The sequence below is a fragment of the Lithobates pipiens genome, unplaced genomic scaffold (genome assembly GCF_037356315.1).
Source record: "Lithobates pipiens isolate NorthernLeopardFrog02 unplaced genomic scaffold, aLitPip1_a1.2 Scaffold_16, whole genome shotgun sequence".
Classification (NCBI taxonomy): Eukaryota; Metazoa; Chordata; class Amphibia; order Anura; family Ranidae; genus Lithobates; species Lithobates pipiens.
Window position 1 is genome coordinate 420655229 of NW_027507748.1, and position 60948 is coordinate 420716176.

Consider the following 60948-nt stretch of genomic DNA (forward strand, 5'->3'; position numbering starts at 1 on the left):
AGTTGCATGACAAGTCGTTCCCCTATGACAATCATTAATATCTGTATGACTTCAAAGTAGTCCTTGTACTACTTTGGTCCGATTTTGATGCAAGTTGAGGTCCTCAAGTTTACACAGGCATTCCCAGAAATCGCAGTAAAAAGGCTGTAAAATCACATAATTTCCAAGTGTAAAAGTGGCCAAAATTGGACCGAATCACTTTAAAGTGGTAATAAAGTAGAACTATGGCCAAAACCTTTTTTTTCCACCATGGATAAAGTAAAGGAGGGTTATAGCCCCTTTTTCTTTTTTGCCATCTGTGTCCTATTGGGGAGATTTACCTTAAATTTGTCTCATAGCCAAAACAGGAAGTGAGGGGGGATTCCTGCAAATTCAGGGAACCTATTGAGGCCCTTCAGGTCACCAGAACTAGTTTCCCCATTGGAAGGTTTACCCTCCTTTTCCTGTTCTGGGAACAATCCAACATTTGACTTTTTTTTTTTTTTCACTCTCTCTATTTGTCCTGTTTACTGTTCTCATAAAAAGTGAATCTCCCCAAAGTGTCATGGAAAACAATACAAACCTGACAGCTGTTTAAATCCCTCCCCATTTTATCCAACACAAAGAGAAAAAAAAAAGCTGTCTTTAGGTATTTTTTTTTTTTTTATATTGCAGCTTACCAAGTCTTCATGGCTGCATTTGTTTTCTTGCTCTTTACATTATTTTCACCTGGTGATCTGGCCAGTCAGTTTGTTTCTTTCAAATTTATCAGTTACGAGTGTTGAGACAAATCATTTAACACAGACAGGGGTGCTTACAATGATCAGCTTTTTTAAATGTAAAACTGTTATCCCAAAGAGAAAAACAAACGGTTTGCTGTAACTACGCAGTGTGAGCTGGAGTTTGGCTTCAATTTTAGTGTATATAAATCTGCTACTACATCTGACGTACCCTTCCCCCAGATTTACAAAACTGATATCTGCTGTGCTCCTTCATCCAGAATGGGGGCACTCTAATACAGGAGGTGTGTTACTGGCCAGATCACCAGGGGGAAAACTGAGGAGTTGTGGGGGGGGAGACAAAAAAACAAAAACAAATGCAGGCACCACATCTAAGGAATGGTAAGCAGCAAAATATTACATTTTCGGGTTGGGATTTAATACTGCTTTCATTTTACTTACACTATACTGAGAAGTGATGATAAAAATAGTGCTTTTAGCAAGGATGGAGCAACTTCACAAGTTATGATTGAACTTCACTTTTGGAAACCATTTTGCTAACGAGGTAGCATAACCTTATAGGTCATTTATGCAGAACTTTCATAGTGTAGATTACCATCAGTCCCTGCCCTAAAGGAGCTTATGACCTAAGTTCCCTATCACACATCGGGGGAGATCACTGGGCTGACCTTGCATGGTTAGTACAGCAGTTCCCTACCGGAGCTGTCAGTTTCAACCCCCGAGGGTTGCACAAAATAAAAAACTGGCGTGTACCTGGCTTTAAAGGGGAGCCAGTTAACCTATCGCCATGTTTTTGGAGTGGTGTGGAAGCAAAAGGAGAACATGCAAATTCCATGAAGATGGTGTCCTGGCTCAGATTTGAACAAAGAACCACAATGCTGCTCTTCATTATACTTTCACCTGGGTAAAAAAATACAATGCCATTGTAATGATTATTATGTCATATTTATTTATGTGTTGTTGTATCCTGCTCAGAAAGCTGTTATGATAAATGTTGATGCTATTAGAGAAGTCATTGTTTTAAAGCAAACAAAACTTAAAATATTTTCATGCATACAGCAAATAACAGTTTTGTTTGCTTTAAAACAATGACTTCTCTAATAGCATCCACATGTATCCTGCTTCGAAAGCCGAGTTTTATACTGTAAGGTACAAGGATAGGTTCCTGGTAACTGGCACCCAGACTCTATAATGCTGACACTCTTTGTTCTAGTTTTAGTATTTGCTCATCAAAAATGTAAATTCATATTTTTTTTTTTTTCTTTCCACAGTTTGCCATGAATCCTTTTTATGAAGCAAACACCCCTGTACGATCTACTGCTTTCGATCGTAAAATACAGTTCCTTGGCAAGAAACATCTATTAAGCTAAATAAAGCAGTCACATTGAACTGAGCAAGCTTGATATTTATTCCATGATGGGCCAGAGTGCATCCTGTGAGAGCTACAACATCCTATTCTTTTCTCCAAGAAACTTTTATTGGATTTTTTTTTTCCAATTGACAACTCTTTACTGGATTGCCTAAGAGTATACAGTATGTATTATTGCTGATATATCCTAGTGATTGTGGAAATCTATAAGAGACCAATTAAATTTTTTTCTTACATCTTTGCAGTAGGTTACTCATACATTTCATCTGGCTACAAGGTGTAATGCTGTGTAAAATTCCCAACAGGTTTACCATTTAAAAGCTAACCTAGATACAAACGAAGTAGAACTATAGGCCACATTTTGGATAGAGCAAGGGAGGTTTATACCCATCAGATTTTTTTTTTTGTCTTGTGTCCCCATTGGAAGATTTGCCCTTTATTTATTTCTTTTTTTTTTTTTTTTTTTTTTTATTTACTTTCATTAACTTTTTTTTTCATTTATTTACTTTCATTTTAAATTAGCATGTTAAACAGGACAAATAGAGGGGGGTGTACAGGCAGCAATAAAAAAAAAAGTACAGGTGTTGTAGACCCTCTTGACTCTGTCCAAAACGTAAAAAATGTTGCATTTAGTTACACTTTATAAGGCCTCTTGCACACTGCCGCTTAAAAGCTCAGTACAGCTTTGTTTTATTGTTTTTTTTTACTGAGCTAAATACAACCCATTAATTGTAATGGTGCTAATGCACACAGGTGTGTAAACAAGCACCATGTATTCCTCAATAGAAAAAGAAAAAAAGAAAATCGGCTTGTCAGTAATTTATGCCTCATGCATGCAAATGCTAATTTACATATTGTGCAGAAAGAGAATGCGAGAATAAGTTTGCGCGCATAAAAATGTGTACAAATACATACCAAAAACAAAGTCTGAAAAAGCAGATGCTCAAACAGGAGTGTCATGTGCAAGAGGCCTTAAGTTGAACTCCTGTGATGTTTATTGCATACTTACATGGGTCCAGCTTGGACCAATATCAAAAATATGCTATCTTATACCTAATGGGCTATAGGGGAAGCTGAAAATCACTCTAGTAGTCAGTGCCATCATGATCTTCCAGATTCTGTGCCACATTTCACAGAACACCTCGTTTTTTATTTTTATTATTAGGATTCCTGATTAAAGCGGGAGTTGGCTTTTAAAATATGGACACTTGCCCCTCCAGCGTGCCCGCGATGTCAGCACCCAAAGCCCGATCTGTCAATCGCCTCTCGGTGCTGCCGCCACCATCTTCGGTGTGGGAATCAGGAAGTGAAGCCTTTGCGGCTTCACTTCCCGGTTCCCTATTGTGCATGCGTGAGTCGCGCTGCACAATAAGGACAGTCCCTGTTGTCTCTGGGATCCATGTGTTTTCCAGCAGACAGCAGGGGCCCCGCAGGAAGTGGTGTAAATAGCCGCAGATTCTACGGCTATCTATATCTATTATACAGGTATCTGTACCCCCCCTCCCCCCCTGAAAGGTGCCAATTGTGGCACCGGAGGGGGGGGGGTTTAGATGAGCGGAAGTTCCACTTTAGGGTGGAACTCCTCTTTAAATTAGGTGGAGTGGAGGGATGCTAACAGCATGATTGCCACTTCCTTTCCAGTCAAAGAACACCTTGTATTAGCGGAAATAAATAAATACAAGGTGTTCTCTCAATGGCGGCAGTACTGAATGGGCAACCCTGTGGTCACTGTGCAGAGGGTAAGGATTCTGAAGATCACTGCTGTCGCTCTAGGAGTGCCAAATACTACAGTGATCGTCAGCTTCTCCAGTGATCCCTCATGTGTGATATATGCAAACTTACATTGATCCAGTTTGGACCAATGTAAATATGCAATAAAGATCATACCTGCTTTAACAGTTTATACAGCTGGCAGCAAGTAAGATGGCTTACTTTTCAGTTTGACTCCTGTGAAAATTGTTTTTTCATTTTTTTTGCATGGGGTCAAGACAAAAACACAAGCAGGGAACTGCCATTACACTTGCTCGTGCTTTGTACAAAACAACTGCTTGTAAAAGATGCATGTTTTTTGTCAAGCAAAAATATTTTGACTGTGACACAATATTCAAGAATAAATTTGCAACATGGATGATGCTGTGTATGGTATTATTGAATGCTTTTTATTAGGGGTGTAACGGATCAAAAAACTCATGGATCGGATCGTTCCTCGGATCAGAGTCATGGATTGGATAGCAAATAATTTAATTAGCAAAAACCTGTGAAAATTCCACCACCATATAGTCCCCACTGTAATATCCACAATCTCCCCCACTGTAATATTGGCTGAGAATTGCTGAGTATGGCAGAATATTGCAGAGTATGGCTGGGGATTGGCAGATTATGGAGGGATGGCTGAGCAAGCATGGATGGATGTGACTGCAATTGTCGCAGAGCAGTGCTGTGGGCACTAGAGCCAGCCCACAGCACTGCTGCCATCCGATCTCTCCACTGTACAGATCAGTACACAGAGGGGAGAGAAACCGGCATCATGATACATAAAATATCCCTAATATAAGCAGAACTCTGGGATTAAAAAAAAAAATCCCCCCATTAGTACACCCCCAACACACACCGTTATTACATTTGTGAAATTTACCATTATACGACTTGAATTTTCAGGAAGTCAGCTTTATGATTTTAAAAATTGCATCATCTTTTCTTGCAGGTGGTGGTAGAGCATTATTGCATTATATCCTCTAACTGTAATCAGCCTACATTTTCCATGAATCCTTGACACGGGAGTGAATGTGGGAGGTACACTAGGCTTGTACATGTGAATTCGCCCACTTCAACATAAATCACACAACCTTCATTCTGCAGCCAGCAAGCCATCCATAACACACAATATGATAGCCTTATAAATACAAAGCATTTTATTATAAATGCAAACCAGTGTAATGTGGTGGGAGCTTGTCAGTCCCACCAGTGCAGAGCGGGGATTATTATCAGGAATCACTTGTATGACACAGCGGGATGTCCCACTGTGTCAGGTATAGTATACAAGAACACCAATCCCCGCCGTTATGATTAAGAGCGCACTGTGCTGTCAATCATAACAACGGCGGGGGCGGGACATCAGCGAGCAGTGTTCTTTAATACTATACCAGACACAGTGGGACATCCCCTCTGTGTCATACAAGTGATTACTGATAATCGCCGCTCTGCACAGAGATAGCAGCCCCCCCCCCCCCCAAGTAGGGGTGCACATCTTCACTGGTCTCACGATTTGATTACGATTATCTGGTCAATGAGTCCATTCCACAATGCATCACGATTACCGACGAGTGCCCACTACCGCTTGGGCTGCCTAGGCAGCCCTTCCACCCTGCAATCTTCTGGGACACATCACAGTTCCCAAAAGATTGCCTGGCTATGCAGGACAGCGCAGTGAGATATGCGCACCTGGCTGTGAAGCTGCAAGCTGCCACAGCCGAATGCCCACAGTAGTAATGCCAGCGCCGTGGACAGACAGGGGAGAGAATGGAGGGTTTGGGTGGCCACGTCGCTGGATTGTGGGACAAGTGAGTGTCTTTTTATTAACCTCCCTGGCGGTATGATTCAGTCTGGAATTAGGTGCTGAAAGCGGTACAATTATTTTGCATGGAAATCTGGCATTTTATTTTGTAGTCCTGTACTTCTTAGGAATAACGCTCTTAAAGAGGGAGTCCGCGTTTTTTTTTTTTTTTTTTTTTTTTTTTTTTTTTTAAAGCCAGCAGCTACAAATACTGCAGCTGCTGACTTTTAAAATAGTGACACTTACCTGTCCAGCGCGCCCGCGATGTCGGCACCCGAAGCTGATCTCTCGATCGTCTCTCGGGTGCTGCCGCCGCCATCTTTGGTATGGGAATCAGGAAGTGGAGCCTTTTGGCTTCATTTCCCGGTTCCCTACTGCGCATGCGCGAGTCGCGCTGTGCAATAAGGATGGACCCGCTGCCTCTGGGATCTGTGTGTTTCCCAGCAGGCAGCGGGGGACTTTCGGAAAGGGGCGTAATCTACGCCCCTTTCCGCAGAGAGCTATCCCGGAAGTGGGTGCAGATACCTGTACTGTACAGGTACCTGCACCCCCCTCCCCCCTGAAAGGTGCCAATTGTGGCGCGGGAAGGGGGGAGGATTCCAATGAGCGGAAGGTCCACTTTAGGGTGGACCTCCGCTTTAAACCTCTTCAAACCAGAGTCTAGCAGACATCCCAGGTATGATAAAGTTTATAATATAATAAAGAATAATAAAAATTATTCAATAATGTAATCAAATCCTAAAACACTGAAAAAGGGACACTTTTTGGTTGTTCTGGACAATCTCCAAATTCCAGGCAGAAAAAACAGTATTTATAATATAAAAGTGCATGCAGGGCATTGCACGGACCAAAAGGGACAAAGGGGATGTGTAATTTTTTTTATACGGTACTGTAATCTGTAAGATTACAGTGCTGTGTGTGTTTTGTGTCTTTTTACTTTTTTGAATTTGCCGCCGTTCTCCTCTCCCGTGCGCCATAACGTCGCAGGGAATGGAGCTCGGCGGCATTCGGCACTGTGAATCGAGCGGAGGACAGCTCTATCACACAGCGCGGGGGACATCGCTGGATCCAGGGGACAAGGTAAGTAAGTCTCACTGTGTCCTCCCCTGCATCCAGCAATGCGATCCCGAGTCTGGCTCGGGGTTACCGCTCCTGCTAGTAAATTCCCAACCCGAGCCAGACTCGGGATTACCGCTAGGGAGGTTAAAAGTCAGAAGATACTTTTTTTTGTAGCTGCTGACTTTTAATAAACAAAAAAATTGACTGGAACTCCGCTTTGAATTAAAAATAACCTCACTCCATGAAAAAGTACACTAAAGGGTACAGACATTCACACACACTGCTGCTGGGAGGTAAGGATGGATTAAATTCTACAACTAACAGCCCAGTGGCAGCTGGTGCTGAAAATTTTTGGGGGGGGCGCAAAAAAAAACTGAAAAATACTGAACCTCCCCCAGCAAACGCAGCCACTGTGCAAGTCAAACGCAGCCATCACTTCACTAACCCCCCAGTTAACAGTGGAATGTGCAAAGGGAAGCCGGGGAACTGTCAGCACGGGGCGTGAGGTGTAAGAGTACAAACACATTTGTACTATACTTACTGTTAAAATTACTTTCTTTTAATAAATTCCATGTTACAATGAATGATGTACCCCGTTGTATGTGCTTTTTAAAAAATATATGGTCACTTCATACCGAAATTCACAGGACAATACATCCCGCTCATGTGACTGCCCGGCCCATCCTGCCTCTCTCCGCTCTCCTCTCACATCTCTCGAGTCCTGACGTCAGTGGGGAATGCTCAGCCCCGCCTGATGACTATAGCTATCATATCAGAAGAGAGACAGGTGGGGCTGAGCATTCCCCGCTGACGTCAGGACTCAAGAGAGACGTGAGAGGAGAGCTGAGAGAGACAGGACAGCACAGGCTGAGCTGTCACATGAGTGGAATGTATTATACTACTGTGAAATTCGGTATGAAGTGACATTTTTTTTTTAAAAAGCACATACAGCGGATCACATCATTCATTGAAACATGGCATTTATTAAAAGTAAGTCATTTTAAAAATATGTTCGGAGCGCTTTCCCGGGAGGGGCGGGGCACGTCAGGATGACGTCACCTGCAATAGATTTTCCGGTCCTTTTGCATCAATGCCGCATCGGAGACACCCAAATCGTGATGCATTGATTATTTTCAGCACCCCTAGGCCCAAGTGGAGGGGCGGACACCTCCATGGGTGGCACAGACCAGGGGCTGAGAACCCCTTCCAGCCACAACATGTCTGCTTCCTCCCTGTTCTTTCAGAGGACAAGGGGGTGTTTCAGACCGCTAGCTGAGAAGCGGGATAGAAGCCAGCGGTCTTACAAACAGGATGTCACCAGGCAATAACTGTTTTTCAGCAAGTTCAGTAGCCTATTACAGAGGAACTATAGAGCTTAGAACATGGATTGCAGTTGGTGAAGGTAGGAGATCAGCAACAAGGACATGGAAAAAAAAATTCAGCTTTCCAGAAAACCAGCCAATAACCAGCTGCACCAGATTTTGCACTCTCCAGTTTCAATGTTGATTTAATGTTCTGTGACCGTAGGCGTCAGTTTATGAAGCGGTGAAAAAATTAGAGTTACGCTTACCGCTAACGTCTTTTCCAGTAGTCTTTCAGGACAGCCACTATGAGAGATAGACTCCTCCTCTTCCTCTGGAAACACTGCGCCAGCCCATAAATTCTTACTTCCCCTGCCGGACCTCAGTTTATATCGAGAATACCTCCGGCCAGCTGGGGAGACACAAGAACACATTAATAACATATTTATCAAATACCATTATCTTGCTGCGCTCTGGTCTTTTGTAAGACTCCCCCCAATTTTCGGGTGGGAACTAGGGCTGTCCTGAAAGACTACTGGAAAAGACGTTACCGGTAAGCGCAACTCAAATTTTCCCTAATCGTCTTTCAGGACAGCCACTATGAGAGGATAAGCGAGCACTTACCAGTTAGGGTGGGACTACAGCTTGCAGAACCTTTCGCCCAAAGGTCTGCTCACCTGCCAACACCAAATCCACTCTGTAGTGTTTTACGAAAGTGGAATAGCTGGACCATGTTGCTGCTCTGCAAATCTGCTCTGGCGTTGCTCCCGCTCTTTCTGCCTGGGAGGCTGCCATAGCTCTAGTGGAGTGTGCTTTAACCACTTCCCGACCGCCGCATGACGATGTACGTCGACAGAATGGCACGGGCAGGCATATGGGCGTACCTGTACGTCCCTGCCTTCCCGCGGGTTGGGGGCCCGGTGCCTGCGGCGGTCGGTATTCGTTCGCGAGCGATCCGGGATGAGGGGGCGGCCATTCATTCATGGCCACCCCCTCGCGATCGCTCCCGACGAATAGAAATCCTTCGTGACATCACTTCCTCTCCTGTAATGTAAACACAGGAGAGGAAGTGATGTAATCTCTCCTCCGTGTCGGTATTTTTCGTTCCGACACCGAGGAGAGAGGATCGGTGAGTTGCACCAACACGACACTTCACAGTAGAACATGCCAGGCACACTCACACCCCCCCGATCACCCCCCCAATTACCCCTGCCCCCCAGTCACAGTGACACCAATGTCATTTATTTTTTTTGCATTGGTGTCATTTGTGACTGTAATAACTGTTAGGGCAGTTAGGGTTAGCCCCCTTTAGTTCTAATGTACCCCCCTAACCCCCCCAATAAAGGTTTAACCCCGTGATCCCCCCCCCCCGTCGCCAGTGTCACTAAGGCTGGGTTCACATTGCAGCGGTTTATGAGAACGAATGTGATTCGCACCGCACTGCAGTGCAAATCACATCCGATCTCTGTGCGATTCGAGTTCAGCCATACAGATAGTATGGCTGAATTCGCGTCGCACCCGCCGCAAACTCGCACGGGACCCTTTTTTTGGTCCGCAGCAGAATCGGATCGCATGGGTGTTCACACCATGCGATCCGAGTTTGCAGATCGCACTGCGATATGCAAACTGATCTGGGGGTGTCATTAACATTTCACTGACACTCCCAGCAGTTCGCATAGGGTAGTGTGAACTGCCGCCGGGAGGCATGTGATGCGGGAACCCGCCGCGGATTCGTGGCGTTCCTGCATCGCTCCAGTGTGAACCCAGCCTAATAAGCGATCGTTTTTCTGATCGCTGTATTAGTGTGACAGGTGACGCTAGTTAGGCAGGTAGGTATTTAGGTTCGCCGCAGCTTTTTATAGCGCCAGGGACCCCCATATACTACCGCATAAAGCCCCCTGATTGCCCCCTAGTTAACCCTTTCACCAGTGATCACCATATAACTGTTACAGGTGACGCTGGTTGGTTAGTTATTTTTTTATAGTTTCAGGGCACCCGCCATTTATTACCTAGTCTCACTAGTGTACCCCTAAATTTAGGGGTGTCTACTTTCCAAAATGGGGTCATTTGGGGGGGGGTTTGTGCCATCCTGGCATTTTATGGCCTTCAAAACTGTAACGCCCTTAGAAAGCCTGAAGGCGGTGCTTGGTTTTCGGGGCCCCGTACGCGGCTAGGCTCCCAAAAAGTCCCACATATGTGGTATCCCCGTACTCAGGAGAAGCAGCAGAATTTATTTTGGGGTGTCATTTCACATATGCCCATAGCATGTGTGAGCAATATATCATTTAGTGACAACTTTGTGTAAAAAAAAAAAAAAATTTTTTTTTGTCATTATTCAATCGCTTGAGGCAAAAAAATAAAATATTCAATGGGCTCAACATGCCACTTATCAATTTCCTTAGGGGGTCTACTTTCTAAAATGGGGTCATTTGGGGGGGTTTTGTACTGCCCTGCCATTTTAGCACCTCAAGAAATGAGATAGGCAGTCGTAAACTAAAAGCTGCGTAAATTCCAGAAAACGTACCTTAGTTTGTAGATGTGACAACTTTTGCGCAAACCAATAAATATACAATTATTGACTTTTTTTTTACTAAAGACATGTGGCTGAATACATTTTGGCCTAAATGTATGACTAAAATTGAGTTTATTGGATTTTTCTAATAACAAAAAGTAGAAAATATCATTTTTTTTCAAAATTTGCGGTCTTTTTACGTTTATATCGCAAAAAATAAAAATCGCAGAGGCAATCAAATACCATCAAAAGAAAGCTCTATTTGTGGGAAGAAAAGGACGCAAATTTTGTTTGGGTACAACATTGCATGACCACGCAATTACCAGTTAAAGCAGCGCAGTGCCAAATTGTAAAAAGACCTCTGGTCATTTACCAGCAAAATGGTCCGGTCTGAAAGTGGTTACCGTATATACTCGAGTATAGGCCGACCCGAATATAAGCCGAGGCCCCCAATTTACCCCCAAAAAAACTGGCAAACTTATTGACTCGTGTATAAGCCGAGGGTGAGACATGCCTGTCCATCCCTGTGTGTGTGTCCGTCCATCCCTGTGTGTCCGTCCATCCCTGTGTGTCCGTCCATCCCTGTGTGTCCGTCCATCCCTGTGTGTCCGTCCGTCCATCCCTGTGTGTCCGTCCATCCATCCCTGTGTGTGTCCATCCATCCATCCATCCCTGTGTGTGTGTGTGTGTCCATCCATCCATCCATCCCTGTGTGTGTGTGTCTCCATCCATCCATCCATCCATCCCTGTGTGTGTGTGTCTCCATCCATCCCTGTGTGTGTGTGTGTGTGTGTGTGTGTGTGTGTGTGTGTGTGTGTGTGTCCAGCCTACCTTTGTCCCGAGCCTCCGTCCCGTGCCTTGCCTCCTTGCCTCCGTCCCGTGCCGTGCCTTGCATCCGTCCCGTGTCGTGCCTTGCCTTGCCCCCGTCCCGTCCCGTGCCGTGCCTTGCCTCCGTCCCGTGCCCTCTTCGTCGGCGGCCATTGTAAAATTCAAAAGCTGCGCCGCCGCCGCCTTCGCCTGTGATAGGCGGAACACTGAATTTCCCAGCAGCCTGTGTTCCGCCTATCACAGACGTCGTATCATCCTCGTCCGTAGTACGAGGATGATACGATGTCCGTGATAGGCGGAACACAGGCTGCTGGGAAATTCAGTGTTCCGCCTATCACAGGCGAAGGCGGAGCCGGAGGCGCGGCTTTTGAATAGAATGGCCGCTGTCTGTCTGCTCGACACGCTGATCGAGCGGGCAGACAGCGATGACTCGAGTATAAGCCGAGGGGGGCACTTTCAGCCTCAAAAAAGAGGCTGAAAATCTCGGCTTATACTCGAGTATATACGGTAATACCCACTGGGATTTCTTTCCCTGCAACTGAATAAGCCTGCTCGATGGCTACTCTGAGCCATCTAGCAATAGTGCGCCGGGACGCTTTACAACCTTTTCTGGCCCCGGAAAACAAAACAAATAAGGAATCTGACCTTCTAAATGTCTTGGTCAGTTCCAGATAGTGTAGGATACATCTCCTAACATCCAAATAATGAAATTTTAGTTCCTTCTCACCGGAGGGATTGGGACAAAAAGAGGGCAAAACAATTTCCTGGCTTCTATGAAAGCTGGATGCCACTTTCGGCAAAAAGGCCGGATCGGTCTTTAAAACTATCCGGTCTGGAAAAATAACGCAAAAGGGAGCCCTGACTGATAAGGCCTCCATCTCACTGACCCTCCTGGCAGTTGTTACTGCTACCAGAAACACTGTCTTCAGAGTAAGCTCTCTCAGAAAACACTCCTTTAAAGGCTCAAAGGGGGGTCCAGTTAATCTCTGCAAAACTAAAGATAAATCCCATCTGGGAAAGGACAGACCCTGGACCGGTCTGTCTGGACAGGGCCCTAAAGAACCTGACTACCCATGGGTTGGCAGCCAAATGATCTTCTAAATAAACACTGAGGGCTGATACTTGACCCCTAAGGGTACTAATGGATAAGCCCTTATCTGCTCCACATTGTAAAAATTCCAAAACTGCGAAGGAGCTCCGTACTGGGAAAGAGCTCTCTGTGCACCACTTGTTGAAACGCAACCAGACCTTTTCATAGATCTGGCGAGTTTCCTTCTTCCTACTGTCCAGGAGGGTAGAAACTAGTCTCTCTGAAAATCCTTTAGATTTTAATAAACCTTCCTCAGTAGCCAGGCCGCTAACTTCCACTGGCGTACCTGTGGGCAGAGGACTGGCCCCTGAGAGAGGAGATCGTCCCGAGGGGGCAAGAGTAAGGGAGGTTCTACCGCCAACTGCTTTAGCATTGAGAACCATGCTCTCTTGGGCCAATGTGGAGCCACCAGAATCAGAGATGTGCTTTCCATCTGAAACTTTCTCAGAACTGCTGGCAACAACGCTGGAGGTGGGAAGGCATAGCAAGTTCTGAAGTGCCAATTCTGGCTCAAAGCGTCCACCCCTAAGGCTCCCTCTCCCCTTTTTAGGGAGAAAAAACAGGGGGTTTTTGCATTGTTTTTGGACGCGAACAGGTCCACCTCTGGAGACCCCCATCTCTTTATTATGAGATTGAAGACCTCCTGGTTGAGAACCCAATCACCCTCCCTCAGCCTCTTTCGGCTGAGAAAGTCTGCTACCACGTTTTTCTCTCCCCTCAGGAAAACTGCTGAGAGCGAAAGGGTGTAGGTTTCGGCCCAGGACAGGATCTCGGTTGCTAAAGACAACAGGGCTCCGCTTCTCATGCCACCCTGCTTGTTTAAATAGGCCACTACGGAAGAGTTGTCCGACCGCACCTGAATGTGGTGACCCCGGAGCTCTTTTTTGAAGAATCTGAGGGCTAGTCCCACTGCCCTTAATTCTTTCCAGTTGGACGATCGAGTCAACTCGCCGTCCTCCCAAGTGCCCTGGGCTAGAAGGGAACCCAAATGTGCCCTGCCCACTGCACTGCTGGGAGGGTAGATGTAAGGAGACCCAGTACTGACATCAGAACCCTTATGGAAACCAGCTGGTTGCTCTGAAGAGGGGCCACCGCTCTGTCCAGTTTTTGTACCTTTTCTCTTGGTAGAAAAACTCTCAACAGTGTTGAGTCCAACAGGAAACCTAGATAGGAGATCTGTTGTGAGGGGATCAGGCTGGACTTTTCCAAGTTCAGAAGCCACCCCAGGTCTGTAAGGACCCCTTTGGTTAGATCGAGATCCTTGACCAACTGTGTTGGGGATGCTGCAAATAAAAGCAGGTCGTCCAGGTAGGCTATTATACATATCCCCTGGAGCCGAAGAAAGGCCATGGCTTCTGCCAGGACCTTGGTAAAAATGCGGGGTGCAGAGGATAGCCCGAATGGCAGGGCCTGAAACTGAAAGTGTACTGTTTCTCCCCCTAAATCTATGGCAAGGCGTAGAAAACTCTGCGAGACTTCCGCTATAGGGATGTGTAAATACGCGTCCCTTAGGTCCAGAGATACCATGAAACAGTTGCGGGGCAGAAGCGCCTTTACTGAAAAGATCGATTCCATGCGGAATCTTTTGTATGTCACTGAAGCATTCAGGGGCTTTAAGTTCAGAATCAACCTGAACTTCCCTGAGGGTTTTTTCACTACGAAGATGTGAGAATAAAACCCCCTTCCCTCTTCTGCTTTTGGGACCCTGAGAATAACATCCTGATTCTCCAATTCCCTCAGAGCTTCTAGCAAGGCCTCCGCCTTTACCATGCACCTGGGTAGATGCGTGACAAGGAGCCTTTGAGGGGGTGGTCTTAAGAATTCCAAGAGGTACCCCCTTCTTATTACCCCTAAAATAAATTGTTTGGGGGATATTGTCTCCCACTGTGGTAGAAAGGCCCCCAGTCTTCCTCCCACTGTAGCTGGAATGTCACTGGGTTTTACGGGGCTGGACAGGAGGGCGAAAGATCGCCCCTCCTCTGCCCCTGCCTTTTTGGGGCCAGGTTTTCTTTTCCCCCTCTGGTTTAGAGGTTTCCCTACGCCCCTGCGGACGAAACCCCTTTTTAGTTTGTACGGGGGTTTTCCGTTTAAGAGGAAAGGATTTTTTCCTGTCCGCTGTCCGGTCTAGAACAGTCTCTAGCCCTGGGCCAAAAAGGAGGTCCCCCGTCAGGGGTATCCCACATAGCTTTATCTTGGAGGCATTATCCCCTGGCCATGTTTTTAACCAGAAGGCCCTTCTGGCCGAATTGGCTAGAGCCGCCGTTCTGCCCGACATGCGGACGGACTCAGCAGAGGCATCTGCTATGTAAGTGATCCCTCGCAGCATAGTAGGGAAGGATGACAGAATGGTTTCCTTATCTGTGCCTGCCTCAATATGTTGTTAGATCTGTGAGAGCCAGTGCTCTAAATTGCGAGCCACAACTGTAACTGCCATTTCAGGCTTTAGATTGCCGATAGCCGAGTCCCACGTCTTTTTAAGCAGAGAGTCAATCCTTTTGTCCATGACATCTGCCAAGGCCCCCATGTCTTCAAACGCCAAATCTGTGTGTCTGGAGACCTGGGAGAAAGCGGCATCAAATTTGGGATTTTTATTCCAAAGGCATGCCGGGTCCTCTGAAAATGGGAACCTTCTTTTGAGGGATCTAGATAAAAAGGGTTTTCTCTCCGGATCCTGCCACTCCTTTTTAACTGTTTCCATTAAAACTTCGTGCACTGGAAACACCCTTCTTTTTGGCTCCCCCAAACCTGAATACATTTGGTCATGCAGGGTTAGGGGCTTTTTATCCGTCTGGATACCGAGGGTTGCATAAATTGCCTTTAAGCGGTCCTCTACCTCATCAAGGGATAATTTATATCTGGAGGCTTTCCTGGACCCGTCCTGGTCCTCCCCCTCGGAACCCTCCTGGGAATCGGAAGAGGAACTGTCTGGAAGTTCCCTACCTGTCCCTGAAGGGCCTGCAACCTCTGTCCCCCCTGTACTAGCAGGTTGGACCGGAGCAGAACTCTGTGCTAGAGGTGGGGTTGTATCCTGGGGAGATGGACCCGTGGGAAGCTGAAATTTTTCAAAAAGGGACCTAAAAGAAGAGAAGGTGGACGAGAGCTCTTTGACTGAAGCTGCTAGTCCTGACTCCTGTTCAGATTCCCTTTCCCTAACGAGGGAGTCAATACAGCCTTTGCACAACACTTTGGTCCAAGATTCCCCTAAAATGTCCCTACAGGAGGCACACTTCTTTTTAGAGCTATGCGTAGACCTAGTTTTTTCCGTAGCTTTCTAAAAAAAAAAAAAGGGAAAAAAAAGAAAAAACAGAAAAAGACAAAGTCAATCAAAAGCTCGGGATACAACCCTGGGAGTGCACTAGACCCTTTTTTAAACGAAGGGATCTGAGCCTCCCCTCCCCCCTGGCTACCCAGGGGGTCTGCCCCCCCCCCCCATGATAGAACCATACATTGGGGTGGGGGGATCCTAGATAGAGAGTACCCCTCCCCAGGGTGCTCTTACCTTAGGAATGCTGGAGATAGAGTCTGTCGTTTGAGCCTCAGCTTCCGACATGACTGCAGGTGGCTGCTTACTACAGAGTTCCACGCTGCCTGTGCGCGTTCCGAACTCATCTCCAGCTTGTGCCGGACCCTCCTATCAGCTCCACGACCCGGAAGTCGATCGTATTCGGGGTCAAGCCTTCGTTTCCGCCGGATATGACGTCGCCCGTCGTTCGGCCCGCTCGGTTCAAAGAAAAAAAGGGGCGGACTGTACCCTTGTACAGGGAAATCTTCCGAACGGCTTGCCAGCTGTGTCCCTGTAGACGCGATAGGAGTCCCCCACAACCTGAAGCCGCGCTCGACTCGGAAGGTGTGGCAGTACCTGGTGAGGTAAGTAAACCGTTCGACCCGCCCGACACGCGGACGTTGGTTTCGAACGGTTTGAACCCAGCTTTCTCCAAACGAAGCCCCTGCTTCTTTCAACCGGGTTCTTTAATGACAAAACGGCCACAGCCTCCCCGACTGATCGGCCTGGTTCCTTGCACAGTGTCTCCCCGCCGGAGGAAACACTAATAACTGAGGTCCGGCAGGGGAAGTAAGAATTTATGGGCTGGCGCAGTGTTTCCAGAGGAAGAGGAGGAGTCTATCTCTCATAGTGGCTGTCCTGAAAGACGATTAGGGAAAAATTCATTGCTTCATTCTCCGGCATTCACAGATCTCTCTCCTCTGTGTGCCAGTTTATGAAGCTTTGTAGATCGCTTCACTCCTCCGAAGGAGAAGCGATCTACAAACAGTGGAGAGCGGCCCGATACTAGAAACTCTCGTGAGACTTTGAGATTACAGTACCAGAAATTCACCAAAACAAAGAGATGCCAGTTTATTAAGCAGTGATAAATTATCACTGCTCAATACACGGACAGACAGTGTGGTTAATGCTAATAAAATAAAGAGTCCCCCTACACACATCGATATATACAATATTCTCTCTGTGTATTATATTATATATATATAAAAATCACAAATATGACAGGGGGACATGGTTACTGTCTTGGGGGGTCTGAACGACGTAGAAGTTAATAATCTTCCTCTTCATATCCCCCGGAATTCTCTCTTCAATCCCCGATTCTCCACCTCTGAGCTGATTAATCAGGGAGTGTGAATTCTGACACAGATCGCCAGTGAAGCATTAAGCTTCATAAACTGGCTGTTTCTGTGTCAATGAGGATTCTCAGTGTGCGGAGATCATCGGCGGGAGAACATGTTCAAACTTGTTCTCCCCCAATTATCTCTGGTTCATAAACTGTTTATGGACTGATCAGTGGCGATCCTCTGGATCACCATGGTTCACTGCTTCATAAATGGACACCAGTAGTGCAAAGAAACATCTAAGGTGATTTTTTTTTTTTTGTTACAAACACACTATTTAAAAAAGATACAAAAAGGACACACAAAAAAAAAAAGTGTTGTTAAATATCTAGTGCTTTATTGTTAGCATCTCAGGAACTGTATAATCAGCAGTGGTGAAGGGAATTAGAACAACTGATTTGACAAATCTACAAAACAAAAAACATAATGCAAAAGTTTTTCTCAAAACTTAAAAAATTAGCACATCACCGAATACAAACCTACAAATCTGCAGCTTTCACATTAGGACCCTAAGCTAACTGTTCATTTTCATTAGAAAGGAAAGCCTGAAAACAAAAAAGTACCTGTAAAATTAAAAAAAAAAAATGCTATATATCTTTAAATTAGCAAGTAAATTTGTAAACCAATGGAATGCAGACTATCATAAAAAAATAAATCCAAACATTTATTTGTTAAAACGCTTTCTCAAGTAGTGCTTTTTACACATTCAAGTTATTTTTAAATCTTACATTTGTTTTACGCAATAAATCTGGCTATTTTTCCTTTTTCTGCATAATACTTCAATGGGCTCAATTGAGTAGGCTATAATTATAAATGCATGTTATTACCACAACTATTATTTTCAGGCTTGGGGCTTATTATTTAGCTCTCTTTGCCAAAATGATGGTTATAATGTCATAGAATAATCACTATAGCTTAGTGAACGTGACATAAAATTTGAGGTATTTTACACAGAACTTTGCCTGACATCTTCAATTGTAATTTTCCACTCCAGATCGCAAACTGACTTTTTGCTGTGGAGCAGTCCTTATCGAGAGACATTTTGATTAGACCAGGTCATCATTATTCCCAATATCTGCCCTATAAAATACTAATAGAACATAGGAATCATGTATTTAGTTCAGGTGAAGAAAACTCTAGTCAAGTTTTTTTTTTCTTTTTTCATAGTTTGGACAAAGTGGGGGAGGCTGAGAAACTCTGTTCCTATTTGGCAGATTCTCCTTACCCCCTATTGCCATTAACATGCATTACTGGGACAGAAAGTGAGAAAACACACGCTCAAGCAGAAAGAAAAACATGACAAGGGTGCTAATCCTTCCCAAATATATATATATATATATATATATAATGTTTTTTTTTTTGTTTTTTTTATACAGAATTGGGAAGGATCAGCACCCTTGTCATGTTTTTCTTTCTGCTTGAGCGTGTGTTTTCTCACTTTCTGTCCCAGTAATGCCTGTTAATGGCAATATATTTGCAGATGTCCTGTTTTAGTAGCAACAATTTTCTTTGGCAATGGTCAAAAATTGCTGCCAAATATGAATTATTTAATTTATAAACTATCACTGTAGCTTAATCTGAACAAAGTGTACCTGAAAGTCCCCCCCCCCCCCCCCAACTGGGCTGTGCAGCCACCTTGCCTTTTACACAGCAAAGGAAAAACCAGGCTACCAATCACAGTTTGCACACCAAAGACATGTCTGGACTTCCTTTGTACGCTCTATGGGGCAGTAAACATGTCAGCATCCCTAAGGTAGTGGTTAGACATGAGAGCATTGATGAATTTTGATAACAATGCTATTTAGTACAAATAGGCTGAATATTGTGCAGGGTGCAGATTAAGAAGATTCCTGCTAATGTGCACCTGCTTGGATGATGCAAAATGTTAAAAATAAAAAGTTACAGGAGTGAAAACACAGAAAACAGAGTTAAAGGGATTTGCCTATGCATGACAGAGTAACAGATTCACTTAAACTTCCACCTTCCGAGTTGCTAACGGGTACCTCTTCTCTATTTGCCCACAGAAATGAGAAGACGACCTTTAAAGTAATTAAGTTGTTCTGGTCACAGCTTACACATCACTAATAACTTTCTCTGCTCCTATGTGACTCCATTGGCACTTATCAACTGGTCACTCAGTCACTACATAAAGGAAGGGGAAGTCACATTGCTCACTTTAACCTGAAATTTTATTTTTCTTTGTTCTGGGTGGCCAATCAAAGCAGTGAGGAAGCAAAAAAGGGACTGTGTGTGTGTGTGTGTGTGTGTACACTAAAGTAAGTTGTCCTTCATTAGCAAAGTACAGGTTCACTTTAAGACAATGTCAAAAAATGCTTAATTCTTAAATTGTACAACAACTTTGATCAAAAAGTGTGACCCCTTCCAACTAGATTGATTCGTTTTAAGCAGAAACTCACAGGTTGGGTTATTATGTGGCAGTTTATTATTCCTATGGAGATGCTTCCGCCTATTTAATTAGCATCTGCCTGTCTTTGATCTTGCAACTATTCATGCACAGAATTCTAGTAGCAGGCACCTGAGACCTCTACTCTTCATTAGACAGAATGAGCTATACTGTGCTAGTGTAATTGTGATGAAACTAGTACAGAGAAAAACTCACGTTCTCACAGTTGCCAAGAGCTAGTCTAAACTAAATCATTTTTATTTGGATGTAACCTTTTTGAAAAGAAGGCCGTCCATATGTTTACTTTTGTAAATTCACTGTGAACTTGAAACAAAAACTACCCCAGTACTATAGCGGACCATATAATATTTAAAGGAGAGTATAAGCAATTTATACACTCTGGGGCATGAATATGGCAAAAGGCTCTGTCCTAAGGACCCATGCTTTACTCCTTTATGACCACCCAACACATGTGCAGTGGCAAAAGGGTGGGCTTTAACACCCATGCGCTGTACGTATGGTTCACTAGGCAGCAGTTTATGAGCGTGGTCACAGCAAGACGACAGAGCTATCAAAAGGCAGCTCTCGGTCCAGACTAAAAGATCAATAGCTTGCGGACCAGCTTCTGATCATGTGACAATGATTGCTGATTTTTAAAACGGCATCCTCTGAAAATTTAAAAGGAAAAAGTCCAGGATTTTTTTTTTATATATCTGAACAGGGTTAAATTAATTTTTATGGCTATTTTATGTGAACAAGGCATTTGCTGAAAGTGGTTCTAAAGGCGCAAGGTTTTTTACCTTCATGCAATCTATGCACAAAAGAAACAAAAAAAAACAAAACAAAAACAAACACACACCTCTGTGCAGCAGCCAATTCCCCCCCCCCCCCCCCCCCCCCCCAAATCCCAATACTTACCTGTGCCTCACCGATGTGCACGAGAGTCTTGGCTCGCTGGAGACTCTCCCTCATTGGCTGAGACAGCTGCGGTCAATCACAACCAGTAAGCCAATGGAGGACAGAGGGCTGAGCCGCAGCTGTGTGTGTCAATGGACACGCAGGACAGCTGCTCGGGAGGGAGTCTGCTTGGGTGCCCCCAGAGCAAACTGCCGTGGGGGCACTCGGCAGGTGGCAAAGGCCAGGAGTGCCGACGAGGGGACACACAAAGAGAAGGATTGGAGCTGCTCTTGTGCAAAACCATTGCACAGAGCAGGCAAGTATAACATGTTATTTAAAAAATATATATAACATTGCCTTTAATATAACTTGAAGTATTATGTGTGTCTAAGGTACCTAACTTCTTATCAGTGTTAAATGGTAAACCGAGGATGCAGGTTTCACAATTTTGCGCAGGAAATTACAAAGGCTGAGATGCAGCAGCCCAAAGGCAACTCCTACCCCCTTGCCACCATTTTTTTTAAATATATAAATATAGCTCATTGCTTGTTCATAAATTTCATTTTATGTTATCAGACACTGAACATCATCATCAAAAATATTAATTTTGCTCATCGTAGGCAAGGGTATATTGTTATGCATATTCATGATTTCTCATTCATGGCCAGGCCAGATAAATTCCAGAAGCCCAGTAGCTAATAAACTTTTACAGCTGCTACAAACCTACAGTCTTTGAGCTCTCAATGAAGTGCATGTTAATGGACTCCCTAAAAACACTGCTAGACTGTACTGACTAGGACTTCTCATTTCTGTATTGTCTACACCCAATTTTGGAACAAAAACAAAATAAAAACACTGGATTACAGAGCAAAACAAAGTGATAACAGTGAAAGATACCAACTTTAAATGTCATCAGTTATTGAACTTTGTATTCATCAGTTGCAACTGGGCACAGTCCAAAAAAGGAAAAATAGTCACAAACATAATTATTATAGGTCTATTATTTTTTCATCTTTGTCATCCATGTAATCAGTCATACAGCATGAAGTTTTCATTTATAAAGTCTTCCTCTATGTCTCAGTATAGTAAATTATTGTTAGTTGTATTAATAAGCACATTTACCAAGGAACCCGTTCGCACTGTGTGGTACATATCCTGGCACCACAAGGGTAAAGTCTTTGTGAGGCGTATGGCTTTTCCATAGCAAAGTTTCATTAAATGACTATTAACTTGTTCTTTTCCAGTGAAGCAACCCAGGCCTACTGATGAATACACAGTAGACCTATATATAGTGAAAAAGTCCAGCTCATACTGAAGGTGTTAGAAGCGGACTTCCCATAAATAAAAGTCAACAGCAGGTTGAACTGGACTTGGGCTTTCTATGTAGATTCACTGTATCATTATGGATCAGTTGATCTGTTCGATCTTCAATAGCCAAAACTCTTCTGACAGCCTCTTCAAATGCTGCTGACACATTAGTGGCATCCTTAGCACTTGTCTCAAAATAGGGATGGTTTCCATTGTCTCTGCACCAACCCTCAGCTTCTTCTGTTGAGACTTGACGCTCATTGATGTCTATTTTGTTTCCCAAAACTACAAATGGGAAATGTTCTGGATCTTTAACATCCGCATAGTAGACAAATTCTTTCTTCCAGTTGTTTAGGTTTTGAAAACTCTGAGAATCATCAACACTGAATGTCAGTAGGCAACAGTCAGATCCCCTATAGAAAGGGGTCCTCAGGCTCCTGAAACGTTCTTGGCCCGCAGTATCCCATATCTGCATGGTCACTGAATGATTGTCCACCTCTAGCTCCTTATTCAAAAACTCAACTCCTATGGTGTGAAATAACTGGGTGTCAAATTTGTTGGTAACGTATCGATTCATGAGAGAACTCTTCCCGACTCCACCATCTCCCAAAAGGATTACTTTTAGTAAAGACGACTTGCCTGCCATTGTTCTAAAGAAAGGTCTTCCAATTTATTTTCTGAAAAAGAGAAAATATTATAGAAAAAATGCTTTGTAAATACATTAGGACATGTGTTAATAGCTGCAGAGAAACAACTAGACACTGGGAGATTGCAGTAAGCCAAAGCAGCTCATTAGGTTTAGTCAATGCAATCTAACGTGTTAGCATTTTTATGTAATTTAATATAATCTCAATCTTACAGTACAAAGAATTGTATTCAAAGACAATGGGTTATATGCAGGCTACTTTCAGGTGATTGGACACTGAAAAAAAAAAAAAAAAAAAAAAAAAAAAAAAAAAAAAAAACTATCAAGGGCCACCCCTAGTGAGCACTCAACCCCGCCCACTCCATGAGATTTTTTTATTCCTTAGGCGATAGATCTGTTCTCTTTTGGAGAAGGATTTTTCTTTAACCATTACATTTTTTATTGTCACCTCTAGTCATATCCGACTGCTTATTGCCCTGAGCTAACAGTTTTCAAATCGGTACACCTAGGTGTTACTTTGGGGACATATCTGGACCCCAGTTTGCGAGTCTGGCTTTTAAGGTTTGTTTCAGGCACTGGATCCTGCCTTAGGCCTTACCTTGGCACATAGTGTAATGTGTGTAGTTAGGCCCTGGCTCTGCATAGCATACCCATGGCTAAGTCCATTTCTATGGTTACCAAACCCTGAAGACCCCTTGGGGGCATGCCCACCTAGTCGGCCGAGGGTCATATTTAAAAGACAGGGTTTCCCTGTATGTCAACGCCAATTCATGGCTTTAAATAAAATATTTGTGTTCTATAGGCAGAAGAATAGAGAGTTATTTTAACCACTTACCGACCAGCGCACGATGATGTACGTCCTATTTTTGAAGAGGGATATCTCGGTAACATCAGCAGCTGCTGCCACAACCGAGATATCCATCTCTTCAGGCGCCGGTCGGGTGTACGATAACGGTGGTCTCCGCGGCGGATTCGCCACGAGATCACCACTATCGGATACGGGAGAGGTGCCACCCCCCTCCCGCCGCCCTCCCGCACCTTCCGCCGCTTACCAGAGCCGGCGGTAGCGGCGGAGGCGATCGGGTCCTTTCACTAGCTGGGTATAGACACAAGTGAGGCTAAGATGGCCCCTACTCGTCTCTATACCATAGGAGGGTGGAAGCGACGTCAAAACGTCACTTCCGCCCATACCTCTTAAAAGGTATATTTTTTTTTTAAATGTTTTTTTTTTTTTTTTTTTTGCATTTTAGTCCAAATATGAGATCTGAGGACTTTTTGACCCCAAATCTCATATTTAAGAGGGCCTGTCATGCTTTTTTCTATTACAAGGGATGTTTACATTTCTTGTAATGGGAATAAAAGTGATCCATTTTTTTTTATTTATTTTTTTTTAAAACAGTGTAAAAATAAATAAAATCAATTAAAATAAATAAGGAAAAAAAACGGTTTTTAAAAACACCCCGTCACGACGAGCTTGCGCACAGAAGCGAGCGCATACGTGAGTAGCGCCCGCATATGAAAACGCTGGTCAAACCACACATGTGAGGTATCGCCATGATCGGTAGAGCGAGAGCAATAATTCTAGCCCTAGACCTCCTCTGTAACGCAAAAAATGCAACCTGTAGAATTCTTTAAATGTCGCTTATGGAGATTTTTGAGGCTAAAAGTTTGACGCCATTCCACGAGCGGGCGCAATTTTGAAGCGTGACAGGTTGGTTATCAATTTACTCGGCGTACCATTATCTTTCACAATATAAAAAAATTGGGCTAATTTTACTGTTGTCTTATTTTTTTATTCAAAAAAGTGAATCTTTTCCAAAAAAAGTGCGCTTGTAAGACCGCTGCGCAAATACGGTGTGAAAAAAAGTATTTCAATGACTGCCATTTTATTCTCTAGGGGTGTTAGAAAAAAAAAAAAAACAATATAAAATGTTTGGGGGTTCTAAGTAATTTTCTAGCAAAAAAAAAAAACTGTTTTAAACATGTAAACACCAAATCTGAAAAAGAGGCCCGGTCCTTAAGTGGTTAATGTTGTGCACCTATTATAATTTCCTCTAATATTTCTCAGGTGCGAGCAATTTAAAAATTGGCAGTTTCTCTCCTTCTGTCTAAACTTCCTACATTGCTGTACTTCTCCAGCCATCCACTGCAAAGACATAGCCACAGGAACACAGTCAACACCTGGGTTATATCTGGATGGGCAAAGGCCTATCCATTCCACATGCTATTCCGTGAGTACAGTGGGGATGCCTCATTTTGCAATGGTGGATCGCAGATGCAAAGGAGCATGCATTCTGCAGACGACCTACAGGAAACTCAAACACTCTCTAGGGCAGTGATGGCGAACCTTGGCACCCCAGATGTTTTGGAACTATATTTCCCATGATGCGCCCCTACATTGTATAGTGCACAAGTATTATGGAATAATGTAGTTCCAAAACATCAGGGGTGCCAAGGTTCGCCATCACTGTCCTAGACAGCGTTTATGAATTTCCTGTAGGCGAACATTGGCACCCCAGATGTTTTGGAACTATATTTCCCACGATGCTCCCCTACATTGCATAGTGCACAAGCATCATGGGAAATGTAGTTCCAAAACATCAGGGGTGCCAAGGTTCGCCATCACTGGTCTAGGGTGAAAGCTGTTCCATTGTCCTCGAGCAATGCCCTATAATGACACCACTCTCCTCATTCGATTTTCATTTCCTCTCAGGCACACACCATGAAGCCTGTCTGACAAAAGCAGATCTCTCTGCCACCATGTCTGAATTCTTGGAAATTTTTCAGCCATTCTAGAAGCTCTGGTTTCCAGAGGCCAGAAAATGCTACAAGTTGTATTTTCCCATCGACTCTGTTCAGGAATCAGAGGTGGCACTTTGTTTACTTAAAAGGATGCTATGAAGTATTGAGGACCTTTATGCTTTTTCATGCAATTCCTGTTAAGGGGTGACAGCTGTCTTCCAGCTGTGCTGCTGCGTTGTCACCTTCACATCCTCCCCCCTGGTGGGGACTACAGGTGGCAGTACCTACATACTCTAGCAGGCAAAGTCCACCCTTGTCACTATCAGTAACCCAGTTGCTACAACTAGCATTTTCAATAAGCTAGGAGGGGATTTCCTGACCATTTTTTTCTAGTGTCCAATCACCCTATCATTGTGGATATGATGCCCTATGTCCCGTGACATACAAAAAGGAAACTGAACTTCAGTCCCTTACACATGAGATGGGCTCCATTGGAACCTACCTTCTCAACAGGGAATCTGTCCGCTGATCCCCGCTGAGCAGGCAGATGGCTGGTCTGTCTGCTCTGCTGTTTAGGGCTGAAACAACTAATAGATTATGAAATTAATCTATTACTATTTTCATAATCGATTAATCGGTCAGCCGATTAGTTGGCCTGCATACAGAATGTATCAGGAAATACAGTGCAGCACACATACAGCTCAGTACATCATCCATGTCAGTAAGTGCCTGAGAACTTGCCGCCGAGATACAGAGCGGGTGCTCGGTAGTTCTCGGCGGCTCTTGGGTATTTTCGGCCAAACTCTGCTATTTTCTGCGGCTTTCCAAAAGCCGCCGAGAATGGCCGAGTGCGTCCGAAAATACCTGGAAGCCGCAGAGAACGGCAGAAAGGGTTAGCAACAGCGGGGGATCGGCGTATAACACGCACCCCCGATTTCCCCCTGATTTTAGGGGGGAAAAAAAGTTATACGCCGATAAATACAGTAACTATACACCACACTTTTTTTTAAGGTTATTAACCAATTAAATTGAAACAATAATCGATCAACTAATTAATGAAAATAAATAGTTAGTTGCAACCCATTGCTGATACAGAGCAGACACAGCCAGCTCTCCACTATTGACAGTTTGATGTAAACCAATAACCTGCCTGCCATCCAATCTGATCTGCCCAATGGATAGGGAAACACCTGGGGGGTACACCTGAAAAACTGACAGGGGGACCAGAGATCTGCAGTTTGCCACTGGTCCCTGGGGGGGGGGGGGAGTTGGGGGGCGAGAAGGTTCCGGAAGTGGTGTAGATACCCGCGGGTGGCTTGGATATCTATGCCCAGAAGTGGGAGCAAAATACCTGCATTAGACAAGTATCTGCTCCCCCCCTGAAAGGTGTCAAACGTGACATCAGGGGTGGGGGGGATGGCGAAAAACGAAAAGCGGAAGTTCCATTATTGGGTGGAACTCCGCTTTAAACCACAGACGCACACCGACCCCCTGCAATAAGGGGTCTACAGGAGCTGGTAAGCCGTTCTACAGCTGGTGGTAGATTCACTGCGGTGTTTTGTGATACATAATGGACATGCCCATTAAGGAGATTGAACTATTATCACATTGCTTGTGGACATATTTGCACAGATGATTATAATCCATATGGATATACCTAAGAACTTCACATTTAACGTTTAGTGCAATTCTACCTTAATTTTTATTAACATATGTAGGAGTTATGGATATCACTCTCACCTCAACCCAGTCTATACAAATATAAAACTAGAGGAGTTCGCTACCTATTGATTGTGGGTAAGCCAGAGTGCTAAGGACAGGAATAAAATCTGGTCTGAAGTGTGAAATTTTTATCATTTTGGAGAGGAGGGCAATGGAAGCATGTGGAATTTAACAATCTCAAAAAAAAAAAAAAAAAAAAAAAAATGTTTTATAATATATATATATATATATATATATATATATATATATATATATATATATATATATATATATATATATATATATATATATATATATATATATATATATATATATATATATATATTTTTTTTTTTTTTTTTTTTTTCCCAGACTGGAGGAAGCAGGATATGACGGAAGCACTCAAGGGGAGTGTGGGGCATTCCATTACAATCATATTTAGAAAATAAACACATTGATTTTCCAGGGAAATAACCCACATTGCTGACCTCATAGTCTATGTAAAGGGATTGCCCTACCCTTACAAAAATAATAATTTTTGAAGCTTGTGTGTAGAAATCCTGGTAATACTAAGGGACAGCGACTACATGATATCTTAATTTCTCACTGGACATAATACTTCCAGAACCTGCACAGAATACAGGAAAACAGTAATAAAACAAAGAACGTCAATCAGAAAATTTGCTAAACTGAAGCTACATAAAGCATAACTGCTCTTTTTCGGTGGAGAAAACCCATATCTGCATATATGGAAAAAACAAAACAAAACAAAAGGCTCAATCCACAAAGCTAACACACCAGGATAAGGATCCTTCATTTAAAACGTGCAACAACTAAAAATGAATTGTGAAAAGGAGAGTCACAGCAGTAAAAGAAAGATTATCCTTTTGGTAAAGATGTGTCAATTAAAGTGTTTCTATAGCTAAAGAAAGTGTTGCCTATAAACATAAAGCCTATGTACTACTACTGCAGTATTAAGGGCAAATATTGTATGTTTTCATACATTCAGCCTAGATTGTTTGACATTCATTATAAATCAATACCAGTGAAGACAGTACACGTCAACATAAAGCCCACTTACCCGAGTAATTAGCCTGCACAAGGCAATGATTAATGCACTGAAGTCTAGTAAAGAAAATAAGTAGTCAGTCGAAATACATACCTTCTTCTTTCACTTCCTGTCATCACTCAGTAGCTGAAAGAAACAGAACAGAAAAAAAAAACAAGAACGTGATTTTCCAATCTCATTACATACAGTGTGTCAACACATTATGAACTTCAGGAAAAATGTCAAATCTACCCTTGCAGCGGCTCCCCACAGCAGTGGGGAGTGTTAAATTCTCATTTGCCTAGGATTCCTGTAAAAAGCTGAGGCACAACTTGTAGGCAAGTCCTTGTGTCCTCACAATGTAGGCCTACTGGTCCTGGATCATATTTGATAAAGTAAAAAATGGCAATCGCTAGCTGGTGCGCCAAAGAGAAGATGCTTTGGGTACCAGTCACATGGAAGAGGAGCCATTGGGAGTAGGGTAAGAAAGTCCTTACAGGTATCCTAGGCAAAATGTTATATGCAACTCTTGCAGTGCAGGAGAGCCCATAGCAAAAAAAAAGGTAGATTTTTCATTTCTCTTAATTTGAAATAAACTGCAACCCACAGTAAGCTAAACAATTTCTACCCATTGAAGGGCAAAGCAAGTCAAATAACAAGTAAAAATAAATAAATACATAAAATAAAAGGGATAATTTGGTCCGCGAGTTTGAAATCAGAATGGCACTTGGTATGCATCAGAATACACTTCACAGGCTACACTTGACATCTGTAGCCTGTACTCCCCATTCACACCTGAGAATAGCGTTTTCAGGCAGAAAATTGCACGATTTTGCAGCGTTTTTACCCCAAATTTTTTGTGCAGGGCAAAAGGTCACCAATGTAAAAAAGAAGAAAACGCCCACATCTGCCCGATTCGAGCAACAAAAAAGGGTCCAGAACTTGTTTGAGCTTCAGGCGACTTGGAGTGGAGATGTGAACCATCTCCATTGAGAATAATAGATTTTTTTTCCCCTTCCAGCGTTTGGTAGCTTCAGGCTTCAAGCTACAAAACTTTCAGGTGTGACTGGGGCCTAAAAGTGATATTAAAGCCTTGTTTTTTGTTTACAAATAACAAACATGTGGTTTTGCACAGAACAGCCCCAATCCTCCTCGGGTCCCTTGGCGGCACTCCTGGCTCCCTCTTCCTCTCCTCATTGGCTCAATGACTTTGGTTGATAGCAGCGGGAGCCAATGGCACCCACTGCTGTGTCTTAGCCAAACAGGAGGGAGCTGAGGCTCTCGTGCAACATCACTGGATCGAGATTGGGGCTCAGGTGAGTATTAGGAAGGCTGCTGCACACAAAAGAATGCATAGAATGCCTGAAGATTAAAAAAATATATATTATTAATAATAATCTTCTGCCTTTATAACCACTTGACCACTGGGCACTTAAACCCCCTTAATAACCAGACCAATCTTCAGCTTTCAGTGCTCTCGCATTTTGAATGACAATTACTCAGTCACGCAACACTGTACCTATTTGAATTTGTTGTCCTTTTTTTGGTAGTATTTAATCACTGCTGGGTTTTTTATTGTTTGCACTATAAAAGAAAAAGACTGGGCACCCCCCATGTTGAAGGCACGCGGTCTGGTACGGCTCAGGAGGGGGTGCTCACTCGTCCCCCCCTTTCCTGGTCGGCCGGGTAGCGTGCTCAGACAAGGGTCTGATATGGACTTGGGGGGGGGACCCCCACGCCAATTTTTTTGGGCATTGGGGTTCCCCTTTAAGTCCATACCAGGTGACGGGGCCATCGACACCTCCTTTACTGGCCCCGGCTACCTGGAGACGCGCTCAAAATGAGCGGACTTTTCTCCGGGCGGGAAAAGTCCGTTCGTTTCAAAAGTACGGAGGACTGGCACACACACGGCCGGATAGTCCACCGAAATGCGAGTCAGACGGAAAGATTGGAGTGCAAAACTACTTTCTAAGTCTGCCATACTTTTAGGTAAAAAAGTCCGCCGGAGGCTACACATGGGGGGATTGTGCAGCGGACTTTTCCACCGGATTGTTTGATTGTGTGTACGCAGCATAAGGGTAGCTACAGGTCTTTTTGGGTTGAGCTCTGCTTTCAAAGCAGGAGAAGTTCTGCTTTAGGGCTTCCTCCGTGGCTCCTGCTTGCGATATGGAGCAGGTACCAGATTTTAACAGGTACCCACTTCCGCTAAGGCAATCAGAAGTCCCCCCCCCCCCTCCAGAAGTGTTGTGGGACACATGATATGTCCCAAAAGACTGCGGGATCATTCACAATGCACAGTGGGCACCTGGCTGTGAAGCCTCAAGCTGTCACAGTCAGGTGGCTATAGTAAAGATGCTGGCGCCACCAAGAGAAGACACAGGGAGAAAACGGTTGGGGCGAGCATACCACTGGATCATTGGACAGGTGAGTGGCTGTTTATTAAAAGTCAGTAACTACTGTTTTTATAGCTGCCGACTTAATTTTCACTTGAGAGACTGGAACTCTGCTTTAACTCCACTGCATAGGCCTTTATGATCGAAAAGAATACAAAGCTCAAAATCAAAACATTTTGTTTTACCCTAAATATAGAACATTTTAAAGCTACTGTAATATGGGTTTTTAGCAGATTAAAGGTCTGCTTATTTTTCAGACTGTAACTGCACCTCTACTCTCAATACTTGCCAAGAGCTGCTAACAGTCTTCACACAAAAGAGAACATTGCACCTTTTGTAACTGGTGACTCACTTTTAGATTTAGCAATAATATAATGCTGCATCACGGGAAGTCAACATAAATATTTTTTTTATCAGTTCTCTCGACAAGTCGCTGCCATTAATCACATTCATAAGAGCCCTTTCACACTGAGCCATGGGCACAGCTAGTTTTAGTGGCGCTTTACTGCTGTTTTATCAGCACTATTTGGCTGCTAGCGGGTGCTTTTAACCCCTACTAGCGGCCGAAGAATGGGTTAAATGCGCCCGTGTAGCGCATTGATTTCAATGGGCAGGGGCGGTGGAGGAGCGGTGTATACACCACCCAAAGATGCTGCTTGCAGGACTTTTTTTTTTTTTTAAACGTTCTGCCAGCGCACCACCCCAGTGTGAAAGCACTTGGGCATTCACACGGGGAAACAGGAGAGGCATTTTCAGGTGCGATTTTTAGCCCTTTGGCACCTGAAAAACAACTCCAGTATGAAAGGGGTCTTAAAGTGATTGTAAAGTCTCAAGGTTTTTCACCTTAATGCATTCTATGCTATTCATACTTGCTCCCTGCAGTGGTCATCTTGGTTACATGAAAAATGTTATCACTCCTGTTAAAGGACTGTGGATTTAACCTCAAGCCTAACTCGCACACGTTTAAGTCTTTAAAACACTAGTCTGAAAAAGTATCACAGACAGTGGTGGGGGTAGTTCGGTTAGAGAGGCACTCCAGTCTCCCCCCAAAACATTAAAAGTTAGCACCTACAAATACTGTAGCTGCTGACTTTTAATAACACTTGCCTGTTCAGGGATCCACAGTGTCTTCGACTGAGCCGATTCTTCAATCGGCTTGGAGTGCAGGCACTGGCATCTTAGGGAAAGCGGAAGTAAAGCCTTCCAGCTTCAGAGCTGGTTTCCCTCTGTGCTTTGTGAATGGACCCTCAGACTTTTGGGACCTATAAAGCGATCGGATCGGAAGTGGGAGCAGGTACCCGTCAAAACCAGGTACCTACTAAGTGGGGTAAAGTATGCAAACAAGTAGAACTTCCCCTTTTGGGTGAAGTTCCACTTTAACCCCTTGCTGTCAGTAGAAGAGACTCCTATTCATTTGTTCACTGTGATTGACTGCACAGTAATGACATAACAGGGAGCCCGTCCTAGTGTCTCCTGATCATTGATACTCGACTGAGCAATTAGTGACAGCTCAGTCACAGTTCTGTGACTACTGATAGAGCGTGCCACAGAACAGCACTACACCACTTACATACAGCAGCTGGGTGGCATGGCCTACCCTGTCATGCTGCTGCATACATGCGCAACTCGGTGGTGAAGAGGTTAAGCTTTTATTATGCATTAGTAAGCCTGACAAAAAAGGTATTTTTTGTTGTTGTAATGAACTTATACCCAAATCATGCATACTAGTATTCTGTCTGAAGCAGTAAAAGCACTCTAAAACAAGCCCTTCATTCGTCCTTGTATTTAAAAGCATTGTGACTAAATTAATTTTAAGGGCCAGTTCACACCATGCTTGCACATGAATCACACAGGAAAGCTCTGAGTGTTCCTGCACAGTTCACATGTGGTTCTGTGTGGTGTGATTTCAGCCTATTTATTTTGAATGGTCTAAAAATCACACCACATTAGTCCACGCACTACTGTTTAAAATGCACTTTAACTGGACAGTATAGAACAAAAAGTACCAAGTGATCTGATGTGGGGTGTTCACTTTCTATTGACACCCACTGTCAATTGCATTTTGCAAGCACTCTGAATTGATTCATGTGCAGGCATGGCATGAACCAGCCCTCAGTTCACAATACAGGCATGGTGTTTGTCAGCCCCTAATTTAAACCAACAGATATTTCTAAGCTGCATGAAACCAATTACCGTATATACTCGAGTATAAGCCGAGATTTTCAGCCTCTTTTTTGAGGCTGAAAGTGCCCCCCTCGGCTTATACTCGAGTCATCGCTGTCTGCCCGCTCGATCAGCGTGTCGAGCAGACAGACAGCGGCCATTCTGATTCAAAAGCCGTGCCTCCGGCTCCACCTTCGCCTGTGATAGGCGGAACACTGAATTTCCCAGCAGCATGTGTTCCGCCTATCACGGGCATCCGCTCATCCTCGTACTACGGACGAGGATGATACGACGTCCGTGATAGGCGGAACACAGGCTGCTGGGAAATTCAGTGTTCCGCCTATCACAGGCGAAGGAGGAGGCGCGGCTTTTGAATTTTACAATGGCCGCCGACGAAGAGGGCACGGGACGGAGGCAAGGCAAGGCACGGCACGGCACGGGACGGGACGGGACGAAGGCAAGGCAAGGCACGACACGGGACGGAGGCTCGGACAAAGGCTCGGGACACAGGTAGGCTGGACACACACACACACACACACACACACGGATGGAGACACACACACACGGATGGATGGATGGATGGAGACACACACACACACAGGGATGGATGGATGGATGGATGGAGACACACACACACACAGGGATGGATGGATGGATGGAGACACACACACACAGGGATGGATGGATGGATGGATGGAGACACACACACACAGGGATGGATGGATGGATGGACACACACACACACACACAGGGATGGACGGACACACAGGGATGGACGGACACACAGGGATGGACGGACACACACACACACAGGGATGGACAGGCATGTCTCACCCTCGGCTTATACACGAGTCAATAAGTTTGCCAGTTTTTTTGGGGGTAAATTGGGGGCCTCGGCTTATATTCGGGTCGGCCTATACTCGAGTATATACGGTAAAACCTGAATGACTCTATAGTCTTTGTGGTGATCTTTGAGAATCTTCTGCAGTCTCGCCAGAGCTTAAAGTGATTGTAAAGCTTTGTTTTGTTTTTTTTAACTAACAAACATGTTATATTTACCGCCTCTGTGCAAGGGTTTTGCACAGAGCGGCCCTGATCCTCCTTTTCTGGGGTGCCCCGGCAGCGCTCTCGACTCCCCCTCTTCATCGAGTTACCCCACAGAGAGCCGCATTTCATCGACAGAGACAACAAGACCCGGTCCTACCCCCTACTTCTATTAATCTATCTAATGAGGACCTGAGACAGAGGCTGGAGGCTTCTGTGCTGTTCCCCATCGCTGGAATGATCAGGCTTAGGTAAGGGGGGGGGGGGGGGGGCGCTGCAGCACAGAAGGTTTTTCACCTTAATGCATTACGGTGAAAAACTGAGGGTTTACAACCGCTTTAAGGATAACACCTAATATGACATGGGCCTAAGGCTGGCCATTACAGAATTTCCTTACAATTTTCTTTAGATTTACCTTCAACTATTCAATTACCTTCAACCATGTAGTGCAAGGGCATGCCTAATTGGATACAATTGAAAGTTTTGCCTTGTTGTAGATTTGACCTCATATGGTTTTTGGTAACTCACTGGAAAAACTGGAGTCACTGGGAAAAATAAAAAAAATAAAAACAGCCTCACACCCTTAACAAAATGTAGCTGCAATTACAATATATAAATGGCGCCAACCTGAAAATCAGAGTGTTGTAAAAAATGTGCCACACACTGTTGATCAAAACCACACAGATAAAGTAGGTGATAATCTCCTTAAAGCAAACTCATAATCTGTATTTCAAAAAAAAAAAAAAACATATGTTTAGGAGGTCAGATCTCTGCTTGAACCTTCATGGACCACAAGTGACGTCACTTCCATTTTGTGGTGGAACATACGCAGAGGTTGGGTAAGAGCAACATCACTGCACAATGAATAACCTGACGGAGCTTTGAGCATCTTGCTTAGGTCGATCAAGCTGGTGCCAGTCTGGACACTTTTACATGTAAGCGCATAAACTGTGGGATGTATTTTAATAAAATTGTGTTGCACGATCACTCTGTCATTTTCCTTTCTGTGGTTTGATGTTCATCCATTGATGGGAGAACTCCCTATTGCAGGAGGACACGCTGATTGTTTAAGGAAGGAGTGAAGTTGGCTTCGGGCCTTGTGGGCCAAAAAATAAAGGCTTGGCTGGTCATGGTGGCCTTAGGGCTCTGGTGAGTGCATTCATAGCATCACTGGTGGTGGAGAACTGTTTGCGTATTATCTAGGATCACCCACATAGAAGCAGGGTGGATGGGATGAATTGTATCAATGGCACCAATATTGGACTTTGTTGTGGAATATAAAAAGGATGTGTTTTTTTTGTTTTGTTTTTTGTTTCTTTGCTTTTCAAATTTTTTCTACAAACCTGAGATTGATTCAATACCAATTTTTGGATTACGTGTTTTTCATTTTATAAAAGTGGTATAGGTCTTTTTAAAGGGTGTTAATTAATGTAATGGGGGAGTACAACTGGGGGGATCCATAGTGGAGAAGGATCTGGGGGTTTTGGTAGATCATAAGCTCAATAATAGCATGCAATGCCAAGCTGCTGTTTCCAAAGAGAGCAAAGTCCTTTCTTGTATTAAGAGAGGTATGTACTCCAGAGAGAGAGATATCATGTTGCCCCTGTTCAAATCATTAGTAAGACCTCACCTGGAATATGCAGTTCAGTTTTGGGCACCAGTTCTCAAAAAGGATAATCAGGGAACTGGAGAAAGTGCAGAGAAGGGCAACCAAACTGATAAGAGGCATGGAGGAACTCAGCTATGAGGAAAGATTAGAGGAACTGAATTTATTCACTCTTAAGAGGAGAATAAGGGGGGATATGATCAACATGTTCAAATATATTAGGGGTCCATATTGTGAACTTGGTGTTGAGTTGTTCTCTGTACGGTCAACCCAGAGGACAAGGGGGCACTCTTTACGTCTAGAGGAAAAGAGATTTCATCTTCAAGTACGGAAAGGTTTCTTCACAGTTAGAGCTGTGAAAATGTGGAATAGACTCCCTGCAGAGGTGGTTCTGGCCAGCTCAGTAGATTGCTTTAAGAAAGGCCTGGATACTTTCCTGAATGTACATAATATAACGGGGTACTAACATAGGTAGAGTTGATCCAGGGAAAATCCGATCGCCTCTTGGGGGATCAGGAAGGAATTTTTTTCCCCTGCTGTAGCAAATTGGAGCATGCTCTGCTGGGGTTTTTTTTCGCCTTCCTCTGGATCAATTGTGGGCATAAAATTGGGTATTTGGATTGTACGATTATTTTTTATTTTATTTATTTGTTTTTAAGGTTGAACTGGATGGACTTGTGTCTTTTTTCAACCTGACTAACTATGTAACTATGTAACTATGTTAAACATATACGGTATGTTTTTTGAAACACAAATTATGGAGTTCACTGTAAGGGGATTAGCACCTACCTTATCTGTATGGTTTTTGGACAATGTAAGTGGAGGTAGCTCCAAGTCATGCATCAATAGGTGAAGCCCAGCATGCCTCTCTGCTCCAGAAATGATAACACTCTTACCATCAAAGCATGAAAGATGCTGGAATCCCTTCTGTCATGACTCCGATAACTGACAACTAATTGGTTTGGTTGTAGGGTTTTGCCAAGGGAAGTCCTTAGCATACTGAAAACTTTAGCATATCTCATGAAGTGCAACACATTTTGCTATACAATAGCTGCATAAAATGTACAGCACTGATGTACATATAGCAAGACCGAGTTGAGCCGAGTTAAGAGTTGAGAATTTTTGTTTGCTTTTTACATGCTCAAATATACGCATCCGTAAAAAGACAAATTTTCCTTTAAGTCATTTCTTCCAGCTGTACCTTCTGGCACAATACAGAGACGGCTTCTTTTTCTTCCTCTCTCATGGTGTGTCAAGTGCAAAGTTTCAGATTTCAAGATCGAAAAAGACGGTGCACTACACCACTGCTTCAGTTAGCGATTGGCATGATACCTTTGCTCTATTTTATGGTTAAGAAGTTTCACTGTAGTAAATTATTATAATACACACACAGATATAGTGCAGGTAGTTACATAAAAGTCTCCATTTACAACAAAGGCTCACTAAAGAGCATGGAGAATGGCTAGTGTACAAAAGTTGACCAGTCATATTTAAAACGTGTTTAATGGAGGCGATTTAGGATTAGCTATGGGGTTTTTGGCAGGTTTTATGTGTCTCATAGCAAGCAATGTTTTCATGAAGACTTGGAAAACATAGGTATTGACATTTTGGCTGTGCTGACCACAAAGCCAAATGGTAAGATGCTGAATGAAAACACTGAGGGTGTTTGCACATCATTTTGAAAAAAAAAAAATGTAGGTTAAGTTTACACTGCGTTTCCTGCTCCGAATTGCAATTGCACTGCCCTTGCAATCTTCTGCAGGTGTTAATACAAATTTTAAGGACACCCCAAATGCAGGTCACAAACGCACCGTGTTTACCTGCATCGGATCACATGGTACAAAACCATTTGGTTCGTCGTGGCTCCAGAAAAGCGAATGCACTTCTTTGAAGCGGTGCGATTTGAGTCCATTCACAATGGATGGGCTCAAATCACGCCACACTGAATTGTATGTGAATTGAACAGGAATGCGGTGCGGCTCCTTTGCGATTCATCATATGCGGTGTACAGTGCGAACCCAGTCTTACATGGCCATCTGAACAGAAGCACGTCAGTGCTAGCGATATGGCAATGTTAGAACATTGCTCATCAAAGTGTCTTAAATGATGCACAGCAACCACCATATATCATGGTCACTCAATTCCAAAAAGGCCCACAGGTGTAATGCCACATACCCACCATCAACATGAAATCATCTACTTGTAGCACTATGAATGTTGTTACTGCATTATGTAACCTGTGCCAACAGCCACCATTTACAGGGATTTTTTTTTTTTTTTTTTTTTTTTTTTTTATTAAACAGGTTTTAATTATAGACACTTACTCCATGTAAGTAATTCAACTATAAGATAACAGGTCAGCAAATACCTGAAAATAGCATGCATCCTTGTATGCATACAGCAAACGTGTGAATTAATTTGCCTGCCAAAGTAGAAGCATCATTTTTTTTTGGTAACCCTGCGCTAAACGGTGATTGTGCCAACATCTGGTATCTTTATGAAGCGATCTTTGCCCTGGTCTCCTATAATTTGTGTAGCAAATTGTGTTTGTGCTCCAACTAAGCAATCTTATATTGCACAGCACACTTGCACATTAAGGCTGGGTTCACATTGCAGCGATGCGGGAACGCTGCGAATCCGCAGCGGGTTCCCGCATTGCATACCTCCCGGCAGCAGTTCACACTGCCCTATGCGAACTGCTGGGAGTGTCAGTGAAATGTTAATGACACCCCCAGATCAGTTCGCATATCGCAGTGCGATCTGCAAACTCGGACAGGAATCGGATCGCATGGTGTGAACACCCATGCGATCCGATTCTGCTGCGGACCAAAAAAAGGGTCCTGTGTGAGTTTGGGCCAGGTGCGATGCGAATTTAGCCATACTATCTGTATGGCTGAACTCGCATCGCACAGAGATCGGATGTGATTTGCACTGCAGTGCGGTGCAAATCACATCCGGTTCTCGTCACCGCTGCAATGTGAACCCAGCCTAAATGAAAACCTCTGCATTTTGTGGAATTCCAATGACGAACACTCCGTGCTTTCTCTGGCCACTCCAGAGCCCCAGGTGCCATGGTCTGCACCATTCTCAGATTGGGTTCCTTCTCTCCCTTACTAAACTAGGAAATAACCAAAACTATGAAGCTTATAACTCAAGACAAAAGTTTAAAGTGGAAATCCAAGGGCTGCCCACCCCTTGCTCACAAAACACATTGAAGGAAAATGCCCCTTAGTTTCCAGCAGCTTCCTGCCACTGGGGTCACTGGGCTTCACTGAGGAATTATTATTATTAACGATTTATATAGCGCCAACAGTTTACACAGCACTTTACAATGTATAGGGGGGGACAATACAATTACAGTACAATACAAAAGGTACAGGAGGGCCCTGCTCATAGATCTTACATTCTAAAGGGAGCGGGTGGTGGTACAAAAGGTAATAGCTGCAGAGAATGATTTGATGGAGGTGGCTTGGGGACAGTTGTTAGGTGGGTGTGGGATAGGCTTCCCTGAATAAATGAGTTTTCAGGGAGCTCTTAAAGGTGGACAGGGTAGGGGCTGATCGGACAGACTGGGGCAGGGAGTTCCAGAGGATGGGAGAGGCATCTTGAAAAGAAAAAAAAAACTCAGGATCCCAATTCTTGCAAAAGGATGCTATTGCACTGTAAACGAGCGGGTTTTCATGGGATTTGGGATCCTCGACTTTCCAAGAATTCTGCAAGAAAGCCTACTGGAAGCCTGGCAGTAAGACAAGTCTAATTTATGATTTTCTTCCATAATGCCCACCTAATTGACCACAAGTGATGGGGGGGAACCCACACAAGTAGACCTTACGTAATAGTGCAACGTTTACTTTAATAAAGAGCCTACCAATGCTATATGCAAGTACTGCATTCTACCAAGCACCAAATTAGATTATTCAACTGTAGAACCTCCAAAAGCAACATATCAGTTGATGTGCCCATGTTTCGACCATCATCTGATTTGAAGTTATGCATTTCTAGGTACCACTACTGCAAAGCTATTGTGTGTCAGAACCACTCAGCGCAAAGCATATTGCTTGTAGCCAGTGAAACAGGGTTAAGCCTCGTACCACTACTATTTTTTTTGTTCATTCAACCTAGCGTGTTAATTGAAAATACCCAATAGCTCAGAGCCACTATACTAACAACAATCCGATGTTAGTACTGCAATCTCCTCCGCTGTCCTATTGTGTTCTGAAAGGGGTATGCCAGAACACTCAAGTCAGTACTCCCAGCCATTGGCTGAGAGTGCTGATCAGGAGCTGGCCAGCAGATCTTTTTCAGTCATGACCGTTCAAACTGTTGGATCTGCTGCCGTACACACGCACACGCACACACGCACGCTGAATGTCGGGCGGATTCCACTGAACTGGCCGATGTCGCCCAACATGCGGCCCATGTGTACCAAGCTTAATAAAGGAGATCCGAACATCCATATCACCTCCCCACCCTTCACTGAATGCAGTTTAGCAAATTTATCCTTCAAGGCATCATAGTAGACAAACAAAACTCTGTCACACCCAGTTTCCAGGCAAAACGTACAAGAATAAACAGTCACAGCCCTGTTACAAGCAAGGGAGGAGGTGCTGGAGATTATAATAATTTTCGACAATATAATTACATGCTTTGAACTAGCATACATTATTGGTGTAACATTTCCTAGGATCACAGATTTATCTACACTGAATATATTCAGCTATGCTGATTACACAACTTTTTTCAAACTATGATTTATAGTTAAACTGCATAGCAAATGATCATTTAACTACTTACTGGTAATACCATTTTTTTTGTGAGCGCCATAAAAAGCCTAAAGAGTAACTCCTATGCCTTGACTCACAAGAGGAGCGGATTTATGGAAAGCTGCAAACTAATCCAGGTAGCATTTGTATTATTCAAGTTTTAAAATGGATAGCATATAAACTTTTAGACTGATGGACAACTCTGCTGCTGGAATTTTTATTTATTTTCTTAAATCACCAGTGGCAGAAATGCAAAGAGGCTGCCCGTTTGTCTCTATAGAATCACTCAATTCATAGCTGAGGGAGAGAGAGATGTTGCTCCTAACAACAGCAACTGATTCAGCAATGTTCATGCCAGCGACAGAGCAACATTTTGTTGCATTTGGCTACAGAGGGACCAATTCCATAGGCAGCCTGCTTAGCGATCATGCCGCTGGCGATTTGTCTCTAGTGGCAGAATCGCCCTACTGACATCAGGTTTACCATTTTAAAACCGTTCACATGTAATATTTGCCTTTATTATCTCAGCAGTGCTGCAACAGCTTGTAAAAAAGAGGCAGTCACTGAAATAAACAGGCATCTATGGCGGCCCTTGTATTAACAACCAGTTGATCTTAGTACTACACATAAGCATGACAAAAAAAAAAAAAAAAAAAAAAAAAAAAAAAAAAATTCATCTCTCTTGGGCAGTTTGAAAGGAACCAATAAGAATAGAAATATAAAAGCACCTATTTTCAACTTAATTTTGAAAGTGCATGCTCCAGTGCTGTCCCCCATATTGCTCATTCACTAAAGTCACTGACCTGGAATAATAGAAGGCATTGAAGGCACCTGATGTGCACATGCTTGCCGCCAATGTCAGTGACTAACAAGAAAGGGTATAGGTACAGCTTCAACAACCAGTCATCAATGGCAGCTCCCGTATTTCTTGCTTGTCCATTTTAAAGTGGAGGATTGTTCAGAACAGCCTTGTAGTTCTAAACAGATTTTAAATTGCATCCTAATTGTAATGTAAATGGTAGAATATTTCTGCATGGAGACCCTGTAGCAGCCAGCTAGCATAGTGTGGGTGCCAGCTTTGTATGCTGTGTCAGTTTCACTGCAATGCATAAAGTGTTGGGTAATGACAAGTATAGTACTTCTGGAATAAGTACCTATGTAGGATATAGAAAAGGCAGGCGCTATAAAAATGAGCTGTGATGTGTAGTGCAGCAAAACTGTAGATTTCGTTACAGCCAGCAATGCCCACACACCTTACACACATTTAGCAGACGGGCCATAGCAATCGAATTCTTTATTCTCAATTAGTATAATAAATATTCGCTGGAAGCTAGACAGCTGTGCATTATATTTCCAGACACAGCTTCCGTACAGATCTGAGTTTTACTGATAGTCTGTACATATGTAAAATATTTATGTGGGATAAAATTACAAGAAAATATTTAAAACAAATTTAGATGGATTCCAGCATACAAAAAACTCATTTTTTGAAGACCGATGGCCAAAATAAAATAAAAAGTTAATATACATACACTTACTGTATCAAGACTTTACAATGTAAAGTAGATGAACTTCTTTGTTCAGGTGCAGTCTGATAGGGTGTGCAGCCTCCATACAGGATATCTAATAAAAGGCACCCAGGAGATCTCTCATATGTAATAAAGGCACCCAGGAGATGGTTGCAGTCACACAATTCAGTTGATGTGCTGTATGTTCTGCTTCCTGCACTGTCTGATCACAAGACCAGTAGAGGAAGGAGGGAGGAGATAGAACAAGCTGTTACAGCTGACTTCTGTGAATGAGCACTGTTCCTTCAGCAATCAGCTCACAGACCAGAATATAAAATCTATTAAAATAAAAAATATTGGGTTGTTTTCAAGTTCAACCCTCGCCCGATATTCCGTTGTAGGCATTAATTATGTGAGTGACGCCATGAAGGAAATGCTGCTACCATGGAGAATTTGCAGAAGTGCAAAAAATCATTTCTGCCCTCAAAACTACCACCGTAGATGTCTGCAAGCCCACGAAAAAAAAAACAAAAAAAAACGCAGTGTGGCCAATTTAATAAACTGGAACAAAATGAAAGTATTGACATTACCCACAGTTCTCTAAGCAGCAGTTGGAATCTGTTTGCCATGACTACATATTCAGATGAAATTTGCATTTACCAAGGACACCACTCTCCAACCCCTGGTTAAAAGCAGCCCTGTGCTATATGGTGTCAATGAAATCCTTAGACTTCCAAACACCACCGCCACACTTTGTTCAAAGTTTTGCACCTAAACAAAATGCACGAGCATCATCTTAGGCCCCTTTCACACATGCGGACAGTATGTCCATATTTCATCCATCCGTTTGCGGATGAAATACGGGCATACATTCATCCCTATGGGATAGCGGGTGTCCGTATTTCATTCATCCGTTTGTGGATGAAATACGGGCATACATTCATCCCTATGGGATGGGATAGCGGGTGTCTGCGGATGAGCATCCGCAGACACCTGCTATTGTCCGCCTCCGCAACTGTCCGACTCTGCAGACAGAGGAAAATCCTATTTTTCTGTCCGTCTGCAGAGCGGATCGGATGAACACGGACAGACGGTCCGTGCTCGTCCGATCCCCATAGAGGAGAGCGGAGCGCTGACAGGGCGGTCCCTGCACAGTGTGCGGAGACCGCCCTGTCCGCAGCCAGCTCAGCGGGGACAACGGAGCGATCCCCGATCCCCATAGAGGAGAGCGGAGAGCTGACAGGGCGGTCCCTGCACAGTGTGCGGAGACCGCCCTGTCCGCCGCCGGCTCAGTGGGGACAACGGAGCGATCCCCGCTGAGTGAGCGGATCATCATGGGGTGGATCATTACTGATCCGTCCCGTGTGAAAGAGGCGTAAAGAATCCAGAATTAAAAACATGTTAGGCCTCTTTCACACGGGACGGATCAGTAATGATCCGCCCCATGATGATCCGCTCACTCAGCGGGGATCGCTCCGTTGTCCCCACTGAGCCGGCGGCGGACAGGGCGGTCTCCGCACACTGTGCGGGGACCGCCCTGTCAGCTCTCCGCTCTCCTCTATGGGGATCGGATGAGCACGGACCGTCTGTCCGTGTTCATCCGATCCGCTCTGCAGACGGACAGAAAAATAGGATTTTCCTCCGTCTGCAGAGTCGGACAGTTGCGGAGGCGGACAATAGCGGGTGTCTGCAGATGCTCATCCGCAGACACCCACTATCCCATAGGGATGAATGTATGCCCGTATTTCATCCGCAAACGGATGGATGAAATACGGACATACCATCCGCATGTGTGAAAGGGGCCATACCCAACAAACTTTCATAGCACATGCAGGCATAACAGACAAGCCATGACTTGGAACAAAAATCTACAAGGGCTTAATTATGGCAGCACGTCATCACAATGGACAGACATTCAATTCTAAAGCTGGTTCTGCAGAATGAATGTAAATACTTTGTGAATTCCTACTTCTGTTTCTTCTGCACTGAATCTAAAAGTTCCTCATACAGTGAGGGGAAAAAGTATTTGAACCCCTGTTGATTTTGTACGTTTGCTCACTGACAAAAATGATCAGTCTACAAGTTTAATGGTAGGTTTATTTTAACAGAGACAGGATAACAAAAAAATCCAGGAAAAACAATTTAAAAAAAGATATAAATTGATATGCATTTGAATGAGTGACATAAGTATTTGATCCCCTATCAAATCAGCAAGATTTCTGGCTCCCAGCTGTCTTCTATACATGTACACACCGCTCCTAAAGTGCCCTTGCCCATTGAAACCAATGGGCAGCACCACTTTGCACCCTTTTTTGGCTGCCAGTGGGGGTTAAAAGTGTTAAAAAGTCGATAAACTACAGTAAAGCACCGCTAAAAATAGCCAACGCCCGGGCGTGGTGAGTGTGAAAGTGGCCTTAATTGTCCATTCACAGAGGGGCAACAGGACTTCCAGCGAGACTTTGGGAGGCAACTTGGACACGACTTGAGTATGAATCACAGCACGACTTGAGGCAACTTACAAGGCAACTTGAAGTTGCCTCCAGGACAGGAGACATTACCAGTGGCCAATCACATAATATTAAGCTCTGTGGGAGGGAGGGGTTTGCCTAGAAAACTATTTTTACTTACTGGAAAGTTGTTTCAGTTAAGACAGGGGATCCGACTTGCAGGCAACTTCCATTGAAATCAATATGGGTACAATTGCCTAGAAGTCGGATTGAAGTAGTACAGGAACTTTTTCTGAAGTCGGAGCGACTTCAGTAGTGTACATTAAGACGGCTCTCATTCACTTACATTGATTTTATCATGTTGCGCGACTTGAGGCAACTTGAGACGACTTCAAGTCAGATCTAAAGTTGCCCCTGTGTGAATGGACTCTAAAAGGGAGTTCTCCTAATCTCAGCTGGTTACCTGTATAAAAGACACCTGTCTAGCAGCAATCAGATTCCAATCTTTCCACCATGGCCAAGACCAAAGAGCTGTCCAAGGATGTCAGGGGCAAGATTGTGAACCTACACGTGGCTGGAAAGAGCTATAAGACCATCGCCAAGCAGCTTGGTGAGAGGGTGACACCAGTTTGTGCGATTATTCACAAATGGAAGGAACACAAAATTACTGTCAATTTCCCTCGGTCTGGGGCTCCATGTAAGGTCTCACCTTGTGGAGTTTAATGAATGCGACAACCATGAGGAATCAGCCCAGAACTACAAGGGAAAAATCTTGTCAATGATCTCAAGGCAGCTGGAACCATAGTCCCCAAGAAAACAATTGGTAACGCACTATGCCTGGAAGAACTAAAAGCCTGCAGCGCCCAGCAAGGCCCCCCTGCTCAAGAAAGCACATGTACAGGGCCATCTGAAGTTTTCTATTGAACATCTGAATGATTCAGAGGAGAACTGGATGAAAGAGTTGTGGTCAGAGGAAACCAAAATCAAGTTATTTGGCATCAACTCAACTTTCCGTGTTTGAAAAGCTGCCTATGACCCCAAGAACACCATCCCCACTGTGAAACGTGGAAGTGAAAACATTACGCTTTGGGGCGTTTTTCTGCTAAGTGGACAGGACAACATCCCTGCATCAAAGGGACGATGGAAGGGGCCATGTACCGTCAAAGCTTGGGTGAGAGAACCTCCTTTCCTCAGCCAGGGCAATGAAAATGGGTCGTGGATGGTTATTCCAGCATGACAGTGACCCAAAATATACAGCAAAGGCAACAAAGGATTGGCTCACGAAGAAGCACATTAAGGTCCTGGGAGTGACCTTGCCTACCAAATGTGAGCCTTGAAACCTTAGTGACTTGGAGAGGATCTGCAAAGAGGAGAGGGACAAAATTCCTTCTGAGATGTGTGCAAACCTGGTGGCCAACTACAAGAAACGTCTGACCTCTGATAGCCAACAAATACTAAGTCATGTTTTGCAAAGGGGTCAAATACTTATTTCACTCATTAAAATGCAAATCAATTTATATCTTTTTTGACATGCATTTTTCCGGATATTTTTGTTGTTATGCTATCTCATAATATGTGGTGTATTGATTTTCATGTAGGCTGCACAAAGCAATATGAAATCTTTGCTTACTACTTAAAGCATACATTTTGTGTTGCCTAAATTAAAAAAAAGTTATAAATACCTGCACTTTTGGGGTCCCCCACCGGTGTGCTGGGCTTCTCTTCAGAGAGTGTGGCCCCATAGCAAACTGTGTGCTATGGGACACACATTCAGGCAGGTTCCTGAGCCGGGCTGTATGTGTCCATAGACACACTCAGCTAGGTCTGGCCCCACCCTCTGCTCACACAATTTAACTGACAGGAGACCATAGCTGCCGCTGCTGCCTCTGTGTCCTGTAAGAACAGGGACAGCTGCAGATGGGCACAGAGCTGAATCAAAGGACTAAAGTTTAAGTGTTTAGAGAGGTGGGGGGGTTGATACAACTACTGGAACATTTGTTACCATAAACACAGGGAATGCATTAAGGTAAAATGTTTTGAATTTATAGCCAATAACTTAGCACACCACTTCCATCCTGCCAGAACCAGCATGGAACACAGTACCCAGATGTGACCTCATATCCGGGTACTGCGTTCTACCCTGGTTCTGGCAGCATGACAGATGTTCCAGGATATCTGCAGCACACCTCCATACCGCTGGCCGGCAAGGAGACATGGCGATTGGACAATCCAGGGACAGCCTCCCACTTGGCATCTCGTACATGTGATAAGCCTGTTTATACATTCTCTCTTAAGTGTTTTTACCCATTTTGGTTATTAAATGTCTTGATTTTATTACACTGCAAAGCGCCCTTCTCCGTTCTATTTCCTACCAGAGTTTGCTTCTCTTGTTGAGTGCTGCTGATTTGCACCACAGGACACCTGCCTGACGTCCCATTTGCCTCCACCACGTTATAGACTTTGAACTACAGATTCCCGATAGGTCCCTGCCTAGAGCGCCCTGTACCTTATCTTTTAATTGCCTCTCCCCGACTCCTGTTAGGTACCACCCCTTACTTATAGTGGTTCTAAAGCCTTAAAGTGTTACTAAACCCACAACAGTGAAATCGGTCTGTATATGCAGTAAAGCATGCTTGTTTGACTGACAGTGGAACCTAAGAGGTTAATTCTCCACATTGTGTAAAAAGGCTGTTTGATCCTGTCTTCTCTGATCCTCCCCTCTTTCCACAGTCCCCAATCCATGTCCTGATAGCACAGAGCTCTCTGGGGGGCACTCTGTACATGCTCAGTTTGGTGTGTATTGCTAGAGAGTTTTTTTGGGAGGGTGCATAGGGCCAATCAGCACTGTCCAGACACAGGGTCAATGCAGCCTCATAGGACAGTCAGAGGAAAATGAAAACGCCTCCTACAAGCTTTAACCAATACGCGGCTGGACTCCGAAAGAAGTCACAAAACTGCTATATACTGCTGAAAAGGTATTTAGCAGTTTTTATTTTCCCAAAATAATTGCATTTCCATGTTCTCTAATGTGGGAGACCAGGTATAGTGAATGCAGGGTCCTGGGTTTAGTAACACTTTAAAGGTTTTTTTTTATTTTTTTTTACCTCAATGCATTCTCTGCATAAGGTAGGGTTCACGATATTGCGAATTGGAATGCGGGTTCTCCACATCCAATTCGCAAGTCAGGAGATTGTGAGCCAGTTCACACATCTCCAAAGTTGCTCCTTTGTCCTGTGCATCTTCGGATCCATTTCAGGTGCGAAAGGAGAGAGAAAAGTCAGGAGCGCACGAGGGGGACTCCAGGAGATGAGGATCGGTGCTGCTCTGAAAAACCATTGTATGACATGTTTGTTATTTAAAAAAAAAAAAAAAAAAAAAAAAAAAAAATGATCATAAATAAACTCTTCAAAAGGAACACCCCGACTCTGCATGGTGGACTTCTAAAGGTGGAACACAAGTCTCATTTGATAGCAACCCCTTTATCTCTTATGAGGTCTTTTGGGCCTGACCCCCAGTACTCAATCACCCCCTACCTTCCTATGGAGCGATTTTACTTTTAAGGAGGACCAAACTAAACTGACCACTGCCTTTAACAAATGCACTCTCCTTTACAAAGTGGTAACATTTTATCCCAGATCTTTCAGAAGACAGTTGAGAAGGCCGCTAACACCTGGTTCACTGATATCAGTATGATGGACAAATGTATACAGTTTAAGTCATACACCATCTACACTATATGGCTAATAGGCTGTATGGTACCATGTGACTCATCCCATACACCAAGTGTTTTCGATATGGGGACCCTCCAACCAGTTTATATCACATCTTCTGGTCCTGTCCTTGTATTTGAGTCTTCTGGGATTCACTATACTGCTCTGGAAACAAATTTACAATTCTCAGGTCCCAGAATGCCCAAAGTATGTCTTTTGGGCATCTTAAATGACTTCATCCCTCTTACTCGTGGGTGTATCATGTTCCGTTTCATCTTTTATCAGGCCATGAAGGCTATTCTACTTAACTGGAAGAAACCCAACCCTCCATCTCTACAATAAGTTATTTGTTTGATTAATGCAGACTTTCCTAAAATAAAAAAAAGATTATATATGAGAGCAGAGCTTGTCTGAAGAAAAAAAAAAAAAAAAAAAAAAAAAAATTGGATCTCTGCCTAGACTCCCCCATGCTGTAATACTTAAAAATGCCTAATTCTTTCTATGGCTACAGTATTGCATGTCCCTCTTGTGGTACCCTAGGAGAGCGGGAGCAAGTGTGAGTGTGTTGAATGCAGTATGGACGATTTTGTTTTTTGTTGTTTTGATCTTCTTGTGCAGAGGTGTGCTATTATGATACACATTGTAATTGTTAGTTTGGCTGTAAAAGACCCAGTACACGATTTAAAAGAATACAGCATAGAGAAATACAGATACAGGTGAGTTTGCAATGAATGAGGGACTCCAGAACACCATTAAATATAATGAAGGATAATATCGGTCTTATTTAGAGTTCCTATTGATTGATTTCATTGTCATCCTTGCTTGTGGAACTCTATATCACTATACTATACTGCTGTTTTGTTACTTTGACGTGACAAAATTTTTTTTTTTTACTTATATGCTGTTTTTATCCATTTATTAAATCCGGCTTGGGAAAATTTTAATCATATAAAAAAAATTATTTATTTTTTTGATAATAAAGTACTTATATAGCGTCGACAATTTACGCAGCGCTCTACATATAATACATATAAATTGTACATGCACAACTATATACTCACCGACCACTTTATGAGGTATAACTTGCTAGTACCGGGTTGAACACCCTTTCGCCTTCAGAACCACCTTTAAATTAAGCAAGTATGTTTCAAACTTGTCCATAGCGTTCCAAGTCGGTACACCAATAAATACAACTAGATTGTTTGAGCGTCCATGCCATTTCTCAGCCCGTGAGCCCCACTAAAGGACAGTGATGGACAAAAGTAGTGTGTACCCAAAAACGTAAACTATCACATAACCATGATAAAACAAGTATATATATATGTATATATATATATACACACACACACACACACACACACACACACACACACACACACACACCTGAAATAAATTCACAAACACACAATGTACAACACATACCAAATAAAGAGATTTTTCTCTGTCCCGCTTAAAAGTAAAGTAGAATCACATGGGCTTAAAAAGGCAAACCTTACACATCTTTGCAATCTGTTCCCATGGAGCAGTCTCTTCTCACTGAATAAGAACAATGCTATCACTGAAGTCTATGAACTTCTCTGACTACTGTTTAAAGTGAAGTCACACACATGCAAAGTGAGGGCCACTTTACAGTAAGTCAATCAAATCACAGGGAAAGCAGAGAAAGTGCAAAAGGAATACTTGAAATCATGTTAAAAATATCCCATCTAAAAAGGGACAAAAATAAATAAATTAAAAAAAAAGATCAATATCTGACAAGCCTTGTAACAACCGAGATGGAAAAGAAAGTCATTCAATGTCCAAACAAGAATAGGTACCCAAGACACTGCTCTTTCTCCCGACAACCCCTGTACTCAGGATTCTGTCAACTTAGCCGTGAACCGCCATCTAGCCAAACCAACACTTCCATTATGCACAAGAAACTGTGCTGAGATCAGAACAAATTATGAGGAGCTTTGCCATCTACTTTCTAGCATGTGAGATGTATGTATCAGTCAGAACTTTATGTTCTCTATATAGCCACCTGGCTCCCATCAGCTTTTTACAGATCAAAATAAAGCGATCTCTTGACAGAAGACCCTCTCCAGTCAGTAGAGATTTGCTTCCCTAAAATCAGTGAAGAAACAGGGGAATGGTCTAGTCTTACCCGTGTGTATCCTGCAGGAGAACCAGCAGCTTGACTAGTCATAATGGTCTGTAATAAACTCTTTAGCATGTTCTAAACTTCAGTTCTCAAGTACCCCCAACAGGTCATGTTTTAAGGATTTCCTTCACCTAGCACAAGCACTTTAACCCAATGTATTTGGTATTTATGACTGCCATTTTATCTAGGGGATGTTGGGAGTACTTGAGGAATGAATTAGGGAAGCACTGTGTTTAGGCCAATCACTGGTTGTGCCTGTCAGGGGTAATAGTTGTTAAGATCAACATCCTACAGGCCTGCTATTGTATAGTCAGGGTATAGATACCCCAACACTTTAGGATGACTTTAACCTGATGTATGTCAGAGGAAACACCTTTTTTATTCAAAAGAGGAACTTGACCGGTCTTACAAAAATTAAAGTCAGTAGGCACAAAAATACCCACCCGTCCGTTAGTTTCACCAGTGTCTTCCTAGCATTCAGAGTCTTCACCGCGCATTAGGGTTCCTGCGTTATCTAAGATTTGGAGCTGGCTGTCACTGCCCGATTCCCAACCCATGCCCATTCCACTGCCCATGTGCAAGATTGGTCTGGCTGGGGTTGACTGGTCCTGTAGCCTCCTGGGACATCATCCTCACCTAGTCAAGGAATAAGGATGTAAGAGCAAGTGCCCAATTTAAAAAAAAAAAAAAAGAAGAAGGGTACCTGCTCCAACTCCTTAACCACTTCAGCACCAGGCACTTTCCCCCCTTGCTGCCCAAACCAATTTTCAGCACTGTCACTTTTTAAATGACAATTGCATGGTCGTGCTACACTGTACCCAAACACAATTTTTATCATTTTGTTCCCACAAATAGAGCTTTCTTTTGGTGGTATTTGATCACCTCTGCAGTTTTTATTTTTTGCTCAACAAATAAAAAAAAAGAACAAAAAGCTTAAAAAAAGTTTCTGTTATATAATTTTGTAAATAAGCAAGTTTTCTCCTTCACTGCTGGGCACTGATAGGCGACACTGGATACTTATAAGTGGCACTGATGGGCATCACAAAAAAAAAAAAAAAAAAAAGACAAAAACACACAACACAACCTACTAGTGTGTACCAGGCTTAAGATAACACATGTACAGAGCAATTTTGTATCAGAGAGGGCGAGCATGTGTGAGCACAATAGAGGGTAAAGTCACTGGGAACAAAGTTCATTTTGGTCTGTGTGCTTCATGGAAACTATACAAACATTGCTTTGTCAATTAAGTGTGCATTACAACACAGGACTGATACGCAAGAACATCTGTGATCAGTCAGTCTGAAACTAAGGCACTTAATACATGTAGGTGGATGTCTCACAAAAAGAAAAAAAGGAGGGAAGAGTTAAACCTCTTGTATGTCACAGGGACCAAGTAGAATCATAGTCTCAATTTAGCCTTTAACGTTTTTTCACAGTACAGGTTATGAAACCATTCGCAAAGACTATCCAAACTAGTGGAAAACCCCTTCAAAACAGTAACCCTCAGACACCTACCCAGACAAAGCGTGACTACAACCACAGCTCCTCAAACAGGTCATTTACTTGCACCAAGCCATGGATAGGTTAAGTGCAAATAAAGCACATGGGAAAGAAAATATCTGTCCATATGCACAGGTATGGTATTTAAAAAATGGAATACAGAGAAATTTATATATATATATATATATATATATATATATATATATATATATATATATATATATATATATATATATATAGTGCACTTCAACAATGAAAAAAAAAAAAATGAGGCTGGTATATGTGAAAGGGTAAGGATACAATCATTCCAAGAACCACAGAGAATTATTATTCTTTATGATCTGTTGTATCTTCCCCCCCCCCCCTTTCAGTGCTTGATATTTAAGAAAGACCAAAGCCCCATACACAAGATCAGAATGTTGTACAAAAAGTACCGCTTTCGAAGCAATTGTACGATAATCTGATTGTTAGTACAAAGCTTTCAGCTTTTCAAATTTTCAAAAAAAGAGACAAACATGAAAACTTCTCGTACAATACCAGATCATATGATTTTCATTTAATCAGTACAGTTTTTGTCTGAAAATACAAATACATCCCACCATTTTTATTCAGTTGTATGAAAATTTTTGTACGTTAGTAACCTATTCGTTATTGATATGGAGCCAAGCATGCAAAAAACAAAATAAAAAATGGACGATCATTCATCCAACAATCTCATTGTGTGTACTAGGCTTAAGGCACAGGTTGTAGCAGTTGTGGGCAGGCCACACAGCACAAGAGGAACCTTCTAAATCTAAACACACAGGTACAGTACTGAGGGATGCAAGTTAATATTAAATATATTCCTCAATAGCCACAGAACACATAAATCAAATGCCTTTGCAACCCCAGACCTTGTAAACGTAGCAGTGACATCATAGTCTGTGCAGACAGAAGATCTGTGGAGGGGTTCTCAAACCCCACCCATTACAGGCTTCCTACAGAAAACTAGAAGAGGGGGCGGATACAAGACCAGTCAATCTGCACAAAAAGACAGGAGCGGCAGTGGTTGGCCTTTATTACAGCTTGAATGTAAACAAAGGGGAGATGCTGGTGATCTATTTACCCAAATATAGCAATGGCACATTTGCACAAGGGCAGGAAATATCCCAGCCAGCAGCTGAATGGGGCCAGGGATGAGTTATTGGATGTTATGACACGGTCAGCTGCAGAGCCAACAGCTTCCCAGCAACCAATGCTGCTCTGCAAAGAGGCAGGGGGCTAATGCCCCGTACACACGTTCCGATTATCGGACCACAAAAGTCGCTTTCGGACAGATCGTTCGATAATCTGATCGTTAGTACGCAGCTTTCGACAGCCGATCACGACAGTCCGTCCAACTAAATCCGAAGGAACAAACAGGAAAACTTTGGTCGGATGACAGCCCATCGTACGACAGTCGTGTAGTCAGTACAGTATGCGTCCGATAAAAGTCATTAGACAAACACCACGCATGATCGGAAACATGAAAATAAACCAGAAGGACACACAGGTCACACGTTTTTGACATCATTTAAAATACGTAGCTATGCACGACGGAAGATTTTTCCAGAATCGTACGACAAAAGTCTTACACACATTTTGCACTGTTGTATTCAATCTTAGTTGTATACAACAAAATGTGAACGATCTGTCTTACGATAATCGGAACGTGTGTACGGGGCATAAACCTGCACCAAGGATGCCTCCATACAACAAATTCATGTAACAATTGCCAACAGCTGTATACATTTGTCGCAGGCACCAATATTTGTCTTGTGGAGGCTCTACAGAGTTCTAAAGAGTCTATGACACACTTTTTGAAATTCCAGGGTAATTCGTTTTTACTTATTGTGTCAATAATTCCTTGTGGCAACTAGCTAGGGAATTGAAAAGTCTATTACGTGAACTATAGTGAAAAACACGTAGGAAAAAGTTAAAGCGGTATTAAACCCACAACCAAACAGTGTTACATGTACTAGCAGATTTTACTACAATAACAAATTGAAGTCAAAATCCAGCTAACACTTTATAAGCAGTTACAGCAAACTATTTTTCTTTTAGGATAAAGTTTTTATGTGAATAAAAAAAAGCTGATTATTAGCACCCCCTGCTAGTATTAAATGGTTTGCCTCATCCCTGTAACGGCAAGAGGGCTTGTTCTATTGAAAAACAGACTTACCAACCAGATCACGAGAAGAAAAAAAAAATGTTATGCAGCCATCAAATCATAGAATTGATAAGCTGCAATACAATAAAGGTTTGCTTTTGGATTTAATACCACTTAAAACATTCATGTACATTTAAAAAGGCAATTCCTGATTTTATGCCAAGTGCATCTGAACCTGAAAGATCATCACTGATGAAGAAATGGAAACCTTTATTTTCTGCTGCGAGTTCCTTGGAAAATAATTACTTGCAGGTGAAAAAGGAGGGGGGGGGGGTTTAAAGCTAGACTGTAGAAAAACTGTGCATAGTGCCAAGATAAGCTGTGGACACGTGCATTGCACAACTGTAGTTTTTGGAATGAGGCTTCAAGCTAAACTTGAAGCTGGCCCAAACTATTTCCATTACACTGCTATGCAGCCTCTGTATGCACTCTATAACTGTTACTGTATGTGACTGACACTGTAAGTGGCACTCTGATCCACAGCAGTACGCCCTTACCATATGTGGCTTTCACAATAAATCTCAAATTGCTGAAAAGGTTTTTTTTTTTTTTGTTTTGTTTTTTAATGAAAGCAGTTTTAAAAACAGGAACTATCTGACAAGACAGACAGACTACAGCCAATGTCTTGTCCTGAAAAAGACAGTTCCTTAAATATTTAATGCGATTTAACATGGTACTTTTTTTATGTTAATGCCGTCTTTGCATTAAAAGAGAAGAATGGGAAGCTTATTTGAGATTCCTACTTACCTGGGGGAGGGGGGGGAAGCAGCATCGGTCCCCCAGCACCTCTACACTGAAAACCGAGCAATTGAACATCGCTGATCACTCGGTTTTCAGAGCTCCATGAGCAGAGAGCTGTAGACTGTCAGTCACAGCTCTCTACTCTTCTCCCTCATCACTCATTGGTGCGCTGAGCTGTGGGGGGGGGGGCGGAGCTGGCCCTCTCAGGCTCTCAGCGGCTCGCTGCGAGGCTGAGACAGGTATCAGTCCAGGCACCTGGCTGATCCAGACTTTATTGCCAGGATGACTCGGTGCCTGGACTGAAATCCATGACATCAGCAGAGAGCAGACTTCAGTCCACTCTCTGAGGAAAATGGGTCACAGGAGTGCAATACGAACTGCACTGCTGTGATCCATAGGAGAAGCCCAGCCAAATGAGCTTTGGCTGGACTTCGCCTTTAAAAAAAAAAAAAAAAGGTAAAAAAATAAATAAAATACTTTCAATATCAGCTGCGAACAGACCTCCTCCTAAACACTTACCCGAGTCCATTATCAGTGCCAGTCTGCTGCAGCTCTCCTCTCCTATTCCTGGTCTCACTAGAGGCTCTGATGGAAGTGAAAGCCATTGGCTCCTGCTGCTGTCAGTCAAAACCAGTGAAGACAGAGTGGAGGGTAGGCCCAAGCCATGCAGTGGGTGTCTAGGGACACACACAGCTCTGTTCGTGAGCAAGCCTGCACCAGTGCCCTCATGGAAAGTGGCTTGCAATGGAGGCACTCGGAGAAGAGAAGGATCTGAGAGCATCAGCATTAGAAAAAAAAAAAGCCGTCAATTAATCGGTTGTTAAGGAGTGGGGCCACTGCGTCCTTAACAACCAATGATTTATTCAGCTGTCAGTGGGGTCCCCCCCATTGACAGCTGAATTGTAATCGAAGTCCTGGCAATTGGAGCAGTAAAAAAAAAAAAAAAAAAAAAAGCAACAGCTATCCAATGTTTATCAACATTGCTCAGCCGCTGAAACAGAAAGATAAAAAGAAACATTCTTTTGTATCTGTTTATTATTCTACAGGTTAAAAGGGGTGAACTTTGATCTGCAGATGAAGTCAGTTTAAAGCAACCTGTCAAGTAAATATTAAAAAGTTCCTCTGTTTAATCCATTATTAACCCTTTATTTACTCTAATCAGTCTTAACTCCCTATCCTCCTTGTCCATTTAAATGTTCCTGCTGATTTTTGTCCTTTCTATTTAATAAACTATCACTACAACTTTTTTGTTTGCTTTGTTAATTCATATATTTACACCTTTAACATATTTACACTTTTCACATTGAAAAAAAAGCGCAAAGGTTGAAAAAAAAAATAATTTTATTTGTAAATAACTTTTCAATGCTTTTTACCATTGCTGACAGCTAAAATGGAAACAAAACAGTTGCAGTAGGTACCAGTAATTGGTATCAGCAAGTACTAAAAATAAAAGTATCAGAACTTGTTCTCGTGGAAAAAATAATAAAAAAGGTATTGGTACATCCCCAGTTTCAATTATGGACTTTATGCAGCAGGGATTAATATGGGCAGATTTATAAAAGCAGTGAATCTGATATTCAAACATTCATTGCAGGTGACTTTTAGGTTCATCAGTGAATGTTTGGTGAAGTCAATGCTTTATGTGTGTGTGTGTGTGTGTGTGTGTGTGTGTGTGTGTGTGTGTGTGTGTGTGTGTGTGTGTGTGTGTGTGTGTGTGTGTGTGTGTGTGTGTGTGTGTGTGTGTGTGTGTGTGTGTGTGTGTGTCCCCTTGCAATTATGTACAATACATAGAGAGAGCACAAGCAAGAGTGAGACAGAGTGATTAATCTGTCAGATATAAGAACCAAGGAGGATAAAATTAATTAAAGCGGAGTTCCTCTCAAAAGGGAACTTCCGTTTACCTGCTTCCTCCCCCCTTCAGTGCCACATTTGGCACCTTTCAGGGGGAAAAGGGGAAATGGGTACCTGTTTTTGACAGGTACTGTGCCCCACTTATGGGAGACTGGGTCACAGCTCAGCCCCCCACCTCCACACCAATTAGAAAGTGCAGCATGCTTCGTGCATGCGCAGTAGGGAACCAAACGGTTTCACTGCGAGGTTCCTATGCCAGGAATGGCAGCTGCAGCACCCAACAGCCGATTCTGAAAATTGGCTGGGGTGCAGACATAGAGGGCTCCCTGGACAGGCAAGTGTCCATATATTAAAAGTCAGCAGCTACAGTATTTATAGCTGCCAACTTAATTTTTTTTGTGGGGGGGGGGGGGGGGGGGGCTGTACGTCCTCTTTAAATACTCCTTATGCAGCTACTGTACTAACATTACCACAACAAGTGAACTTACATTTCAAGGAAATAAAGTACTTTCTAAATGAATATGAATTACAAAAAGGAAGCCAATCCTAGAAAAGGACATCAAGTCAGAAATGTCTGTCATATGTTCAGCTTATGAGAGAGATCATGCTCCATATTAGAGAGACACCCAAATGTCATGTGCTTCCTAAATTAGTACAGTTAAAGCAATATTAAACCCAAAACCAAAAATGAATTATATTGCAGCTCACCAATCATTAGATGTGTTGGCTGCCTCGGTTTTCTTAGATATTTTGCCTCAGTTTTAACCTGATGCTCTGGCCAGTAATACCATGCCTGTATTAAGCCTGTATTACTACACTCTGGCTGAAGGAGCAACAGACACATTTAAACAGCAGTACTGTCAGTCTGGAGAGAGGGTAGTCTTACACTATCAGATTTTCTGCTGATATTTTTTCCTTCTGATGTACCAAAACCATATAATATGAGGTCAAACCTTAGGAGTTTCAATGTGTATGCAATCAGGCAGTCCCTTGCACTACATGGTTTTGGTAAATCTGAAGACAAATCAGCAGAAAATCGGATACTGTGTATGGGGCTTTAAATGTACTAGGAGATTCAGACTTCGATTTAGCAGCTAGAACTTTTGCTGGACAGCTCAGTCTAATAAAGCAGAAATAAACCCTACCTGCCTGCTTGCAGTGTTCCTGAAAATGTACCCTAAAAACTGCACATGTACAGAGCATTTTCTATTTAGGCAGAGAAGCCATGTACTAGGATGACTGAACTCCTGTGCATGTACAGGAGTGACGTCTTCCAATGCTGGACAATGACAGCTCAGCCTGGCACCCAGAAGTAGTTGGGTAGAAGATGAAGGAAAGGTAAATATCATGGTCCTGCTTTAAAAGGAAGTAGAAAATTAACAGACTTGCTTGGCAGATCAGCAGGTGAAAAAAAAGGCCTTAAAAAAGAAAACTAGTGCATCCACAACATCCAAGGATGCAGCAGCCCCAGACTCATGATCCAATGACTTGCAAGCTGCAGTATCTAACATAATTCTGTCACAAACCTGGTATCCACAGTTGTCATGCTTCTTACCAGCAGACAGTCACCAACATCTGATGGACCTGTATTGATGGTATATGCTCTGCCCCTTATCCTTATGCAGGCAATTTATTGCATCATCAACCTTCTCTCTAATGTAGCAATACATTAAAACTCCTGCATGAAGTGATGTCAATTATATGGAAGACTGATCGTCTGTAACTTTTCAATAAAAATGATTGAACGTACAGCATTTTTACTTGGGCAAGGGAAGGGGGATCTAGGAAACCAAAGTGGGCAGGAACCTGGAGTTCAGCTGTAACCACTATGATCTGCCAGCATGTGACAAGAGGGGAAAGGTTGTAAAACTCCCAATTTAAAACATGCATCACATGCTACAGTAGTAGAGTTAAGGTTACTCAGAGTATGAAGCAACTACCATGTGCATCTGGGCAATCCAATTGCCTGGTCTCAGTCTAGCTAGCCCTGAAAATATACAGATAAGTGTCTGTTAGGTGCTATTCTTGATTGTTAAAGAAAACATTTTCCTAAGAGGCAAATGAGGGCTTCCACTGTCAATAGCCAGTCAACTAATTTTTTTTAGAACAGGAGGAATGCTGACCCACTGCCTACAACACTCTCTATAGATGAGCCTGATAAAGTACACAGATAAGTCACAACTCCTTTTCCTGCACACCTGACAGACTCAATGGCGGTTATTTATGAAAGGAAAATCCACTTTGCACTACAAGTGCACTTGGAAGTGCAGTCAATGTAAATCTGAGGGGAAGCTCTTCTGATTTTATCATCCAATCATGTGCAAGCTAAAATGCTGTTTTTTATTTTCCTTGTATGTACCTCTCCGGTTCTATACCGACTTTACTTCCAAGTACACTTGCAGTGCAAAGTGGATTTTCCTTTAGTAAATACACCCCCCCCCCCGCCCAATGTGTTAAAGCCAGAGACTCAGCATTCCATCCAAAGAGACCCCGTCGTCAGACCTGACTTTTTTTTTTTATTTAAACTTTTAGAGCAATAGAGAGAAACTACTAATTGCAATTTTCCCCAATGGTTCTATGTTTTAATTTTATATATTTTTTTAAGCTAAGCTCCTCTTGTTCGCAATCTGCCACCCCCACATTTGGCACTTTTGTGGGGGGATGGGGGGGGGGGGGGGAGCAGATACTTGTCAAAACCCACTCCAACTTCTGAGTAAGATCGCTGCATGGCGATCACAATAATCTATGAAATTTCTGGCCCCCCCTCCTTTCCCCCCACTGCTTTCTCACAGAGGTCCTAGAAGACAGCAGGACCATTTAGAAAGCACAGCGTGACTCCCACATGCGCAGAAGGAAACAAGCTGTGGTGCCGCAAGGCATGAAAACGTGGATCCATCCTACCTTGCCTCAGTGGTCCACGCTGGGGGTGTTGTAAGTAGATATTTTCTTGGCACACTTTAGGACCCTTAGTACCAACTGAGCATTGTTTAAACACCACGTACTACCGGAGTATTGTTGCTGACCATGTCCATCCCATTAGGACTACAGTGTACCCATCTTCTGATGGCTACTTCCAGCAGGATAATGCACCATGTCACAAAGATCAAATCATCTCAAAACGACAATGAGGTCTCTGTACTCCACTGGCCTCCACGGTCACCAGATCTCAATCCAGTAGAGAACCTTTGGGATATGGTATAACGGGCAATTCACGTGGATGGACGTGCAGTCAAAAAATCTGCAGCAACTGCGTGCTGGCAAAGAAGGCCTGGGGCTACCAGTTTAAGGTTATGCCTCTATTGGGATATTCTTTAAGTAATAGGTGTGTACTATCATCCATATTATATGGAGAAAGAAGGCCAGGGGCTACCCCAGATGTACCCCTGGCGGGAAAGTGGAGGAATTTAGACTATCTCGGTACCTGTTTTTGTAAAAAAAAAAATAATAATTTATATTATAGATATATATATATATATATATATATATATATATATATATATATATTATATTTTTGCCTATATCCTTGAGGTACTGAGAGAGTTTAAACTCCCCCACCAGGGGTACATCTGGGGTAGCCCCAGTCCTTCTTTTCCATACAATATGAATGATGGTACACACCTCTACTCAAAGAATATTCCAGTAGAAGCATAACCTTAAACTGTGTGATGTGACCAAGTCAGTATGGACCAAAATCTCTGGAGGAATGTGTCCAACACCTTGTTGAATCTATGCCATGAAGAATTAAAGGCAGTTCTGAAGGCAAAAGGGGGGTCCAACCCGGTACTATCCAGGTGTACCTCATAAAGTGGTCGGGGAGTGTATAGATGTGAACGTACAATGTATATGTAGAGCGCTGCGTAAATTGACGGCGCTATATAAGATAGATAGATAGATAGATAGATAGATAGATAGATATATATATATATATATATATCACAATATATATCACACACACACACACACACACCTATATATAGTGGATGAGGCCTTACCTGGTCCCTGAACATGCTCCTCCCGCTGGTCTTGTAAGGTGGTACAGGGACCTAGTAGAAAAGATGCAGATATTAATGCCATTGTCAGGTCCATATATCACCAGGATGAAATGCCCTACAGCTACCATGCACATAGGATGGCACTCAGCATACAGCTAATGATGTGGTTACAGTCAGTAAGGAGGCGCTAATGTTGGTGAATACGAATTAGTATCTGTGTAGAGAACGCAGATAGGTGGCCCCGTCTCCCCCATACCTGCACAGCTGGTATCCTCCTCTCCGCCGCAACTCCAGCAGAAACAACATCCCCGAACGTCACCTCCCCATCACGTCTGGGGCAAAGGGCGGTCCTGCGACCGGGAGCAGCAGGCACCTCAGCCAATGGGACGGCGCGCCGTACACGTGACTGCTGTTGATAGTTGTGTAGTGTCAGCAGAGTGAGGCTTGTGGGTGGGGACGATCATGTGATAGATCGGCCCTGGGAACGAGTTGCTAGCGGAAGAAATCGAAAGGCACAGGTTTGGGGGGAGGAGTCACGCCACAGTCATGTGATCTTTGAGAAGAGGAAGGGTGAATGACGTGTGGAAGGATGCAGTAATCAGTCACACTCACAGAGTAGTAGTGCGATGCTGGTGAAAGTTAGGATGTCTGTAAGGCGAGCTAAACTTGAATGGCCCTAAATAGATTGAGGAGAATGGAGAGAAGTGGAGCAGCTGAGCATAGTAAAGATTCAGCTTTAGCTTGTTTAGTTAACCATCAAGCCAATGCTGACACCTCTTTCCTACTTGTAAAATCAATTTTTGCTAGAAAATGACTTCTATCTATAGCTATATTTTATATATATATATATATATATATATATATATATATATATATATATATATTTTTTTTTTAGCCGAGACCCTAGAGCAGCAATGGCGAACCTTGGCACCCCAGATGTTTTGAAACTACATTTCCCATGATGCTCACCTACACATCAGAGTGCAGGAGCATCATGGGAAATGTAGTTCCAAAACATCTGGGGTGCCAAGGTTCGCCATCACTGCCCTAGGGAATAAAATGGCGGCAGTTAAAAAATTTTGTCACACAGTATTTGCGT

At 43.2% G+C, this 60948-nt stretch overlaps 2 protein-coding genes across 6 annotated transcripts in view; one reads left to right on the top strand and one right to left on the bottom strand.

The window, feature by feature from the left end:
• TRAPPC2 (trafficking protein particle complex subunit 2) overlaps positions 1 to 4216 on the top strand; it is a 24148-nt gene extending 19932 nt beyond the window's left edge. Inside the window, exon 5 of the mRNA XM_077482534.1 lies at positions 1991 to 4216. Within this exon, the coding sequence (XP_077338660.1) occupies positions 1991 to 2089 (99 nt within the window). The 3' untranslated portion in view covers positions 2090 to 4216. The remainder of the gene's footprint in view (positions 1 to 1990) is intronic.
• Positions 4217 to 17369: 13153 nt separating this feature from the next.
• RAB9A (RAB9A, member RAS oncogene family) lies at positions 17370 to 60254 on the bottom strand. Of its 5 annotated transcripts, XM_077482536.1 has the most exons (5): positions 60106 to 60254; positions 59850 to 59900; positions 48496 to 48559; positions 27915 to 27947; positions 17370 to 22340 (listed from the first exon to the last, which is right to left on the bottom strand). In XM_077482536.1, the coding sequence occupies exon 5, from the start codon at positions 22307 to 22309 to the stop codon at positions 21704 to 21706; it is 606 nt and encodes a 201-aa protein (XP_077338662.1). In that variant the 5' UTR covers positions 22310 to 22340; positions 27915 to 27947; positions 48496 to 48559; positions 59850 to 59900; positions 60106 to 60254; the 3' UTR covers positions 17370 to 21703. The 5 variants fall into 5 exon arrangements, with proteins under 5 accessions (XP_077338662.1, XP_077338663.1, XP_077338661.1 ...); XM_077482537.1 differs by lacking the exon at positions 48496 to 48559 and having other exon boundaries at positions 27834 to 27947; XM_077482535.1 differs by lacking the exon at positions 48496 to 48559 and having other exon boundaries at positions 60106 to 60253.
• Positions 60255 to 60948: the final 694 nt, after the last annotated feature.

Bases quoted from the DNA above. Each gene is read 5' to 3' on its own strand.
- RAB9A (XM_077482537.1), bottom strand. From the start codon at position 22,309: ATGGCAGGCAAGTCGTCTTTACTAAAAGTAATCCTTTTGGGAGATGGT.